Source organism: Schistocerca serialis, chromosome 4, assembly GCF_023864345.2.
Source record: "Schistocerca serialis cubense isolate TAMUIC-IGC-003099 chromosome 4, iqSchSeri2.2, whole genome shotgun sequence".
NCBI classification, from domain to species: Eukaryota; Metazoa; Arthropoda; class Insecta; order Orthoptera; family Acrididae; genus Schistocerca; species Schistocerca serialis.
This window is the reverse complement of record NC_064641.1, coordinates 504,525,180-504,597,268: the sequence shown is the minus strand read 5'-3', so window position 1 is coordinate 504,597,268 and position 72,089 is coordinate 504,525,180.

The following is a 72,089-nucleotide window of genomic DNA, read 5'->3' as shown; positions in this document are numbered from 1 at the left end:
TGGCCGTGGACGTGGTAGCATGGCCGGGATATCCCCATGATATTTTGTGTTTAGGGATAACGTAATGAACCTATTTTTTGACCCTGGTCACAATGCGATGCAGAAATCCCTTCCGTTTTTGCCTCTGAAGCAACTGTTCACAAACACACAAACGCCATTCAACGTCTCTTGGTTTCAGCTCACACGGGGCCCGAGTTCCTTCTTTCTGAATCATGCCCATTACCTCGAGATGTTTTGAAATGGCTTGCTGTGTCACGCCCACCAATCGCGCCAATGCTTCTTGAGTTTGACGCGAGTCTTCACTAAATAATGTCTCCAATTCTGCATCTTCTAAAACATTCTCTCTTCCACCACTATGCCGGTCTACGACGTTAAAATCACCGTTCTCGAAGCGTAGAAACCACTCAGGACACGTTCTTTTACTAATAGCGTCCTTACCATACGTTGTTGTTGTTGTGGTCTTCAGTCCTGAGACTGGTTTGATGCAGCTCTCCATGCTACTCTATCCTGTGCAAGCTTGTTCATCTCCAAATACGTACTGCAGCCTACATCCTTCTGAATCTGTTTAGTGTATTCATCTCTTGGTCTCCCTCTACGATTTTTACCCTCCACGCTGCCCTCCAATACTAAATTGGTGATCCCTTGATGCACGTACTTGAGAGTATTCGATTAGAATCACCCGCTGTTTTCTTCATATTGAATCAAAACAGTAACACCTGCCGCAAATGACGAGAATTAGGTTCGTAAACTGACATTTTCAATCAAGAACAACTTCGCGATGCATACACAAATCGACTAATGTTTGAATGAGGTCATGTTGATAAATCAGTTAGCAATACGTTTTGAGGGATACTCAAATCGTCTCCTAAACATTTATATGCATTTGGAACAGCAGAGAACCTGCAAAACGTCCTTGGGGAACCACGAATATCACTTGTGTTTCAGTAAATGACGCCCCTTCAAATACTACGAACTGTGGCGTTTCTAAAAGCAAACAATGCTATTTCCTGTGTTAAGCGAAGTTATCAAATACTTGCCAGATGGGGTGGTGAAGCGGTCTAAAGTAGTGTTAAGGAAGAGCTAGATTCCAGTTTTTGCTGCCATCCAAATCTTTGTCACTGTGCATTCCCTAAATTTCTTAAGGCCAACGCTGGGACATTTCCTTTTGAAAGGAGTCGGCCACTTTCATTTCCAGTACTGGTGCTATCCGAACTTTTCCTCAGTCTTAAGTTACCTGGTAATGGACTGTAATCTTAACCAAAATCTTCAGTCCTTCCTTCAAGGTATGTGACCATCGCAGACAAAGACTTTTCGTGGTTCGCGAACAGACTCACAGAGGCGAATGGCCAGTTTTTCCCCTCTCTGCTAATGAGATTTTTTGTTTCCGGAAACGAACAACGAATGTCACTCCGTTCCCACGCCCAGTACTGTTTATCGCAAATGTGGAAATTTTATAGTGTTTCGGAAAGTTCTCCCACATAAAAGGCAGAATTTGGAAATTTCGGAGACCCACAAGTGAGCATATACATAGCTTGTGGATGTGGTGTCTAGTGACCAAAACACAATCAGATAGCAGCAAGTGTAGAGCTGTTGACCCCACCGAAAGTTTGCCAACAAGCAGTGTTCTCACACCTTCCACCACAGATTTCTCGTTCTGCTACAAAAAACGCCCATTATTTGAGATACCTGCAGAATAATTCTTGAAAGACTTGCTCGGCTGCCCGTGCAGTCCTCTAACGTGAAACCTGCACTCTGAGTGACAGGCAACTCTTCAAGAGTGTGTGATAATTTCCACCTGTTTCTGTCCCCAGCGATGAGGAATTCCATGAGGAGTTCCATGGGCCAAGACTAGATACGTTAAAGTTAGAAACTACTATCGAGCGAGGTGGCGCAGTGGTTAGCAAACTGGACTCGCATTCGGGAGGACGACGGTTCAACCCCACGTCTGGGCATCCTGATTTAGGTTTTCCGTGATTTCCCTATATCGCTTCAGAAAAACGGCGGGATGATTCCTTTGACAGGGCGCAGCCGACTTCCTTCCCCATCCTTCCCTAATCCTATGAGACCGATGACCTCGCTGTTTGGTCTCTTCCCCCGAATCAACCCAACCCAGAAACTACTATAAGAATGAAATATTATATTTGGTACAGAGAGATGACTCTCTTGCACTGCTTCAAGTTTTGCCCTAACCACTTAGGTGATCGGCGCGTATATCAAATCAGAAGGTGACAAATAAAAACCCAGTCGGAAAGCAAATGAAGGAAGAGATTCTTTCATGTAAATTCAGTACTTAGGCAGGATAAAATGCGAGCAGAAGACCTGAAACAGATCTCCGCCTCACACGTTCATGCCGAATGAATGTCCAGTGACTTTCGTCATAACCGCTAAAGCCCCCCATCATTTTTTATTTCTCGAGGTAAGAAAATACAGTGGATACATCAATGCATTTTTTTTGTTATGCTTTTATATATACGAAAGGAATGTGCCATCGTGTTTTTGCAGAACAAAATTTTTGAAATAAATATCTTCAGTGAATTCATTTGAACGAGTAAATAGAATTTTATTGCCGATATAAAATTGGTCTTCGGTGGAGTAGTGCAAGTAAAAATCAATCCCAATCGACGGAGGTTTAGGGGAAGGCTGTATTCTAATGAGCTAGTACTTCACTCGAAGAGAATCAAATTGAAGAACGCTCTAAAACTGCAATCAAATATGAAAGCACTGATGAAGTGCGCAGTATGAAACTGGACGAATGGCGATTGCAGGTTAATGAAAAGCCTGCTGTCATAGACATAGCAGAAGAAGAAAAACATCTTGCATATTGCAAAAAGAGTTACCTATTATAAAGCTTTGTGCAAGGCAAGTTCCACAGTTTTCTGATTGCTAATCTACATCAGATTTAAAGCTACATTTCTCAACAACATTAGAACCATTTTAAGTAATAACCAACTGAAAATGTGCACAGGTTGGTAATATGGGTCCGATACTTAAGACGGTGGCCCTGCATCAGATTATGTAAAGCGACTTCATTCGCCGTGAAAGATATAATGTTCTCAGGCTTCCCAAAGGGATTCTGCTCATTCTTTGCACTGCAATACTGCCAGTTACCACATGAGATTTCTGGACAGTTTGGATGAAAAATTACACGAGTGGGCACTTGGAATTCAAAAAGACAGAGAGGCCATCTTTTTTTAAAAAATCACACTTACCCACAAATGTACTTTTCCAGTGGGAAAAGCGTGTCATTTGTGGATCAAGTCATGCAGCCATTCACCACATGAACCAGATTTAGCACTGTCCTGAGGCGTCGTGCCTGTTCAGATGGTAACAGCAGTGAACAGACGTGTAGTATGAGTCACGCCCAGGACAGGTGGCTTTAGATGTCCGAGCGTACGTAGTTTCTATGCTATCTGGTAGAGGTCACTAGTTGACAGACACTGAGTTGCAGTCGGAATACTGTTATTTTCATTTGCAGTTCTGTTCGTTTAATTTTCGTATTGTTTATTAATTACTATGATTATTGTGCTTAGTTATGAGCGTGAATGAAGGTGTGGATGAGAAATAACGTTTTATATAAAAAAAATTTATACTGTACATTGGAGTAACTGGTTTCGTGAGGTATGTTCAAGAATGACGTGTCTGTTAGTCGTTCGTAGCAAGGAATTTGTTGTAAACTATTTCGTCAGTTTATGGTAATGGGGAAGTGAGACAATGATTTCGGTAATGTAGTTTTGTTAAGGGCTAGCTAATTTTATATGAGTGGGCTTTCAGAATTTATTTATGTTAATTTACTCGTCTGATTCAGTGACAAATTTTGATTGGTTATGTTTATGGGCCCTGCATTAAGTGGGTTTTATGCTGCTTTCCGATTGGCTATTATGTTTCTCTTCCAATCAAAAAACAGCATATTCGTGCGTATTTTGGGAACTTGTAAGGAGTGTGTCAAAACTCTCAATTACATTGAAAACAATGTAGTCAACTTTACACTATTCTTTGCATTGCCTAAGCATTCAGATACCGATAGTAACAATCTGAAGGCGAAACGTGGGAGCGTGATTCTAAGCATTTTTGTGGGACGAGGTCTGTCTGCGACAGTGGAAGTAGTAGTGTCGGTCGAGAGCTCGGAGACAGAAGACGTGTCACGCAGCCCTCACGTCGGTGATGGCAGATCTTACCACACTCAAGGCTTGATTTGATTTAAATGGCCAGGAGAGATTTGGATTGAGTAACTACGCTTGAAGATGGAACTTTAGGGAAAATTCGGAAGAATAGCGCAAAATCAATTGCGGGCTTAGGCTCGTGATTGTTTGTCCGAATTTGCAATAAACCCTTGTTTTGCTTGTCAGTTAAAGAAGCCTCTTTATCCTCCAAATAATAATTATTATTCTCCACTTCTAAATTATATACTGTGGTTATTAAATGTTAATGTGACTTTGAAATTGAAATAATTTGTTTATCTGACACTCAGCCATTATTGGTGCCTATGTCATTATAAATGTCATTGGCTATTATTGGCTCTGGGCTATGATGATTCTGAAGTTGTAAATAGACTTAATTTATGAAATCCATTCTCATAAGTTATTTAGTAGTTAACGGGACCCAAAAAAACTCCTTTTTATAAAATTCAGTCTTAGTAACAATAAGCTTTAGCTGCTGCTGCTGCATGCTGCTGCGAATTGCTGTAAACCACATGTAAAAAGGCAGTCATCTGAAGAGGTGAGTGCAAAATGTAGGGGCAAAACAGAGACACTGACACACCACAACATGCCATGTACTTCAATCCAGTAAATTCCGTTGCACAAGTCAGATTCTGTATCACTTGTAAATTCTTGTTCAAAAACTCAGTCAGATAGCTTAGGTATTCATTGTTACAAGTTCATTTGTTCCTGTAGTTTTTCATATTCAAATACGCAGTCTGATAGCATATCCAAAGGTCAGTTTTAAGTTTTTCATGTAACGATCTTCTGAGGGCTTAAATGACTGTGAAACTCACACTGATAATGCTCGCACACAGTGTTATGCAGGTTAGATTCCGTTTACTGATAACTCAGGTTGCTTATCGAGTCAATATTCACAGACGAACATAGGAAATATTGGCTGTAGCTAAACGCATTGTAGCTGCACATACGCAACAAACAAGAGACTTCTTTTGTGTAGAGAGATCAGTAGAGTCGGGGCTTGGATCTCATAGTGATCAGAACTATTGATAGGCGCTCCGATGAAAATTATCGATATTGTCATATTTCGGTATCAAAATGTTTTACAAGTGCCGTAAAGTGTGGAAGAGACTTCGATTTAATGCCCAGTGTGAAATTCAGAACTTTTGATGGCATCTGAAAGAAGTAAATTCGGCGTTCGTTTTGTTTACTCGCGAAAGTGTGCATCTTATTTTGTAAGGCTGATCATAGTAATATTTGAGAGAACCGTTCTGAAAGAAACAATCCTTTTGTGAACGTTCTGTGAAGGATACCTAGTAATTACCATAAACCGGCTACAGTTACGAATGATGTGTGCGTGTTATAAATTTATACTTAGAAAATAAATACATGAAAGGTCACTACAATGCATAAATGCTCAAGAAAGCTAGTAATTCAAATGTTCTGGCCTTTTTGAAGTTTCTGCTCGGCTGCTGGGACGGCGTACTCGCTCTCTTCACAAGATACACCCACACGTTCAGTTAGCATGAGACACACAAAGGACCATAATATAGTTACTCTATAAAACTACACATATATACACACAATGAAACATTAATTACTAAATTACTAATATAGTTACATTGCAGGTTCACTATGAGTGTTGTATCAGGATCGTGTCCTGTCTAACGGTAGACTTATATAAAGACTCCTTCTTACTAGGCTACTTACTGTTTAGCTCTACAGGACCTTTATACTGAAATGTTTCCCCACACAACCTATTATTGTCCTATGTGTGTGAGCAACTGATAGCGATTACGCGCTTCCGCTGTTGTAGAAATCCGCTCCAGATGCTGCAGATACCGTGTTGAGCCGAAAGTGGTAACCAAAGTACGGAGAAATATTCTTCGGGGCTCTGTTGCATAGCAATCAGATTGCTTTCAGTTCTGAGAAATGTCCAGGTACTATTGTGGATTTGAATGATCCATGAAGTGACTTCTTTTCCGAAGAAAACATCGAACTATTTCACTAGAACTGAACGCTCCCGTCGGAACTGTTCTCAAGCTGGTGTTTATTAGTAAATCACAATAGAAGTATATCGCTGGGTGTATAATAACACGTACCTTCTTGAAATGAGCAATATTTTATTGTTCTATTAACTGATTTCCTTCCTTATACACTTATATTTTACAATGTGAATCAAAAACTCGCAATGGCGTCGATTTTTACATCACAAGAATGGCTCTCCTCTCCTAAAATTTTTACTCTTAAGAAGAAGAAAAGTTGTATCTCCTCAGAATAATTATGTGAGCGCTGACCGCCACAGAGTAATAAACAATATCTTTGTCTCTAGCAAGTTACGCTGCATGATACATCATACATGCCCCTCTTGTGGACAAACGTTTTTGGGCAAAAACAAACACGAGCGTTCACACAACACTATATCGGTGATCGTTTATGACGCTGTATTAATGTCCACTAGAGTATTAATGTCCACTGTATTCCTTATGATATTTTGGTATTAGTGAATGACTATCTAAATGGAAATTATATATTTGGGTGCATATGCTGCTGACAAAGTCGGTGCTGCTTGAAAATTCCTGATGCAGCTTATATGCATAGCTTACATGCTTGCTTTTATTCATTTGTCGAGAATGGCATGAGATGTGATCAGAAACCTTTTTCATCATAACTCAAAGCTTCTGTCACTCGCCTTGGGATGTCTCAAATGGATAATCTAGCAATTCGGCCAAGCCCCACAAAGGAAAACCAAGGAAAACCTCGGGGTAGATTTACCATCCTCGTATTTCTCATTTGCAAAGAAAATTAACTGAATTACAATGGGAAAAAATATTTACAATATGGATTGTTTTTTAATGAAGTTAAACACTGTTCACAAAAGAAACACAACACTGTTAATCTTCTGTGTCTTGAGGTGAACCGTCGACCCGTTGGTTTACGTCCATCTACGATTCCCTTCTATCTGTCATCTCTGGGTAACTGATTGAATTCTATTCCCATTTCACCGTCTCCTCGTGGGTATTATGGATTTCCGCATATGGTTAACATGAAAATAAGAGTCAGTGTAAGTTCTGAGCTGAAGTAGAATCTAATCCAAATTTCTTTCTAATTCTCTGTCCTGAATTCGAAATATTCGGAAGTCGTAAGGTGTTCTTCATTTCTATCAACAACCCTAGAATGCACTATACACAAATCCAACTGGTGCTGCCGTGTCAACTTATGCTCGTCATCTTTCAGATGGACTTTAACACTTGTTGATGTGCTTATAAGTGAAAAGGATTCGCTCAGTTGGTAACTTCGCGAGCAACAATTGACGTAACATAATTTACATACACAGGTATGTTACAACAATAGTACAATTATAAAGACAATGTCCATCACAAAAGATTGAAACAAAGTAATAGACGTCCTTTTAAAACTGAGAACGGGTTACCCCTTCCGAACAACATGACTTCAGCTCAGCGAGTAAAAAAAGCAAATACAAACATACACTGACATTGTTAAATTGACATAAGAAAAAATATCTTGCCATAGACCAGATTCATTTGAGTCATGGTCATTATACATTGTGAAACCTGATTGAAGTTACTATCAACTAAATAAAAAATTTTTTAAAAGAAATGATTCATACTATAGCTAAATTCTCTGTATACTGAAAAGAAAACTTATCTTTACAGTGGAAAAACAATACATAATGTCTGCATATCTCTCGTACATTATGCCTGAAAAGAAAAACTAACTACTAAATTGCAAAAAAAAAAAAGAAACTATCCTAAGTATGATTGATAGGCTTAATAAAAATTCTCTAATCAATTTTATTTGATAAGAATAGTATCTTCAATCTTCAGAATCTTCAGTCATCATGAAATTACTTTAACAAGTGATGAGGATACATTCCTTTCACCTTTCCATTCTTCACATCCTTCAAAACATAAGTTCCTGGATGGCTTATTTTGGTAATCACAAGTGGTCCTTGATATAATAATTGCCATTTTGTGTTCTTCCTCTGTATAAGTGAAGCCTTAGAATGAGTTTTTACTAAAACTTGGTCTTTCACTTTATATGTTATTATTTTTTCAAGTCGATTGTCAAAATACATTTTCCTTTTTCTTGCCTTGTCCATTATATTGAGTAAGGATTGTCGTACTTTATTTTGTAGGCCTATTTTGTTAATAGCTACTTTAGGAATTGGTCGAATCCAGTCATTCTGCTCCTGTTTTCCAAACATCGGTTCGTATGGGGTGTATTCTGTCGTAGTATGTAGCATATTGTTTACAATTTCCTGAAAATCGTGAAGATAATCGATCCATTTGGGTTGCTGGTTGTGGCAATATGTTCTCATGAACCGGTTCCATTCACGAAAAATTCGTTCCACGGGATTCGCCGAAGGGTGGTACACTGATGTTAGAATTTGTTTTATACCACAACTGGGTAATGTTTGCCTCCAACGAAATCCAGTGAACATTGACCCATTGTCAGAAAGAATAGCTTCTGGTTTGCCTACCTTGACTATATAATCCTTGACCAGCTTCTTGGCTATGGATGCAGCAGTAGCTGATTTTAATGGATAAAGTTTGACATCCTTAGTGAATATCTCAAGAAAAGCTGCAATATATTTGCATCCTCCCCTTGATGACGGTAGAAGACCACAGACGTCGACCGAAATGATTGACAACGGTTTAGTGGGTATAATAGGATGTAGGAAATCTTTCACACAAAAATTTCCTGGTTTGGCTAGCTGACAAATTTTACATTTCCTTAACTGTCTGTGTACTTTCCTGCGAATATTTGGTAAGTAGCAATATGCTTGAATCTTCCGAGCACACTTTAATACTCCAAAATGTCCCCAAGTGATGTGCGTGTGCAAAATGAAGTCATTCTCATTCTTCTCAGGAATACACACCTTCCAATTATCTGAATCAAGATGCCCTTTGAAAAATAAGACGTCGTCCTCAACTTTGTACAGTCTCTTCAGATCATCGTTTCCAGGCTTTGCTAAAGTTCCCTTTATTGAATGCCAACGAGGATCTTCATTCTGTAGTTTTTCCATGTTCTTACACATGTGAAGAAAATGTTTCCTTATATTCTATCAGTCATTATAAGAACATTAAATTCAGGCGGATTGTCCGTGATGTTGATACTTGACAAATCTCCATCTGGCATTCTAGACAGTGCATCAGCGATGAAATTATCCTGTCCGCTTATGTATTTAATTTCAAATTGAAACTCTTGGAGTGAGAGCGTCCATCTTGCTAATCTTGGATGTAATAATTTACATGTTTGCAAAAAACGTAACGCTTTGTAGTCACAGTATACCCTTGTCTTCGCTCCGTATAAGTAATAGTAAAATTTCTTAAATGACCAGACTATGGCCAATGCTTCCCTTTCGGTACTCGTATATGTTCTTTCACAAGCAGTTAAGAGTCTGCTAGCAAAAGCTATAGGACAGAAAGTTGATTTTCTATCTATCATCTTTACTTGGAAGAGGCATGAACCTATTCCAATTTCCGAAGCATCTGCCATTAAACCAAATTCTTGGCTCATATCTGGATGATATAATATTTGTGAATTGACTAAGGCATGTTTTATTGCTTCAAATGCATTCTGACATTGTTGCGCCACACCCACGGAGTATTTTTGCGCAACAAGCTGTACAACGGCTCCGCATTCATAGAGTGGTCGTGAGTGAAACGCCTGAAAAAAGAGACAACTCCAAGGAAGCCCTTTAACTGCATTTTTGTTGTTGGAACTGCAAAGTTTTTGATTGCCTTTAGTTTCTCGGAGTCCGGTAAGATGCCTTTTCCATTTATAAGATAACCCAAAATTTTGATTTTATCTCGAGCAAAATGGGAATTTTGCAGATTTGCGGTTATGCCTGCTTCCTTGAAACGTTCTAACACTCTTCTCAATAAATCAACGTGCTCCTTTCATGTGGTCGTAGCTATGAGCATGTCGTCCACAAACAAAGTTACATTTCTTTGAAGTGCAGGTCCCAATGCGTAATATAGAGCATTTATAAAAACTCCTGAGCTCACGTTTAGCCCGAAAGGTAAAACCTTAAATTGAAAGCTTCTACCTGCATGTACAAACGTGATGTACTTTTTTGATGGTTCGTCTAGAGCCATCTGCCAAAATGAACTTCTCGGATCAATATTTGCTAAGTATTTTATCCCCTCGAACTTTTGGATTAGCTCATCGATATTTTCCGGATGAGTTCGCGCGGGCACGATAATCTTATTTATCTGCCGTGCGTCTAGCACGAGACTAACTTTTCCTCCCTTTTTCGAGACAACATGAAGCGGACTACAGTATGGACTCGTCGAAGGTTCGATCAGGTCCCATGCAAGCATCTGGTGGATTTCCGCATCAACTGCCTTTCGTTGGTGCCACGGTACTGCATAAAAAATACGGCAGAAAACTTGGTGTGGTATCACATCTAAATGGCATGTGTATCCCTTGATTACACCAGGTCTTTCTTGAAAGACTTCATGATATTCCTGTAGAAGATCATGTAATTTCTTTCTTTGGTGGTGTTGCAAATATGCAGGTTCCTGCACCTTTTCATATTCCATATCTTCAGGGTTTAAAACTGGTTGCAAGTAATTAATTTGGTAATACCGTACAGGTTTGCTATGTATCCACTTTGTTTGCAGCTTTCGTCCCTGGCAATACTTTCCATGGGTACTATATTCCCTGAGAAGGTCCACTTGATGTCTCTGATCCATTATTGTAAAACTGGCACGGCCTAGAGAAAGATCGATATGCCAATATCTCTCTCTAAGTTCATCTATACCCAGGATACAGTCCTCAACCAATTTTTCTATTACAAGGAACGTGCAGTTTATAGCTAATTTCCTATATCTAACTGGAGTTGAGTCAGCACTTTTCCTGAGAAGACTTAGGACCAGTAGGACCAACAATTCTACAACATTGAACAGGAAAAATCGGTGGATTTGCTTTCTGAAGTATTCTTTGAAATAACTTCTCAGAAACGACATTTACTGCTGCTCCTGTATCTAAAGTAACTTGCACAGTAATGCCTTGAATTGTCGCTTGAATTTTCGCAACAGGTTCAGTGATATGTTCCTCTTGACAGGGCATCATATCCTGCTGAAGTTCTTCTATTAATAATCTGCCATCATTGTACCGAAAAAAATTGACGCTTGAATTTTCGCCCCTGAAAACTTCCTCGACTGCACCGTCGGGGCTTCTGACAGTCGAGTTTAGTTTGACGATAGTCCATTATTAGTAGATGTCTGCTCCGTTACGTCAGTTAGTATTGGTGGTTGATTTCTCCATTCATTTGGATTAGCATTTGGTACCCAACCTGAAGTTTGTGGTTGGTTGTGATATTCTTGGGTTGGTTGCTGATATCGGCGTTTTTGCTGATAATTCCCTTCTTGATAGTATCCTTTCCTCTTCTTATTATTCTTCCTCCATTTCCGTTTATATGTTTGTTCACATTGTTGGTCATGATTACAATGGTCGGGATTTTCGTTACCAAATTTCACGTTTTTCTGGAAATAATTCACCGGTGCGTTTGGCAAAAGGTTTGTTTCCATACTGTTTGTTGTTACTATTGTATTTGTTGGGTTGGTAACTTGGTTGGTTATAGCGCACACGTGATTCTTCGAACAGAATGTCTATTGAATCCAATGTGGCTAGAAAATCTTCCACATGTTGTTCAGGCACATGCAGAAGTTTTTCCTTAACTTCAAGTGGAAGTTTGCCGTTTAATATTCGAATGATATCCTGCGTCGGGATTGGTTCATTCCAGTATTTGCTTTTATTTATATACTTCTCGAAATACTTTCTTAAAGATCCATTTTTGAAAGAAAAAGGTTGTGGGTCAGAAACTTCCTTACGTAGTCTTTCTTGTACTCCCTTATTCCAGTATTTGTGCAAGAAAGCGCGTTAAAATTGGTCATAATCTCGACACCAATCGGATGCTTCTGACGCCCACATCGATCCATCTCCATGTATGAATCCTGCAACATACATAATTTTTTGTTGCTCAGTCCACATTCGCGGCAATATCCCTTTAAGTTGCTTGATAAATACCACGGGATTGATCGACTTCCTTTCGGGAATAAATATCTGGAATTGACGAAATTTAAGCATTTTTTCTTCATTCTTAGTCACAGGTGTATTCTGGTGGCTACTTCGCGGTAAATAATAATCTCGATAATCTGTTTCTGGTTGATTACGTAAATATGCACCAATACATGGATATTGTTGCATGGATTCGGTTTCACTGGTTTCATCAGGAATAATGTCTGCTTTTGATAAACCGCAAGTAGTATGTGCCCCTCTACATCTACATCTACATTGATACTCCGCAAGCCACCCAACGGTGTGTGGCGGAGGGCACATTACGTGCCACTGTCATTACCTCCCTTTCCTGTTCCAGTCGCGTATGGTTCGCGGGAAGAACGACTGTCTGAAAGCCTCCGTGCGCGCTCTAATCTCTCTAATTTTACATTCGTGATCTCCTCGGGAGGCATAAGTAGGGGGAAGCAATATATTCGATACCTCATCCAGAAACGCACCCTCTCGAAACCTGGCCAGCAAGCTACACCGCGATGCAGAGCGCCTCTCTTGCAGAGTCTGCCACTTGAGTTTATTAAACATCTCCGTAACGCTATCAGGGTTACCAAATAACCCGGTGACGAAACGCGCCGCTCTTCTTTGGATCTTTTCTATCTCCTCCGTCAACCCGACCTGGTACGGATCCCACACTGATGAGCAATACTCAAGTATAGGTCGAACGAGTGTTTTGTAAGCCACCTCCTTTGTTGATGGACTACATTTTCTAAGCACTCTCCCAATGAATCTCAACCTGGTACCCGCCTTACCAACAATTAATTTTATATGATCATTCCACTTCAAATCGTTCCGTACGCATACTCCCAGATATTTTACAGAAGTAACTGCTACCAGTGTTTGTTCCGCTATCATATAATCATACAATAAAGGATCCTTCTTTCTATGTATTCGCAATACATTACATTTGTCTATGTTAAGGGTCAGTTGCCACTCACTGCACCAAGTGCCTATCCGCTGCAGATCTTCCTGTATTTCGCTACAATTTTCTAATGCAGCAACTTCTCTGTATACTACAGCATCATCCGCGAAAAGCCGCATGGAACTTCCGACACTATCTACTAAGTCATTTATATATATTGTGAAAAGCAATGGTCCCATAACACTCCCCTGTGGCACGCCAGAGGTTACTTTAACGTCTGTAGACGTCTCTCCATTGATAACAACATGCTGTGTTCTGTTTGCTAAAAACTCTTCAATCCAGCCACACAGCTGGTCTGATATTCCGTAGGCTCTTACTTTGTTTATCAGGCGACAGTGCGGAACTGTATCGAACGCCTTCCGGAAGTCAAGAAAAATAGCATCTACCTGGGAGCCTGTATCTAATATTTTCTGGGTCTCATGAACAAATAAGGCGAGTTGGGTCTCACACGATCGCTGTTTCCGGAATCCATGTTGATTCCTACATAGTAGATTCTGGGTTTCCAGAAATGACATGATACGCGAGCAAAAAACATGTTCTAAAATTCTACAAGAGATCGACGTAAGGGATATAGGTCTATAGTTTTGCGCATCTGCTCGACGACCCTTCTTGAAGACTGGGACTATCTGTGCTCTTTTCCAATCATTTGGAACCCTCCGTTCCTCTAGAGACTTGCGGTACACGGCTGTTAGAAGGGGGGCAAGTTCTTTCGTGTACTCTGTGTAGAATCGAATTGGTATCCCGTCAGGTCCAGTGGACTTTCCTCTATTGAGTGATTCCAGTTGCTTTTCTATTCCTTGGACACTTATTCCGATGTCAGCCATTTTTTCGTTTGTGCGAGGATTTAGAGAAGGAACTGCAGTGCGGTCTTCCTCTGTGAAACAGTATTAACTAGACCCTGCTGGCATGCTTTTAATGTATTTTCTAACTTTGCTTTCCTAGCAGGAAATTCATCTCCTATATTCTCCTTAATCTCTTTAACTTCTGCTTTAAGTTGTTCTTGTGCAGCTTCGTTGTTAACTCGCACGTTAAAAACCGTTTCTTTCAAGGTTTTGTCAACATAATTTCGCACTGTCTCGGTTTGCTCTTTCGCCCAATCTTCAATGTCCTTAGAGAATGCGATCTTATGTTCATTGAAAAGTTTCTCTATGTGTTTCTCGCCTTCGAGACTGAGAGTGTCTATCCTCCGAGTAAGCTCAATGACGGCTTGCTCGTTATCGTGCTTAATTGTATTCACGTCTTGCGCAATAGTGTTCTGTACATGAATAACTTCTTGCACTTGATGATTTAGTGTATCTTGACGACGTAAGATGTCTTTGTATTTGTTTGTTAATTCCTGATACTGTTGTTCTTGTGTAACTATAAGTTGTGCCTGACTGGCAATCAAGTGGCTCTGCTTTGTTTCCAAACTCTGGAATTTTTCAGTAATCATTTCATTTATTTGTTTTAGTTTATTAGATTGCTCCTGAGCCAAATTAAATTGCGCACTCTCCAATACTTGGAATCTACGATTCATGTCATTTGCAAACGTGGATTGCGTGGTTTCCAATGCTTTAATCCCTTAAATCAGTATTCTCAGCAATTGGCGATTGCACTGGGCGTAATGAGGATTGTACCGACACAATTTTCGGTACAGTCATTTCGTTTTCGCACGCGTCTGTGTCAGAGATGAAATTCATGTTGTTTGTTGGTTGCTGCATATTTCTCTGGACTTCTTTCGACATATGAATGTCGGAACTAGCAACCATTTGTGTCGACCAAGGAACATAGAATAAAAAACATATGCCAGATTGGCTTAGTGCGCTCTCATTGGTCAGCGACTTGTTACGTCACCCGGCAGCCAGATGGCAGCAGTCTCCGTTTGTAGAATAAGAGAAATTGCAAAATAATTGTTTTCACGTCTCTTTTCTTCTCATATAACTTAACGTTTCGCGCTCACAGGGTTAAACACACTTCATGTTAATATTATATACAAGATTTCCGAAAGAAATACGTTAAATATTAGTAGCAATGATGATATATCGCCACGCAAAATTAGTGGCCGATGTTCGCATCCTCATTCATGCTCGTGTTTTAGGCATCTGACTACGGTAAATGTTTTACAGTTGGGTACTGCCTATTTTATACATGATTTTGTAAATAAAAAGATAGTAATCTTCGAACTTACATTACAAAGCTGATGCAGAAGCTACGTCAAAGATGCTGAAGAGGACGCTGACCAGAGCCGATTCTTCCTTGCCGAATTCCGTTTCGTTGCATCAATTTTGGCGCTTTTATTTAAATGACTAATCCGTATAAAAGTTCTAGTTCTGACATATAATTGAACTATTTTGCTATTAAGTTCGGGAAATTTCGCACTTATATGATCTGCTAAGGTTGCCATCACTCTATTACAATGAGAAATATTTGATCCATGAAAAGCAGCAAATATAATTTCTAACTCACGTATTTTAGCAAACCAGTCAGCAGAGGGAGAAATGAGGTACTTTTTTGAAATAATAGTAATCCAGTCTTGCTTCAGATTTAATTCTGCATCAAGAACACACTTCTCTGCTGTATTTCTCAAAGAACTGTCAACGTTTTTGCACTTGAATGCTATATATCCTGCTAGATATTTTAAAGCATCATCATTCACGTCTTCGCTAGTACACACTGAATCACTGAGTGTGGGATTGTTGTAGAAGACACCAAGGCCACGGATTCTGGAAAAGAAATTTTCTAGAAAATCTTGATTAAGTCTGGCTGTCAATATATAAGTAGCTCCTGGTCTGTAAGTGAAATTAGCGGATCAGTAAAAACGTCTGTGTTGCTGGATTTGTCCAGCTTACTTTTTTTGGGAGATAAAGTTATCACGTTGAGAGAGCTCTTTTTTTTTTTTACTGTTCTAGTGTCACAGCGACATTCTCTCACTGTTAGAAGATTCGCGGTGCTTGGACCTGGAACTTCGAGTATGTTTCCGTGCCAGTTTGGTATTTTTAGAGACGGAACAGCATTATCCTGTAGCAGTTTCCGTGTAGGTAGACCTAACAATTCATTCTGCAAGTCTCGTTTGTAATCTCTTTCACAAAAATGTTCAGAACAAACTCTTGCATTATTAACATTAATTTTGTCCTCTCGTTTACAACGAGCAATCAATTTACGCTGTAGTTCAACATTTTTTGGAAAACGATGATAAATGACGCCCTCAGTCTTACGTCCACTATTGCTACATTCAGCAACTGCACAATACGACGTATTTGTAGACATAATTCCAAGAACGAAGCTACAAGACTAACGGAACAAGTCCTTTCCAACTGAACACTCGGCAGGACAAGAATTACCCACAAACTAACGAGTAACACGAACTCACACGCAGGCCTTCGATAGAAACACTGAGCGACACCGTTGTAAACAAACTGCAGTAGCTGCCAGGTGACGTCACAGCTCGAGATTCATCACGGCGAAGAAAAGAGTGGGAGGTCGCATTTGCACTCCCGTGGTGTCGACGGCGTGAGCGCATTAATTACTGCTGGTTGCTCAGCCGTAATCGACATATCGCTAACTACGGCGGTATTAAATTCTGTGGCACTAGTTGACGATGCATTCAGACTATTTAATTCATTTTAGGGCATTGTGATGTAAATGAGCGATTGACAGTTTCTCCTCTAAATAAGTCCTACAAAAGTGAATATTAAATTTTACACACGCAAAAAACGTTAATGTCCTAATGCTGTTAATGTACACTTTACAATGTGACACAAACACAGTACATAGATAACACATAAAATATTGTCTTACTATATCTACTGAAATACTGGAATTCTAGTAAAAGTAATGTAGCAGCACTATTTATACTTAGAAAATAAATACATGAAAGGTCACTACAATGCATAAATGCTCAAGAAAGCTAGTAATTCAAATGTTCTGGCCTTTTTGAAGTTTCTGCTCGGCTGCTGGGACGGCGTACTCGCTCTCTTCACAAGATACACCCACACGTTCAGTTAGCATGAAACACACAAAGGACCATAATATAGTTACTCTATAAAACTACACATATATACACACAATGAAACATTAATTACTAAATTACTAATATAGTTACATTGCAGGTTCACTATGAGTGTTGTATCAGGATCGTGTCTTGTCTAACGGTAGACTTATATAAAGACTCCTTCTTACTAGGCTACTTACTGTTTAGCTCTACAGGACCTTTATACTGAAATGTTTCCCCACACAACCTATTATTGTCCTATGTGTGTGAGCAACTGATAGCGATTACGCGCTTCCGCTGTTGTAGAAATCCGCTCCAGATGCTGCAGATACCGTGTTGAGCCGAAAGTGGTAACCAAAGTACGGAGAAATATTCTTCGGGGCTCTGTTGCATAGCAATCAGATTGCTTTCAGTTCTGAGAAATGTCCAGGTACTATTGTGGATTTGAATGATCCATGAAGTGACTTCTTTTCCGAAGAAAACATCGAACTATTTCACTAGAACTGAACGCTCCCGTCGGAACTGTTCTCAAGCTGGTGTTTATTAGTAAATCACAATAGAAGTATATCGCTGGGTGTATAATAACACGTACCTTCTTGAAATGAGCAATATTTTATTGTTCTATTAACTGATTTCCTTCCTTATACACTTATATTTTACAATGTGAATCAAAAACTCGCAATGGCGTCGATTTTTACATCACAAGAATGGCTCTCCTCTCCTAAAATTTTTACTCTTAAGAAGAAGAAAAGTTGTATCTCCTCAGAATAATTATGTGAGCGCTGACCGCCACAGAGTAATAAACAATATCTTTGTCTCTAGCAAGTTACGCTGCATGATACATCATAGTGTGGACTTTTCAGACTTTGTACAACTGGGAGTAAGGCTTGGTAGTAACTGGTGTATGCAAGCTTACCGTAATAGAGTGAAATTTTACGCAAATAAATTCATTTAACTGTTACTAGCCTTGCACCAACAAAACAGTTTTTAGTGCGACTTGTGGTTATAAGCTGTAGAGCTGTTTTTTGTATCGCTCTTTCCGGTATAGAGCTGCATTTCAGAAACTTCAAGGAGGTGTGCGAGTGAGAAGAGATTCATCACCAGATGAATGGAGCTTTATGCGCAGCAGCAATGCACCGCGTCCGCAGTCCGACTTTCACTTCCCACATGTAAGAAACTTGGGGCTGGAATTCTTTCTGAGTCCGGTGAAGAAGCCCCCATAAGGTATTTAGTGGATGTTATATAATTACACTTCACGGATTCAATCTATTAACTAGCAAAATGTTCGAAAAGTACCTTGAGCTGAAAGAGGCCAAAGTTGGGAAACGTGTTCATTTGTTGACACGTCGAGAAATGTTCTCCTCAGAGAACTCAAGAACAGCAGTTGTCAGTATTTTTCTCCTTACTGTCTCCTTGATGTATTGAAATGGTAGTATGCGTACCGCTTCTAGCCACCTCTCCTTGTCTTAGGTCTTCGCAACTTAGTGAATGTTAATCTTGTATATAACAGCCTGTGCCATGTTCTAGGTAGTGCCATAACCGCAGCTGGAAAAACTGGAACATTTTTATACATGATAACTTCATATATGCTAAAATTATTCACGATTTTATTCATAGGTGTTATCTTTAGGAACTACGGTACATATTCCTTCAAAATAAAATTCGGCCATCAGTTGGACAAGTGAATTATTATACTACAATTAAATGGTTTCGACAGATTAGCCTGTCATCTTCGGAAGTCTACATAATTTGGAAAATACAGATCATTAGGAAGTGGTCGAATATGTATGGAAGATATAAGAAGTATATTACAGAAGCATACCCAATATTGGCCTGTAATACGAATAAGCACATGTCAATACCTTCGCTAATGAAGCATAATGCCATGACATATCGCAAAATGTACAAAGTTTATGCGATAACTTTAACCACAGATTGATAACTTGTTTGTACTTTCCAGTATCTTGGGAACGATGCTCTCCACTCAAAGGCCTGTGTATAGCCGACTTACCTGGCGTTTCTGCGAACTCGCTTCCAGCTGCCAGCATCGTATCTACGACAGTGGAAAGTACAACCAATTGTCGCTACACTGCTGACCCAAATCGCAACCGTAAGCTTTGAATAAACAATAGTCTCTACCGGCCTTTTTAATACCTTTCAATCTAACACATTTATTTACATTTGATTGACGGATCAGCCTTTTTATATAACGTATAACTCCATTTCTATGCGCCTAACTTGTACTTTTTATACTATTTTTATACTATTTTGTGTATTTTGTGCTAGTATCAACTTGCCTCGGTATGTAAGGATGATTAATTAAGTTATCACTCTCTGTCTGTAATATCATCGAGTGTGCTACGTACTTTTTGTGAGATGTCATGGCAATATTGTTTGTCGACCAAAGTACTGGTATCTGCTTATCTCTGTTATAAGCCAATATTAAGTGGTTTTATGTAATACGCGTCTTGTGTTTTAGGTATATGTGTAGCCACGTTCTGCTGATCCTCATTTCCCAAAATTTGGGAAGATGACAGAATAATCTGCAGAAGCTTGTTAAGTGTAATAAAATAATTCATTTGTGCAGCTGACAACTAAATTTTTTTTTGAAGAGCAAAAGCATTTTATTGTTTCCAATAAATATATTTGTAATGATTTCAAAGACTTTTTCAAATCTTACTTCCACGGAACTAAGTGATACAGTATAAAGCTTGGAAAAATGAAACTGGCTTTCCCACTTTCAGAATTCAATTTTCCAAGGCCATCGCTTAATCTGGAAGCCTTAGAACTTCATTTGAATATGTATTTTCTCAAAGAAATCACGAAAGTAGTTGTGTATTTATAAGCGAGAGGATGAATCAATTTTTCGAGTATGTTCTGGTCTCAATTTTTAACTATCTGACAACTGAAACACTATTTTAAAAACCGACATCGAATTGAGCAGTAATGCATCATCGTACCAACAGTTAGGGAATCAACTTCGTTTACGTTTCTATTAGTAACCAAGAGAACAATCGTCAAAGGAAAACTTTCGTGTTTCTGCTTATTTTCTTACTATCAGTCAGCAATCAGTCTTATTGAAAAGAGACACTGCCTCTACAAGTGGGTGAGGCCTATAACTAATATGCATTACGATTGCATCTTGTCGGTAACAGCGTGAAATGAGTGAATACGGTTGGTCAGTAACAACTAGCGCAACAGAATCTCTCTGCGATCTGTGTGTTCCACATCTCATTGACTCGTACAGCGACAAAATTACCTTATATGCCGAAAAAAAACATATTTACGGACCTGCGTGTGCAGTGTGCATAGCTCTATCTCTCTGAAGTTAGTAACAACGACATCGAAGAGATCTATAATGAGACGAAAATAGTAAAAACATGAGAGTGCGGGTGGATCTACGGTGAAAACCGCAAGCATACTAAAGGCCCAAAAATTGTGACCACTTGTTACCGAGGATGCAAACTTTGCAAAGTCTTACTCGTTCATTATTTATGACTAAAAAACGGACTAAAAAACGGACTAAAAAACACGTTGAGGAAGGCAATAACGGCTATAGGGAAAGAATGCTGGAAGCAAGAACCAGTTCGGGCCAAAGAACGTGTCAAATTCCGTATTGGCCAGTATACCCGTTAAGATTCAAGTGTGAGACAGACAAACACCAATTAACCAAAATTCCACGACAATAATACGCACAGAGTGTCACTCTAATTTTGACATTATTATCATAAATCATAAGAAGATCAAAAGACTTTCGAGACACGCATAACAAAAATTACAGTTTCGTTACCCACAGCTTGCAGCACAGCCCGTCCAAAAGAAGTCCCTCTCTGTTCCACCGCTACAAGTTACGTGTCCGCTCACATCCAAAAGTCGTACCTGCATTACGTGCCCGTCTGAGTTTTTAGGCACATACCTCGACCAGCTTCACAGAAGAAAACGAAGTAATATACTAGCATCCCGTAGCTAAATTCTTCGCTGATTCGTTTATATAGATGCTATCGGAGTATCTTTGCTTCAACAAATATTTCTCCTGCTGAAGGCTGGCGTACCGATAGAGGAGGAGTCCCTCCCTTACTATTTTTCTTATTCAAGGCTACTGTTTAATGTCGGTTTTACACTCAACAAATCATTTTGTGAGACGACAGGAAGTTATCAACATGAACAGACATTGATGGAATAACGTAAGTTGTTAATGCATGCAGGATATTTATGTTGTTTCTCCTTCGAATAGTATTATCTGGAGTTGAGAACAAGCATACAGTCTGGTCATTTAACAGTAAATCTTGCAGAGGATATGTGGGACTTGGAAGCCACGTAAAGCTATTAGGGAAAGTAAGATCAGGAATCAATTACTGGGTACAGAATGCTGGTCCCAAGAATTTCACGCGCTGGTGTGCAAACAACCCTTTCGGCCAAAGAAACGAAACAAACTGCCTACCTGGATCTACCTGTTACGCGCCTCTAGCCACAGCAGGGACTGGGATGCAAGAGAAATTTAGGTCACCCGGCCCAGGATTTCGACAGTGACGTAAAAGCCCTTTGTGAACAGGGATGGCAGCCATAAAAATTCGCGGGTTTCCTTGTTCACCATGGATCAGATGATGTCGAGGGAGCTGCCAGGTGTGTCATCTCTCTGCCTGCCGAGTTTTTCTTGGGAAGCCTCAGGCTTAAAACAGGAAATTAGAATGGAACACAACGTTCATGGCAGCTCTGTGATGGCCTATTTTAGGACACAAAGGCACATCTCTTAGTTTAGCTGAGACTCCTGGTCATACACACTGTAACTTTTGGCCCATCTAGATAATAATCTCTGTGATAAATATGTTGTTCACTTTAGGGCTAAATGGAAACTCAAAACACAGTGCCTAAAGTGGCTGTGGAAGAAAACAAGTTGGAAGTACAATGTCTTATGCTGTCTATGCGGGAATTTACGAGTCGGGAATCGGCTGCTTCTCCAGAAAAGAGAAGGATATAGTTAACTATGATTAGGATTAGCCAATGTATAGAGCTGACGAGTTAGAGAGGAGACACAGAGCTTGTGGAGTCTAGTGATTGGCATGAAACCATTGTGGGGGCAGTTGCATGAGAGTGTTTATGGAGTTTACCGAGGTTTGATGGAAAGAGAGGAGTAGAGAATCTTGGTCTTCTGATTCAGACTCCAGGAGTCTCGTCTTCACTCTTGTTAAGAGTGGGTTGCACTCGGGGCACTCATCTTGAGTGTGACTTTACACTGGCGTTGGTCCTAAGTGGGGAACCTCTGTAAGGACTTAGCTGTACCAACAGGTTTAGACCTCAGTCATCTCAGACAACTCGATGTGCCGTGGACAGTCTTTTCATGTCAGATCTGCCATCTTGACGTTTGATCTCCTTCTGTGCGCTGGTGGATAAGTGAGCCATATTCGTCCAGGATATGACCGCCGAACGGCAGTCTCACATGCTAGAATCTCCGAGATTTCAGGGCTCCATTAGAGAGTAATTGTGATCCATCTAACAGATCAGCAGCCGCGACTTTGCATATTTCGTGCCTGTGATAACGAATTGCAGGCACCGCACATCGCTACTCTGCAGACGCTTGCACCATAATCGTCACCTGAGACAGGGCTACACATCGAAGAAGAGTACAGTGTTGCCGCCTTGGCGTGTTAGGGCAAACAGACACACAGTCTCGCCACTTGCTCTCAGCTGCAGCAACTTAGTATAACTTCCGTGTTGAATAAATCCATAAAAGTCTTTTCAGCGTTAGGTAATGTCAAGTTGAGTTATCTATGTTTTGAGTCAGAGTAAATAGTTTAATCAAACAAACCTTAATCTTTGCCAATCAAACATCACCCAGTAGAGTGTTAACTATTTGTTACATCTATTTTTCTTACCAACAGTCCATGATTTATTTGTCATGCACTTAACTTGTTCTGTTTGTCCCATTTTAAGATCAATAAACTTTTGCTGTTTTTGTTTATAAAAGATCAGTCGAGTAGTGATATATTAATCACCCATCAATAATTGATTGCAATAATGACAGGACCATCATCTAATTAAATTATTTCAGCATTCAAATTAATTTAGATACTGATAAATTTGATAACCTCCAATGCAGTCAAACAAGAACAACCATTGTCAAAGGGCAAAATCAGTTCAACAGGTGCATGGGCGGGCCAGATAGCAAGTGAAAGGCAGTTGTTGAAGTGACTGCTGTCAAGGTGTAAACTCATAGTCGGTTGTAGTCCCTCAAATCATATTGCAAGACCAACGTAGTGTAGTGTAGCGAAAAGTTAGTTTGGTGAGTGTTTTTTTTATGTATATATACAGGCAACTCAGCCAACTTTCAAAAGCAAACACAATTTTTGACGTTGCTTGTTCTTCCGCCATCCATATTAAGTTACAACGTCATCCTCCCACCCTTTACCGTTGCGTCGCCCCATCGAGAGTGAATACGCTGCCCTTGCCCCCTGCCAGTGGACGACTATGCGCAAGTTCAGATTCACTGCTCTAGAGTAGGGGCTCCCAAATTTTTCTTATGACGCAACGTCTTGAGAATCCTGGCACGTCGTAGGAACACTTCGTTTACTTTGAAGGTTACTAAAATTTTTAAAAATTAGCAAAACTTATTTTTTCAGTGTCTAGGAGAGTACCTGGCATCGCCAAGGTGTGTACTTATTCCATTAGCCCATAACCTCCTTCCACCTCTCGTTCTCCATCTCCTCTGCCCTCTGTCTCTTTTCCTTCCTGTCAGTGTCTGCCTCCTCCATCCCGACTCTCAGTCTAACTCCTCCTGTCCTCTATCTATTTCCGGGTCCTCCTCCCCCTTTCTTTTATCATCTCTCCTCCCTTCTTTTCCATCCTCTCTTCCCTTTCTACGCTTATTTCCTCTCCACCACCTTTCCTTCCATCTTCTCTTCCACCATCTCTTTATCCTTCTCCTCCTATTTCCTCCCCTGGCTGCAAAATGAGTCGTCAATACAGTTAATAATAAAGAAACAATAAATTAAAACGTTATGCTCGATGCTGCAGCGAAAATGTAGCAATTGATAAACTTTTTTCCTTTCATCATTTTGTGTGGGTTGTCAAAGAGAAAAAGTTTCGCAAAGGTTTGAAATTATGTATAAACTTTGCGGCAAGTCAATCAAGTTTGTTACAGGTCAATTAGTGCAGTCATTCTCAAATATTGGATGAAAACAGTCTGCAAATTCACATGTCTTAGGCTACACTACTTACTCACCATAACCCCCTACCCTTTGATATATAGGGTGTTACAAAAAGGTACGGCCAAACTTTCAGGAAACATTCCTCACACACAAATAAAGAAAAGATGTTATGTGGACATGCGTCCGGAAACGCTTAATTTCCATGTTAGAGCTCATTTTACTTTCGTCAGTATGTACTGTACTTCCTCGATTCACCGCCAGTTGGCCCAATTGAAGGAAGGTAATGTTGACTTCGGTACTTGTGTTGACATGCGACTCATTGCTCTACAGTACTAGCATCAAGCACATCAGTACGTAGCATCAACAGGTTAGTGTTCATCACGTACGTGGTTTAGCACTCAGTGCAATGTTTACAAATGCGGAGTTGGCAGATGCCCATTTGATGTACGGACTAGCACGGAGCCATAGCCGTGGCGCGGTACGTTTGTATCGAGACAGATTTCCAGAACGAAGGTGGCCCGACAGGAAGACGTTCAAAGCAATTGATCGGCGTCTTCGGGAGCACGGAACATTCCAGCCTATGACTCGCGACTGGGGAAGACCTAGAACGACGAGGACACCTGCAATGGACTAGGCAATTCTTCGTGCAGTTCACGATAACCCTAATGTCAGCGTCAGAGAAGTTGCTGCTGTACAAGGTAACGTTGACCACGTCACTGTATGGAGAGTGCTACGGGAGAACCAGTTGTTTCTGTACCATGTACATCGTGTGCAGGCACTATCAGCAGCTGATTGGCCTCCACGGGTACACTTCTGCGAATGGTTCATCCAACAATGTGTCAATCCTCATTTCAGTGCAAATGTTCTCTTTACGGATGAGGCTTCATTCCAACGTGATCAAATTGTAAATTTTCACAATCAACATGTGTGGGCTGACGAGAACCCGCATGCAATTGTGGAATCACGTCATCAACACAGATTTTCTGTGAACGTTTGGGCAGGCATTGTTGGTGATGCCTTGATTGGGCCCCGTGTTCTTCCACCTACGCTCAATGGAGCACGTTATCATGATTTCATACGGGATACTCTACCTGTGCTGCTAGAACATGTCCCTTTACAAGTACGACACAACATGTGGTTCATGCACGATGGAGCTCCTGCACATTTCAGTCGAAGTGTTCGTACGCTTCTCAACAACAGATTCGGTGATCGATGGATTGGTAGAGGCGGACCAATTCCATGGCCTCCACGCTCGCCTGACCTCAACCCTCTTGACTTTCATTTATGGGGGCAGTTGAAAGCTGTTGTCTACGCAACCTCGGTACCAAATGGTAGAGACTCTTCGTGCTCGTATTGTGGACGGCTGTGATACAATACGCCGTTCTCCAGGACTGCATCAGCGCATCAGGAATTCCATGCGACGGAGGGTGGATGCATGTATCCTCGCTAACGGAGGACATTTTGAACATTTCCTGTAACAAAGTGTTTGAAGTTACGCTGGTACGTTCTGTTGCTGTGTGTTTCCATTCCATGTTTAATGTGATTTGAAGAGAAGTAATAAAATGAGCTCTAACATGGAAAGTAAGCGTTTCCGGACACTTGTCCACATAACATATTTTCTTTCTTTGTGTGTGAGGAATGTTTCCTGAAAGTTTGGCCGTAGCTTTTTGTAACACCCTGTATACGGGGTTCTTACTCCCACAGCGATTGTCTCGTGACAGTAAGCGACATGTGTGCGAAGTTTGCTTCAAATCGGCCCTTTGATTTAGGAGGTGATGTGTAACAAGTCATACATACATACGTTTATGCGCACATCCATTATTATGATATGCATGCGTTACTTCAAATTCAAATAATAACTAAAAACACAGGAGTTATAATAAATTACTTTACATAATTAGTATCATTAAAATCTTATTAATAGATTTTCGCAGAGAACATATTCACTCCCCGCAAACCCCAGTGCTCCGCGAAAGACAGTTTGGAAAACCGTGCTCTAGAGCAAGGAGTAACCAATGAAGTGAAGCAAGAAGGTATCGCTAAAAAAGCCGACTGTACGGTGCATGCGCTCACTGATCGGAGGGCGAGACGGTTAGCACGGCTAGTAGTGCGCGCATGCAAATGAGGCTGCGTAATCACTGGAGACCGCGCGTGGCCAGCCGGCCGGCCACACAGCGCCCTTTGTTCCCGGCGGCCCGCTGTTTGCCCAGGGCGAGGCACGCGTTTCACACCTACTGCGGCCAAAACAGCTGGCGGCCCCGCAGCCAGCCGTGCACTCAGCTCCGCCTGACACGAAGCTACTGTGCGTGTCTCGTGCTGGAACTCTGGCGTCGCACGGCTGGATAACGGGCCTCTCCCAGTGCTAACGTGGCACGTGAAGAACCTCTTGTTTGTCATCCTTGACTTTTCGTGCTAGCTCCGAGAATGTGGTTTGCAAGAGGCAGTCATCGGTCGGTCTGTTCTCCCACTTCAGTGATGCGATCTTATTTGCAATGAGTGTGTGTGTGTGTGTGTGTGTGTGTGTGTGTGTTTGTGTGCGTGTTTGTGTAGGCACCCTTTTGTGGTTTAATACTTTGTCACTCTGATGACGTTAGTGCAGAAAATTCTTGTTCGAGCCGGCCGAAGTGGCCGTGCGGTTAAAGGCGCTGCAGTCTGGAACCGCAAGACCGCTACGGTCGCAGGTTCGAATCCTGCCTCGGGCATGGATGTTTGTGATGTCCTTAGGTTAGTTAGGTTTAACTAGTTCTAAGTTCTAGGGGACTAATGACCTCAGCAGTTGAGTCCCATAGTGCTCAGAGCCATTTGAACCATTCTTGTTCGACATACGCAATCGCTGTAGGCAAATCAGCTGTACCCGTCAAGCCAGTTACTCGTTAAACGCTCGCTGTATCCTTCGAAGGAAGATAGCTTGGAAAGTCTTACCATCGGCATCGAGCTCAGTATAAATGGACCACTCGAACCGTTAGAATGCGATCGGGCATGGGACGCTGAGCCGAAATTTGGGGTTCGCCGACATGTTGTCAAGGTCGTTTCGAATATGCTGCAGAAGTTTCGCTAGGAATCCCTTAGACACCCTCCTTACACTCACGAACCATCTCCATGCAATTTGCATATTTTTTTAGCCTTGAAGTAAGATATTTTTGGCCTTAGATTTGCGCCATACTGTCTCACAGTGGGATAACGTGGCGATTACTTCTGGGTTGATGAACAGTTTACTTATTTTTTATCCGTCTGTCTCGTTTCATTTGATTACTCCTTTTACATCTGAATGCTCGAACCACGTTTGTAATATAGTATGTGCATACTTAATACGAGGACTATTCCTATATTAAGGTCCGATCGCTCGCGAAATGTAAACCACTGTGAAAATACAAATTATTTTATTTACAACAGTTAGCTACACCTTCCAGCTGCTTCTCTACATAGTCACCGCGTCGTAGCTTCATAGGAGGCAGCCGCCTGTACTTTTCGCCAATTCTCTACGCTGGCCTACAGCTCGTCGTCTATGCCAAAATTTTGTCTTCTTAGCCAGTGATTGATGTGAGCAGAGATGAAGTATGCTGGAACGAACTACGAGCTGTGTTGTGGGTGATAAAACACTTCCCATCGAATTATTTATTTCTCGCTCGATCTGCGAGATACATTTTACAAAGAACAGATAAGATTAATATAAATTACAATAAACGTTTGGAACTTGCAATGTGGAAACAAATTATATCAGTTATTACATTACAATTATGTCAGGGAAACTACATTATTACATTAAATGGAACAAAAATCACATAAATTGAAGAAAATTAATTACGCAGTAACATTAAGATTATGGAGCCATCTCCTGGCATTGTCCGTTAACTTGTGGAGCGACATCAGAGAGCCGTCTCTGAAACCATGGATGTTACAAACCAGAAGATGGTTCATTGTTTGTACCCCGCCACAGTCACAACATGAATCGTCTGTGTAGCCCCATTTGGTTGTTTGCTGTCTGCATCGCCCAACTCCCGTGCGAAACCTGTTTAGAGCCGACCAGTGTTTCTTGTTGAGATTGAAGCCTTCAACCCTTTTGGTTGGGTCGTGGATTAGGTGATGGTTTTCCACGACGCCTCTTCTCAGACCCTGCCATGCATTCTTCCATTCAGCATCGAGACCCTCTGAGCGCAATGTTCTGCTCCAGTCGATAGGTTTCCAGGACTTGAGTCTCGTGGGTCCTCCCATGTCGGCATGTATGCGTAGATTTGGGTTTGCTTAAATTTTTTCTACTACATCCTGGGTTGCTTTCTCTGTACGTATGGAGGCAGGAGCGATGTTTGCCAGCACCGGAAGCCACTCAACGGGGGTCGGCCTGACAGTGCCATGTTTTTCGTGCCCAGAATAGTCAACTGTCGTGGAGCCATGTGCTTTGATCTTGGAGATGTTGTCATCCGTTAGGTGGGTTTCTTGCAATGCAAGGACGTCAACTTTATTGTCGTTCGTGATTTTGGACAGTAGATCTCCTCTCGCTCCACTGTAACCTTCTATATTAACTTGCCACACAATCAGTGTGTGTTTCACCTTTTCTTGGTGATGGTCGCGCTTACGCTTCTTATTCTAGCGTATCTGGCTAGGCCGGGAGGCACAGAGGCGTCCGACCATCACTAGGTGCTGGCGTTCAGTTTACTCTTCAAACCTTGAATAGTAATCCAGGGGCAGGACGAGGACCAACCAGCTCACCCCCAGCTTCCCACCGAAAACACTGCAAGAGAATCGTCATTGCCCCTCGAGAGTGCTGCTGAGAATTATTGTTGTGATGGAGGAAACGCACGAAGGTGTGTTACGCGGGGTGCATGACATGAGCCGAAATCTCTCATCAGGCCCTCATACTTGTCGGGAGAGTCTATTTATCTAGGCATCTTTATGTGTTCATTGTGTGCTCAGACTTGGAAAGAGCGACGTGACACGATCGACGGGCATACTAAAGACGCTGCCCAACATATCATGCAAAGCTTCATCGGATTTTCAGTGTGGTTTCCATTTCGCGTCCTATCGGGCCTTACTTTCCGAATAGCCTTTGTATTCCTAGTGTAGCCCGCTGAAACATGATATGTTTATTACAGTCTGTACGTGATATGCAGTTTTCATCATAGAACTTACTGCTATTGCATACATTTCAGTTCTCATTAAGCTAGTAGTGAAAGTTTATATATTCTCCCCACACTATTCCGTACTTTCGTTCCAGATATGAATTCATCGAGTACTTGGTATAGATACTTATACCGTAGATATTGTAATAAAAACATCGATGACGATGTAGTTCACAGATGAAAGGCCGGATTTTAGTGTCCAAGGAACACAATATGTCAGCAAGCGATCACATTCCCATCATAAGAGCACCTCACTACGTTCGTAAAAGTTGAAAAATTAGAAGTATCGATGCTCATGTCAGTAATATCGGATTATCCCTAGTGGTGCCAAACCAGTCCACTTGCACCAAAGGAGGGAAGTTACCATCCTGCAGTCATTTTCCCAGTTGTTACATCTCAACGTCCTCTTTGAGAACCTGGTATTCATATAGCGTCGACATACCTGGTGCCTGAGTCGTACCCACGGCACTCGCTTTTCTGTAGGTGGTTCGTCGCGTCGACTCATACGGTGGTGAATGATCTTTCCTCCATTTACTCTGACTGCATTGTTTGCTGCACATCTACATTTTGCCTGCATTTTCATAGGTCTCCAAAAGACATCAACTTCGCTTATGACGAAAGGAATGGCTCTGATGTTCATATTTTTAGGACTAAGTGTTGATATTTATGTCATTATGTGGGACATTAAATCGCTTTTCCACACATTGTGACTAATCTTTTTCAGGCCTAAGAAAAATTTACAACTATATCAAATATACTTTTGTGTGGACGTTGCATACATGGCTCATGAATTAGCTTTCGTAATCATTTCAGATATTTTTAGTTGTGGGTGCGTTTCTCTTTGAATTCTCTTCACTCTGAAAAAGACTCTCCAGAGTCCATTGAGTTGGACACTGAACACAAATCTACTATTCGTCATGTATAGTTCTGAAAGTAACCAAATGAGTATCTCTCTGCTATGGACCAGGATAATAACGGGTAAAAATTAGAAAATTTTATTAAAACTCATTGACATTGCCACAGGCAAACCCAAGTCATGCCAGAGACAGAATTGGAAGCAAGCTGTGAGCCAATATGTCGAAAGTGCATCAGGTCATCGACACAGTATGACACTGTCTCTTGAGTGAGCATATGCATTCAGCAGAAAGTAGACTGTGACAGAAAACCAAAGGAAGCCAGACGAGCATATTTCACAAGAGCACATAGCGAGGAACAGACACAGCAGTTAAGAGCCTGTTAAGTGAATATAGCAGAATAAGGAGGGTTCATATGGTCAATACGAATCGAGCCTTTTGTCATATCCCTCTGATAACTCCCTTTAAATATTCCAGCTCTCATCAGGAGTTGATCATTGGGATCCAGGGCATTCACAGCAACAGCATTCGATCCCATGATTACGATACTGTAGTGAATCTATGTCCTAGATGCTCCAGCACCATGTAAAAACAAGCCGAAGATGTACTCGAAATTATAGTCACGCTTAATGAGCTTCATGCTGCACACTGTCTGCTATTACTGATTGAGACATTGATTGTCTTCCGACCACACCACATCACAGAGAATTGCCAAAACAGGACTTGAATGCATTGTAAGTAGGCTGTTAGTAACGCCACGTAGCGCTCTATATCAAAATCACTGACTGTGCTGTGTGAAGGCTGTGGTTGGTTTGCATTGTTGGAGTATATGCTATTGTAGTGTTGGGCAGTTGGCTGTTAACAGCGCGTAGCGTTGCGCAGTTGGAGGTGAGCCGCCGGCAGTGGTAGATGTGGGGAGAGAAATGGCGGAGTTTTGAGAGCGGATGATCTGGACTTCTGTCCATCAGAGAGTAAATTTGTAAGACTGGATGTAATGAACTGCTATATATATTATGACTTTTGAACACTATTAAGGTAAATACATTGTTTGTTATCTATCAAAATCTTTCATTTGCTAACTATGCCTATCAGTAGATAGTGCCTTCAGTAGTTTGAATCTTTTATTTAGCTGGCAGTATTGGCGCTCGCTGTATTGCAGTAGTTTGAGTAACGAAGATTTTTGTGAGGTAAGTGATTTGTGTAAGGCTGAATTAATGTTAGTCACGGCCATTCTTTTGTAGGGATTTTTGAAAGACAGATTGCGTTGCGCTAAAAATATTGTGTGTAAGTTTAGTGTTGATCAGAATAGGTATAGAGCGAAATGTTTGAGTACGTTCAGTTTTGCTCAGCTGTTTGAAAATCAAATAATGTAAGAGGTTTATCAGCACAGAAATTCAGTAATTTTTCTACGGGGAGGTTTCATAGCATGAGCCAGGAACAGTGCCTCTTCAGGTACACGTTCCTTTTCAACGCTCAGTTTTCCCTGGGTGCTGAAACCTACCATGGGTAGGGAGATCAACCAACCACACTACTACTGGTACCAATTACATCACAGATGGCCATTAAGTGTCATCATAGAGTGTGAAGTGGGAACGAGGACATTCCAGCAGGCAAAATGAAAATCACTCGGTGCTGGGCAACGGCAGAGTCTGCCAGAAGGCAACCCGCTGAATCTTCTCCTGGGCGTGCAGACATCGAACTGACTCGGTGGGCATCAGCTGGAATCTAACACGCAGATGAATGATCAACACCCAATACTGGCGCAGAAGAATGACGACTTGTACACATTTTGAATAAATTACTGAACTCTGACAATGTTTTACTAGCGTCGAAGATGCTTCCCAGGGTTCCAACAGCTATCTCGACTTAATGCAGAGGTGTCTCCGCTCGGCCCTCTGAATCTCTTTTAACTTCTTTCAACATTTCAAAACATGGTCCAGAACCTATGACAAAAATATCCAAAGAAAAGCATGTTCAGTCGTCACGTTATCAGAAAAATGTAACAGGCAAGGACAGCAAGGAATTTTAGGTATGACAAAGTCGTTGGAATCAGTCAGACACTCTGTAGTTCTCTGGAGAACTATTTTCTTTAATTTCATTTGGAACACTCATTTTTAGAATATTTGCTAGCGCTTGGAGGAATGTAGACATACACTATCAAATGGTTCAAATAGCTCTGAGCACTATTGGACTTAACATATGAGGTCATCAGTCCCCTAGAACTTTACTTAAACCTAACTAACCTAAGGACATCACACACATCCATGCCCGAGCCAGGATTCGAACCTGCGACCGTAGCGGTCGCGCGGTTCCAGACTGAAGCGCCTAGAACAGCTCGGCCACACCGGCCGGCCGTACACTATCAGATCAAAAGTATCTACACAGCAGTTAGTGTACATTAATGTGGAGTGACCCCCATCCTTTGCCTTTATGATGGTTTGAAACCTGTGGGGACACTTTCATTGAGGCATCTGAATGTCTGTGGAGGAATGGCAAGCCATTATTCATCAAGAGCCGAAACCAGAAACAGAACTGATGTAGGACGCTGCTGTCTAGAGCGGAACTAAAGTTCCAACTGATCCCAAAGGTGTTGCATTGGGTTCATATCAGGATTAAGGGCCGACTAGATCATTTCAAGAACGTTTTTGTCCACAAATGATTGTCTTAGAGATGATGGTTTATGACATCGTGCTTGGCCATGCTGATACTTTCAATCATCGTCTCCAAACAGTTCCTTCGCTGTGTGTAGCACGCAGTGTGATACAATGTTTAGCATTTCCTTAAGCATGAGGAGGGGACCCCACTGTAACAAGGAAAAATATCGCTATATTGTAACCCCACGTTCCCCGTGCTTCATTGTTGGTGCTGCCCTTGATGGCAGCTAACGTTCTCAAGGCGCTCCCCAAACTCAATCCCCTCCGTTGGATTGCCACAGGAACACAAATCAGACGTTAGCAGCCATCCACTGTTTATCGGCGTCGCTCTTTACACAACACTGAACAGAGAAATGCGTAACTTATGAGGTAGCTGCTCAACCATTGCACCCCTGTTCTTTTCAATTCCATACGCGCAGTGTACTAACTGGACTGCTGGTGATACCTTCCTCTGGCATCATGCGATATTTTACAACCACACTCCTGAGTGAGATTTTCACTCTGCAGCGGAGTGTGCGCTGATATGAAACTTACCGGCAGATTAAAACTGTGTGCCCGACCGAGACCCGAACTCGGGAGCTTTGCCTTTCGCCGGCAAGTGCTCTACCATCTGAGCTACCCAAGCACGACTCACGCCCGGTACTCACAGCTTTACTTCTGCCAGTATCTCGTCTTCTACCTTCCAGAACACTTGCCCGCGTAAGGCAAAGGTCCCGAGTTCGAGTCTCGGTCGGGCACACAGTTTTAATCAGCCAGGAAGTTTCATATCAGCGCACACTCCGCTGCAGAGTGAAAATGTCATTCTGGAAACATCCCCCAGGCTGTGGATAAGCCATGTCTCCGCAGTATCCCTTCTTTCAGAAGTGCTAGTTCTGCAAGGTTCGCAGGAGAGCTTCTGTAAAGTTTGGAAGGTAGGAGACGAGATACTGGCAGAAGTAAAGCTGTGAGTACCGGGCGTGAGTCGTGCTTCGTTAGCTCGGATGGTAGAGCACTTGCCCGCGAAAGGCAAAGGTCCCGAGTTCGAGTCTCGGTCGGGCACACAGTTTTAATCTGCCAGGAAGTTTCATATCAGCGCACACTCCGCTGCAGAGGAAAATCTCATTCTGGGAACATCCCCCAGGCTGTGGCTAAGCCATGTCTCCGCAGTATCCTTTCTTTTAGGAGTTCTAGTTCTGCAAGTTTCGCAGGAGAGCTTCTGTAAAGTTTGGAAGGTAGGAGACGAGATACTGGCAGAAGTAAAACTGTGAGTACCGGGCGTGAGTCGTGCTTCGGTAGCTCAGATGGTAGAGCACTTGTCCGCGAAAGGCAAAGGTCCCGAGTTCGAGTCTCGGTCGGGCACACAGTTGTAATCTGCCAGGAAGTTTCATATCAGCGCACACTCCGCTGCAGAGTGAAAATCTCATTCTGGAAACATCCCCCAGGCTGTGGCTAAGCCATGTCTCCGCAGTATCCTTTCTTTCGGGAGTGCTAGTTCTGCAAGGTTCGCAGGAATGCTTCTGTAAAGTTTGGAAGGTAGGAGATAAAGTTTGGAAGGTAGGAGACGAGATACTAGCAGAAGTAAAGCTGTGAGTACCGGGCGTGAGTCGTGCTTCAGTAGCTCAGATGATAGAGCACTTGCCCGCGAAAGGCAAAGGTCCCGAGTTCGAGTCTCGATCGGGCACACAGTTTTAATCTGCCAGGAAGTTACACACTCCAGAATGTTTGACGATCCCTGTGCTTCTGTATTTGCCTGATCTTATTTTAGCTGACTTTGTTCCTTAACGTTTCCACTTCACAATCTCATCACTGACAGTCGGGCAGCTTTGGAACGGTTGAAACGTCCCTGATGGATTACTCGGACGACAGTGGCTAGTACACGTTATAGGTCACAGAGCTCACCCGAGCAACCCATTTTCCTGTTACAGTTTCTTTAGTGACAACATCTTACTACCGCCTCCTTTGATACCGATGGGTTCATCTCTTGTGATGTCTAGTGGCTCAATCCGCATTACGTAGGTGTGTCTGAATGCGTGTTATCAGATAGTGTATTAAAGACTGAAATGTTGCACCATAGTATTCAGTTTATAAACTCTAAGAAAAGAAGGAAAGAACGATGCACCACTAATAAACCATCCTAATTGGATGAAAATTTTTAAATGTGATGTATATATGCACAAACAAACAAATCATTACAGTTTCTGAAAAATTGGAAGAGTTAGTCAAGCTTAGTCAATAACGCGTTGTTCCACCTGCGCCCCTTATCTAAGCTGTTGTTCGGGTTGGTATTGATTGATTGATTGGGTTGCTGGATGTTCTCCTGAAGGGTATCGTGTCAAATTCTGTCCGACTGGCCGTTAGATCGTCAAAATCCTGAGATGACGGGAGTGCCTTGCCCATAATGCTCCAAACATTCTCAATTATGCAGAGATCCGGAGACTTTGCGGGACAAGGTAGAGTGTGGCAAGCATTAAGAGAAGCAATAGAAATTCTTGCAGTGTGTGGGCGGGCATTATTTTGCTGAAAAGTAAGCCTAGGATGGCTTGCCATGAACGCCAACAAAACTGGGCCTACAGTGTCGTAGGTGTACCATTTTTCTGCAAGGATGAGAGGTTCCATGCCCTCTTTTGCATGTCGCCTATCATTTTCATCAATTGTATCAATGTTCTATGTCATTGCACGGCAGTAACAGACCAAATAAGGTTATTGTAATGAGAGCATTTGTGCTGAGAGCTTAAAAAATACTTTTCACTTTATTCCTATACATGTTGGGCTAGTTCCATGGGGGAGCATCGGAGGACACGGCAAATGGCGTTTGCGGTTGGGGGCTGCACTTCCCTGAATTCTGTGGGGGTCATACAATAGGCTTGAGCGCCTGGCAGAACGACTGACGTCGGTCGAGTTTCTCCTATTGTATGCAGTGCCAAACGACAAGCGAAACATCTGAGTGTCGCTGCAGTTTATGTGTTTATCGTTCCGGCGCGTCCGGAACGCAGATTCCTGGCACCGACTGACTGCATTGTCCGCATGATTCTGAGAATACTTGAGGACTGTGCTCTTCTGGGTGCTACTGACTGGCGCCGGATGGCCAGTGGTCTAGGCAGGTAGTTTTTGTAGCCGTTGAAACGGTAAGTTCAGTGCCCTCAGCTGAATAGTAGAGGTATGATTGGTGAACTTGAATTGAGGCTAGTTGACGTCACAAAACCGTGCTCAAAATTAGAGGGAATGGTCGCTATTGGCACGAATGATGTTCTGAGACAGTTTGGGGGAATTTTGGAATCAGCACTGAGAGTAGGGAGTTGAGCAATGCCGGCCTTGCTGCTTGCATCGCATCACAGAATGGGATTCAGGATCTGATCTTCCTCGGAGTCGGACAGTCCTGCGACTTGGTCGGTCGTTTTCGGAAGAACTTAGAATTCTCGGACAGCCCTCGCGGTCAGCGGTTGACACAAAGTCGCTGCACGGCAGAAGTCGGCGCCTACATCATCGGGACTCTGCCTACCGACGACGTGCTGCAGATTTCAGTACTGGTACAGTATTTTGCGGCTCCGGCATTATAGGACCTTATTAATTTTATACTGAATTTCTTAGCAGCATGCACGCTCGCTTTGCTACAAGTCCACCTTGCTTGTTTCTCCTTGTGATCCCATTTGAGCTCTCACTACTAATTGAGATACTGCTATATAAACGGGAGATTAATATTTGATTCATTAGGACCCCCAGTCATTACCGTCAATCTATTGCATCATAGAGAGTAGGAGCCCCTTGTTCTCAAGCCAGCTCTTATTCTCATAATATTTCAGTATATCTATCCTTTAACCTACTGTGTGTGTCAGCAATCATGTGCATTTATGTTCTGATATATAATAAATCTCACTGTAATATTTAATCCACATATCATTTCGTAGATATAGGCAGAATCCCATTTCCTGTTACTTATTATGATAGAGTTCTCTTTTTTTGAGTAGATTACGATTTGTATTAAATTATTGTGAACGAGCACTCCTTATTTTACCAACGAGCAGGGTCCACCACCATTTCCTTCCGTTACCGTTGCGCGCATAATTAATTAGCTGGTAGATAAGGAGGGGGTCGAGTGCATGTCTCGTTCTCATGGAAAATTCGTCTGAATTGACGAGATACAAACTCTTCTCCACCCCAGCACGTCGCAAGGATACCATAGATGACAATCAAATGGGTCCTGCTACGAAACAAACGGCGTTCTAGACCATCACTCCTCTTTGTCGGGTGGTATGGCGGGTGACATTCAAGTTAGTACCTTACCGCTGTCTAGGACATCTCTAGACACGTCTTCGGCTTAGAATCTCATTGGATGGAGTAGAATTGCCTTCTGTGGTTGAAAGGGTACAGTACCGCCCGACATTGAAAATAGGTACAACATACTTCATTATTTTTGTCAGAACAACGCTTTTTTTTCTAATAATAACTCAATTTCAATTAATAAAGTGAAGCCGGATACCAGTGTGGCAAAGAATGACAATTTATTTATTTAATTGATCACATATGCACTCCCACAAAGTAAATCCCTACATCCAGTTTGGTGAGATCTGTGAAATGAATGAATGTATGGTCGTCTGCTAACCGCAGATAGTGAATGTGAATATATGATCATCTTTGAGACGATCCTTTGGCCACCTTTGGTGGAACCAAAGAGATACCGGAGCTTTGAGCGCCTGAAATGTGGCTGACCAATACGGTAGCAAGGTGCTCCCCCACTTCAGCAGAGGTGCGAGAGGACCTCAAGAACGGCCATGTTTCAGCACTCTGCCGGTGGACCTTGTGGTGTTAAGACCTGTTTTAGTTGTGCTCCGTAAACACAAAAGAGTGGAGACATGGTATGCATGTGGAATATTTAAGAGTAGTTTGATATAATAATTTCTCTATTTCAGGAACTTTTGTGGGGAGAATTAAATGTCAGGCAGGTAATATTAATTGGATTGTAGTAATCTTCGGAAGTGACCAACGGTCACAATGAAACCACGTGTAGCAATAAGTTGAAATACTTCCGTGTGCTTAAGATAAGCTGAATTACCAGCCTGTGTACAATAAGTTGAAATATTTAAGAAATAGCGTGTGTACCATAAGTTGAAATATTTAAGAAATGGCGTGTGCAGGACTTGAAATTAGAGACGAGTACTTCCACGTGGTGAGTACCGTGTGAGTCTCAATCTGTGTATGAGACGAAGGATAAAGAGAAGTACTCGTCCATGGTATCAGTTGAGGACTCGCGTGTGTGATGAATACGTTCTTAATATTACTTTGCGTGATATGATTCCGTGTGACGCTAGATTCAAACTCTGAGAGAGAAGCAAGGTGAGTCGGCCGTCTATCCAGCAACGCCACTTGGCTTGCATTGCACAGGAAGACGTGCAAATATCTTCAGAGTTCATAGTAGGAAAGTAGAATTACAAAGTGGGGCAGTGTCGTGTGAAACTGGGATAAATGTTAATTGAAGTGGGAAAGCTGAAAGTGATAATGTTGTGACTATTCCTTGTGTAGTATTTCATATTGTAGTGTGGTGTATGTCATGTAATTTGGGTATGTGTGGTTTGCATGGGAGAGTAGCGAGGTAGTTTCAAAAGATTAGTGGGTTATGCGTGTTCCTTTTGTACTGCTCGGTCTGGAGGAAAGTTTCGTGATGATGATTGTGAGAGTCGAAGTGTAAGAAATAATAAAAGATCCACCATCCTATCCAGAAAGTGCACTGTAGCGTTAAGGGGATACGGAATCACCTATCCCCGCAATGTTAATATATGCCTACTATAGGGAACATTTTCTCACAAACTACTGGAGACAGAGAGGTACAAATTTTACTGTATGTGCATTCATATGTTACAACAATACTGAAACAACAGTTTATTGTCAAAGTATTTTCTTACAGAGATATTGTACATTTATTTTTAAGTAAATTTTTTCCATCGCTTTTTACTAGACTATCACCCCTAAGTCTTTTGTAAATCAAGTAATTAAAAAATCGTTGTTTCAGTATGTAATAGGGACCTATGTCACTACGTCATAAAAATTTCAGACTTCTAGGTTGACCAGTACCTGAGATAATGTTCCTAGATGAAGTAAAAAGTAAACTTAGGGGAAACGGAGAAAGAAGATTAAAACATTCCTGATCCGTAGCTAATACCCCCTTCACAGTCTTCATAATCATCTTCAAGTCTTCTTTTGGCACCCCTCTGCACCTGTCTTGCTTTTTTCACTAATGTCTTGATTATATTATCAGCATGCCTTAGTCTGTGCTGATCTAAAAAGAACATAGCACGTACCGTACGGGAACCAACACACATACCCAACTTTTGAAGGACCTGGCATTTAGTTATATTTCCAAGATTGAAGGTTGCCACAGCATCATACACACCAAAATGTAGTGTATTAATTCCGACAAACACTGTTTTTGGGAGACGATGCCATATCACACTATTCAAGCACTCGTTGGGGTTCTGCGTTTTTCCGTGAAGACATTTCATCAGAAGACTTCTGTCAGCCAGATCTCTGAAAATGGGCTTTATTTCTGCCATGATGGCTGATGGTAGACTGTGGTGGTGAATGTATTTCTCTCCTGTTGTTAGTCCCCTATTGTATTTACACCAGCTGTTTTCACCTTTGGGGCACAAACCATGTTGTGGATGCTCATCCGTGGATGCGGTGTGGAAATATAAAGCCCATATAGCTCTCCTCATTTCTTCAAGATTGCCTGTATTTTGCCTGATTGCAAGGCCATAGCAATTCTGAATGTGGTCTATTATGGAATCAGTCAATCTTCCTCTGCCATCCAAGGTTTTCCCATCATCCAGTTTTTTCCCTTTCATAACTGATTTTAACCTTCTCAGCCTGGCACCCATTCTCTTCTGCACATGTCCTATACATTCAAGTTTGCTTATATTTACACTGTTCCCATATGGTTTGCTTTCCAAAACTTCTTTGAATGCTTTAGAGTCACCATCTCCCAGATATTTGACATAGCGAACATTATACCACTGTGAAGAGCGATGAAAAATTTTCTTCACCCCAGCAACCTCCATGCCACCACTACTACCATAATAATTAGCAATACAGTCATCACTGTGTTCATTTTTCAGCCTGCCTGTGCACCTACAGTATTTAGACATTATTGCAACATCAATAACCTTGCCAGTATCAACACTAGTTGCTGTTACAACACCATTGTTGGAGGTGTGGCCCCTTTTCTGCCACGTGCCATCAAACGCCACTGTGAGGTCACGACTGCCGTCATTTTCTTCCACTGCTTCTTCCACAGCAACCTGCATTGACTTCTGTGCTACATCTTCAACTGCAGATCCTAGTACATAATTGTAAGCTTCAAACTTTGAAGGTGCACTTGGAAGATTTAGAACACCACATAGCATATCACCAGCTGCTTTGCCCTTACCAATTGCTCGCAATCCATAAACTAACCTAATATTTACACTATAAAGTTCAGTTTTCTTGTATCCATTATTTACAGTTACTGAAACCGAACTTGGAAACTTACAGCTGTATTTACAAACACTGCATATTAAATTAAACTGGGCAGCCAGGCCAACATGGGATTCTACTTTCAGAGAAACGTTTCCATGACATTTTTTGCAGCACAAACTGTTTTCAAGAGCTTCACACAATATATTCGTATCAATGAGTTCAAAAACTTCATTCCCTCTATCAAGTAAATTATATTTCTCTTCCAAATCTCTTACTTTTTTATGAGAAGCACTGTTTTCATTTGGTGTAAGTTCGTTCGGCAAATCAGTAATAAGTGGATTCACATTTTCCAACAGTGATGATGATGAACTGCTTTGCTTTGCTAATGAATCATTATTTCTTTTCTTTTGCCAGTTCACACGCTTTTTAAATACTTTTGCTTTAGCTCTAGGCATTTTCACTGCGAAAAATGAAGCACTAAATACGAAATAACTCAACAACAACTACTTTCTTATATCACACTGTTTACAAAACAGTCCCGCCACAAAGTCAAAGAGTAACTTGAGGAAACCAGAGAGAAACATTTTCGGGCAACTAGTGTATAAATAGTCGCTGGAAACCGGGATATTTGAATTCATGTCACTTTAAAGGTACTGCCAAAAAGTTCATGGTCAGCCACGAGAGACGTGTATAACTAAAGCGCAATACCCGATCTCACAAATATATAAAAATAAAATAGTTATAATTGTAGTAGAGCTATGTATGATACGTCATTTTAAAGAGGAAACATGGCAGAATATAATACGCCAATAAAAAAAAAATTCGATTTTTTAACCCAAAATCCGATTCCGTATCCCCTTAAATAATTACGAGACCATAGTATAGAGATTCACCAATGTAAAGCCATGCCCACTGGGCAGAATTTCTCATGTGTTATTGTTGTAGGTTATAGAATTTGTGTGTTGAGGTTATAGAATTTATCGGAATAAATAAGATAGTGAAAAGAAAAAGATTGGTGGACCTTTCCTTCGAATTGTATGTTGTCATGATGTCCCGAATTTATAATGTGTGCGCCATTCATATTCAGTGCGGTGGCCACGTGTTGATAAAAGCCGTTAAATAAAAGGCAAAAAGAAAATGCGGTATTGCCAGTGCGTAGTGAACAGTCAGAGTTCTGTAAATCACTGATAGTCAGATGTGCGTTTCCGTTGCGTATTATTCATACAGGAGGATAATTTGTAACTTAATTGTGAGTACGAGAGTTCATGTTACTCGATAAATAAGAATGAATCCACTCGCTTGGCAGACCACTCATCTTGCAGGCCTGACTGCTTGATGCCACAGTATGAGCAAGGCATGTGGGTGCCTCTCATGGTAAGTGCCCTTGTGAAATGAGCACCATGGCTAGGGAAAACGTGTCTGGAGATGCCCGAGACAGCGAAGAAATACCAACCTGACTTATCGCCCACCATACGGCCCGACGAGTAGGTGGACCAACACATTATTGACTTGTTCAGTTTGTGAAGCTTCTTCTATTGAATAAATCATCAAATTTTCCTGGAATTGTAACCATTTATTTATCTGTTCATGTACATCACATCTAATGACTTTTTTAAACCTTTTGGGTTTATAAGACCATCATCAAGCAACTTAAGACTGAACACAACTGTCGCTTCTGTTTTGTTGTGGTAACAAACCAAATAAATAATAGTTACGTTGATACCTAATAACAGCCCACCAAAAACCACAGGTCTCTAGGATGAAAATTTTGCCGAACATATTTCTGAACAACTTCCGAAATTCTGAAACTTCTTGGTAGATTAAAACTGTGTGCCGGACCGACACTCGATCTCGGGATCTTTGCCGTTCGCGTGCAAGTGCTCTACCATCTGAGCTACTCAAGCACGACTCACGACTCGTTCTCACAGCTTCAGTTCTGCCATCACCTCGTCTCCTACCTTCCAAACTTCACAGAAGCTCTTCTGCGAACCTTGCAGAACTAGCACTCTGGAAGAAAGGATATTGCGGAGACATGGCTTAGCCACAACCTGGGGGATATTTCCAGAATGAGTTTTTCACTGTGCAACGAAGTGTGCGCTGCTATGAAGCTGTGAAACTGTGAGGACGGGTCGTGAGTCGTCCTTGGGTAGCTCAGATGGTAGAGCACTTTCCCGCGAATGGCAAAGATCCCGAGTTCGAGTCTCGGTCCAGCACACAGTTTTAATCTTCCAGGAAGTTTCATATCAGCGCACACTCCGCTGCAGAGTGAAATTCTCATTCTGGAAACTTCCGAAATTTTGTTGGTGGAGTTCGGGCTCACCCTGAATTTTCAAACTGCGAGTTATTGAAAGTGCACAACTGTTGCAAGCAGCTGAACAGGCGTGTCGCTTTTGGTGTAGCGCCGCCCGAGGTAACGGCAGTGCATCGCCTCGTGCCTCTCATCTGTAGGGGAGGTGAGGGGGCAGGTGAGCCCTCGTACTGTCCGACCCGCCACCTCCGGACCCAGCTGCGCCGTGCTCGTCCTCCCCCGTAACTGCCGCCGCCGCCGCGTCACAAAGGCGCGTGCCGCCGTCCGGCATGGGGCGTGGGACCCCCGCGGCGCGTCGCCGCCGCCATTCGTCATGGCGCCGCCGTGGGAGGTGACGCGCGCTAATTTGCCCCGTGTTCTGTGGGCGGGGCCCGCGCCGCCGCTTCCGGCCACACGCCGGCGCCGCGCTCGCTCGCAGCTGCCCTCCCTCTCCATTAATATGTGTCTCTGCTCCTCTGAATCCTTCAGAATTGAGTCTCACGTGAAGACCTACCAGATATCTCCGATAGAACATGGGACAACAGCTGTTACTATGTGACGTGGCCGGTGGTTTTAACAACTACAGCTACTCACTGAGGTCCAATGTGGGATGTAATTATGGTATGGCAGCAAATCTCGGTAGACATGTTAATGCAATAGTGGGGAACCAATTTACGCTGGAAAAAAATTAGTTCCGTTTTTGGTCACCAGGTGCAAATCTGGCGCTGTACAGTACCTCATGGACATTTCCAGGGGTCTAATTGAACAAACTATATAAGTCGTCGTTAATAATAAAATCAACATTATGCTTTTCTTACTTGTTTGACCTTTTCTGCCCACCTCCCATTCCCAATCCACTAGACATGGAAACATTACATTTCAAATAAATGGTTCAAATGGCTCTGAGCACTATGGGACTCAACTGCTGAGGTCATTAGTCCCCTAGAACTTAGAACTAGTTAAACCTAACTAACCTAAGGACATCACAAACATCCATGCCCGAGGCAGGATTCGAACCTGCGACCGTAGCGGTCTTGCGGTTCCAGACTGCAGCGCCTTTAACCGCACGGCCACTTCGGCCGGCCATTACATTTCCATACGTTTCCCTTCCATTCGCAGCGCCAGATTTGTATCTGGTGGTCGAAATTGGAACTAATGTTCTTCCAACGTAAATCAGTCCCACATTAACACATTACAATATATACAAAGTTACGCAGCTGTATGATAATAAGAGCCCACACTGAACCCCTGTGAATAGCTGCACTTTAATTATAACTGGCCAGCAGTAGGCAAGACTCTGAAAGCCTCCCACTTCTTTTGAGGGTCCTGTACTCCAGAGCCGGACATGGTGGCCGAGTGGTTCTAGGCGCTTCAGTCCGGAACCGCGCTACTGCTACGGTCACAGGTTCGAATCCTGCCTCGGGCATGGATGTGTATGTGTTGTCGCTAGGTTAGTTAGGTTTAAGTAGTTCTAAGTTCTAGGGGACTGATGACCTCAGGTGTTAAGTCCCATAGTGCTCAGAGCCATTTGAACAATTTTGACCCTGCACCCCAGTCGGTAAAAACCGAACCGTTGTAAGATCATTTTGTTATTTGTTTGTCTGGCTGTCTACTTTTCCTGAGGAGTGGACAGACGTATCAAGTTGAAATTTTGTGTCACTGAGATCTGCAGTCGTACGGCAGTGTAAGATATTGAAGCTTCTTATTCAATACAGTCAGAAGGTACGGCCATTAATGTCACATATTTTGAAACTGTATACCTCACCCATTGAAACCTATAGTGTAATTCTCGTTGACCTAGGTCATGAAATCTGTTATGAAGCAAGTTTTAACATTGCAAGTAAAGGAAAAAATTTTGAAAAGTGTTAGTTTGTAATTATGTCGAAAGAATTTAGCTTTGTCGTTCTTTATCTGATATCAGACGTAAAACGGAATTCCCGTGAGCGATATCTTTTCAGCATGAATGTCGATAACAGCCAGAAATCGTCGATATTCTGGATTCCAGGGATGGATGAACTGTCTATACGTACCATTAAGGTTTTACGGAACCCTCAGAGCTAAGTCCTACTCGCACCTGGACAGTTTTTTTGAACTAGTTGAGTACATAACTGGTACGGCTTCAGAAGGTACGCCCTGAAAATTTTCGCCTGTAAGCAAAATTTTAGCCCATAAATGAAAAGTAACGCGGTTTGACCGCTATTTGATCGATATATTCAGACCAGGAGAGACCTTCACAGCGTGACGAGTAATTTAATCACCATTTGTTAATCTGACTTGTGGCAGCTTTACACTTCATAGCCCTTCACGCGTCTCTGCCCTTTGCTTTCCTTTTCATTCTTTGGTACCTTCCTTACGGTCTGCCGACGTCATCTAGCATTTGGTATCTTCTTATGTCGTTAATAATGTATTTTACGTTAATGCAACATTGTGATCAATACTACTGAAGAGAAATTTAGAGTAGTTTGTTATTTTTATTCAAATAACAAAAGAGAAAAGTAATAACAAGCTTACGTTTCTCCTCTAACAGACCACATGGAGAAAAAAATGTACTTATCACCTGAATTAATACAAAAAAGAACGCCCTGTAGTCTTTTAATGCCATAGTAATAGTGAGTAAATGGGATAGATATGTGTGCCACAGGCTACATTAAGAGATGAATAAATGAAGTGCCGATATTGATCCCTGCACATGGAAGGAAGGCTCTCACTTTGAACAATGGATTTAACCTTGTCCCAAAAGACGGTATACCTATAAAGCTCATAATTCTGCAAATGAAATATAACGCCAAGGTGCGCATGTAAGCCACAATCTCATCATAAACTCCTGTAGGTTGCTGTTGTTGTTGGTAGATGAGCCAACATCGTGTTACTAGTGGAGGCCGAAATGCACGTGTTTTAGCTCATGCAGGCTGGTTGGAGGAGGGAAGAACTATACTGACGTGAGGTCTGGAACATGACAAGGAATGAGAATTCAGAAAGCGGACGTAATTAGTTTGATACTTAACTTTAATCCATTAATGATGAACGTCGCTCTTGACGGTGCATGATTCACAGTATTATCTGTTCAGAACACATTCTATAAGTCTGATTTAAAGTAGTTGTCACTTAACGTTTGCGGTGGGAAGTTGCGGCGTTGTCACATCAAGCACTGGCTGGAGGCAGCCGCCTCAGCGCATCGCTACCCCCGGCGATAGAAAGTCGTTTGAAAGCCTGTATCTTCTACAAAATGTAAGTGAAAAATTTCAAACCCACATATGATGTATATCTGTACAATGTCTCTCAATCTGTCAAATATCTATTCTTAATTTTAATTAGGACAAAAGTTACGTTAATTTGTTTGAAACCATTTAAATTCTCGGTTTCGCAAACAGCTTCTAACTTATCACGTCATTACTGAAAAACTGTTGGTGTCACAGCAAAATATTTTTTTCCATTCATTACCAAAATAATGCACTCGGCAAAGAATCCTTAAACGTTTTCGTAGTGCATCACGTTTCCTGTATATAAATTTCAGAAAACAGCATTTTTAAGCAACCCTATCAGTATTGAACTCGAAACAAGTATGACGCTTAAAATCTCTATCTCCTATAAATATTATGTAAATATTTTGAAATTTACGTACAGTATCGGTCTCAGTGGCATCTATAAGCAAATCAAATATCTTTTCTTAATTTTAATTAGGGCCGTTGTTACATTAACTATTGTAGTGCGTGAAATTTTTGCCTCCGGAAAAGTTTTCTTCTTTAGATTGCAAATCTCGAAAACTATTACACACATTGAATAACATCTTGGTGTGTATATAAAATGAAATAGAATTACAACTCGTCTAACTTACCGTAAGGAGATGACGAGTATTTTTTAGTCTCACAACAAAAATAAGAATTAGTCGAAATAAATTCACAAACACAATATTTAATGGCAGTAAGTACACTACACACTAATCAGACAATGCGAAAACACCGCTTAATTCAGAGTCAGAGTCAGTGGAACTATCCGACACTTTGTTGTAAGATACCTTCATTGTTCCATGCGTCCTGTATCACTCCTTTCACGTGATGTTCTACCTTCCGCCAGTCTTCCGATATCACAATTTCAACTGCCTCTTTCAAAAGGCGTTCCTTTCTGCAGCAATATGCCGTTTAACCCGAGCCCAAATCAGCTCTATTGCGTTGAAATGGCAATGGTAAGGAGGCAATCTGAGCCCGTAATTTTTTGATACTTCATCCACAATGTAAATCGGGTTCTTTGGCTTGTGTTGCGATACAAGTTCTAATAATTCTGCCCTTGTAAAATTACTGTCGAACTGCACCATATGTTTCTGTAACCAGCTAACAATGTCGTTTTTCCTCGTTGCCTTTGTGGGTGCTTTGTCTTGTATTGCTGAATGATAAGGAGCGTTATCCATAACAATGATAGAGTTTTTTGTTAAGTTCTGGAGCACACAGTCTTCAATCATTTCACAAAAGTATTGTGGTTCATCTCTTCGTGGTAGTCGGAGGTGTTATTTGAACTAAATAGCAGCAGACAATTTGGAATGAAACCTTTTGAATTTCCGGCATGTGCTACAATTATCCTTTTACCTCTGTCGATCGGAGCTGCCATACATCCGCTGATGGCACCGTCTGTCCAGCCTTTTTTTAAACTGTGTCCTGCATTCACCCACGTTTCATCAAGCCAAACGATATCATCAAAATTTGACCCCACTAATTCTCTAAGAAAGCGGTATCGCCAGGCAGCAATATCTTGGCATTCCTTTAGTAACTTTCGGCCAGAGATGGATTTATAGCGGAATCCTAACACTTTCACGACTCGTAACAAAGACGATTTACTACCCTGAAACAGGTCAGCCGCTGTGAGGGTAGCATGTAGTTTTTTGAGTGTTGGATACTCCTTCCTCGAATAAAATGCGTATATTTGACGACGAATGCCATCTTCCTGAAAAGAGTCAAGTTTTGTAACCCACTTCTCTAGTCGCCTCTTTTTCCCAGGTGTATCCAATTTAGATGATTTACTTGAGCCTTCTTTCGTGAATTTCTCCTTGCAGATTCTTATCACTGGTCGTTCGCTAACTTGCAGAGCAGCTGCAGTTCGCTCCACCACCGTATCCAAAGGAACGAGAGGCCCTCCTGCATCCCTCTCTCTCTCAAAATACTCCCTTAAGGAACACACGTATTCACGCGCCTGACATAGCGACGCCATGTCAGCCACTTTTTGGAGGTTTCCGAGGAGTGTGCAGCCTCGGCCTGCCTCTCTTGCGACTGCTTTCATCAGACATCGTAAACACGCGAAGCTACAAGTCACTCAAATCTCTCACCCGCACATCTACAACGGCTCGCTGAGGACTGGCTGGCACAATGCCTTAGTCGGCTCAGCAGAGCGAAGTGGCAACGCAGTGGCAGCCGACAGCGCCGGCTACGATTGGTTTATTGGTGGCGGGAGCCCTGCAGCCCGTTGCCTGTCAAGTGACAACTACTTTAAATCAGACTATAGTAACTGAATATGGCGCCTTGCTAGGTCGTAGCAAATGACGCAGCTGAAGGCTATGCTAAACTGTCGTCTCTGCAAATGAGAGCGTATGTAGACAGTGAACCATCGGTAGCAAGGTCGGCTGTGCAACTGGGTCGAGTGCTATGGAGTCTCTGTAGACTAGACCTGCAGTGTGGCGGCGCTCGGTCTGCAATCACTGATAGCGGCGACACACGGGTCCGACGTATACTAACGGACAGCGGCCGATTTAAAGGCTACCACCTAGCAAGTGTGGTGTCTGGCGGTGACACCACAGTTGCAGCCTAGAAAATTGTCATCGAAATGAAACATGAGGCACAGTCATGCCAATAGTGCAGGCAGTATCCTCGTAGTTCACGGAGTCTCAACGTTCCGAAAAACACAAGCATGTTTTGTCTTGCCGCCTACTCCGGGAGTAATAGTGTATGGGTGTACCTTCTCTATGCAGCGGGAGACAGTGATATTCCTAAATATTCCTAGCAACGACACCCGTGCATATTGTGTCTTTGCATCTCTCTAGCGACTAATACGCTGCACAGGGTAAGTGCTTTGAAAGCCATTTTCTGATAAATGGCTTTGAAGACTTTCAGACATATTTACAGGTCATTTTGTATTTGAAATCGATTTCGGTATTTCATTACACCATGTTCAGGCTCCTCTGTGATACCACTCGATAGTGTGGATACCGAATAATCAACATTGTCCTTCTTTCTTCCTATGTTTGAACAACAGCAGCACTTCAGCTACACTATTCGATCATATGGTATCACAGAGGGACCTGAAGATGGTGTCGTACAACACTATAATCCGTTATATGCGTAATAACGTAATACCTATAAACGCAGTTGAAGGTGTATACTACATAAACAGTTTGCAAAGAGTTAATGTTTAACTGCTTTTCCAAGTTTGTAACATTGCTTGCTACCCCCGCGAAATCGAAACATCATAGTATAAATAGTTTAGGTGGTCCACATGATTTGTGAAGAAGGCAACCTAATTATACCCCAGAAACTTCCTGGCAGATTAAAACTGTGGGCCCGACCGAGACTCGAACTCGGGACCTTTGCCTTTCGCGGGCAAGTGCTCTACCAACTGAGCTACCGAAGCACGACTCAGACCCGGTACTCACAGCTTTACTTCTGCCAGTACCTCGTCTCCTACCTTCCAAACTTTACAGAAGCTCTCCTGCGAAACTTGCAGAACTAGCACTCCTGAAAGAAAGGATATTGCGGAGACATGGCTTAGCCACAGCCTGGGGGATGATTCCAGAATGAGAATTATTATACCCCAGATTATGAAGGAAACCTTAACTGATGGATCCAGGTGTACAAGTTCTTAGAAAACAAGTCCCGAGAAGATGGTTCTGGAAATGTACACCACATCACGAGATATTAACATTTTTTTCATTGGAGCAGTTGTTTGGTGGCGGTATGAGCACATTCGTTGTATCGGTGTTTCGTCAACCGGGCCAGCAGAGCGTTTCGATCTCTTTCTCTGTCACGGTACTTTAGGACTAGTGTGAGTATTAGATGAACTGCAGTCACTTGTGTGTTTCGATCTGTGTGGCACTGTAGTGTTTCGTAAACTATGTGTGGCTTACGAGAAGGCTGTTCCGTCTCAGGTGTGGCCGCTGAACAAGGACTTCGTCTATGTCCTTGGTCATATTTTCCATCTTATTGGCACAGTGCATCAACGGCATCATTAGTTTAAACAACCAAGTTGATTTCATATAATGTTCACGTAAATTCTTTAACGTCTTCTTTAACGTCTGACTATTCTTTATCAATAATCTAAAAATATTCCTTGGTCGATGACTGCCTAATATCTTGTTAGGACTCAACATTTTCGTAAAACTCCCGCTAGAATGCTACGGGCAGTAATCATCTCCGTACGATCACTTTGCGAGTAGCAGGTTTTATTACTAAAAGGCGGCAGGAACGAGAAAAGGCAAGTACTGAACCGCTCGCACATGCAGACAGCATAATAACAGTGAACACAAAAACTTATTTATATGTGTAAGTAGTAATACACCGCCATACACATCCAGAGTGCCAAGTAATTTAGCATACAATAACAGACGGGAAGACGACTGAAAATACCGTACTACACAATTTGAACCGCACCATTTCCTTAGATCAACTAATGCTCTATTTAAGGTGTACCTAGAGCACCTCGATAAAGAAATATATAAAACTGTTCTGTTGATCCTACTGATCAAGTGTCAATTCAGGGTCTTTGTATTCGCAATGGAACGTCTTTCTTCACAGACGAAATTAGAGTTTTGTTTGGTATTAGTCGGTAAAAACATGCACGTGAAATAAATATAAGGATAGATAAAGAAATTATCCATAAGTGTTACCTATCGACAGGGAGCACCAAAAATGTCATCACTGATTAAACACGAATAAGTCAAGTCACTCCTATGGGCCTTATTGCCTTCTATAAAATAACCCAAAAGAGGCGCTGTAAAGAAAAAGCGAGCATATAAAGTGAACACAGGAAAGAAGAGCTACGCAACCTTGCAACTAAACAGGGGACATGACATCATTTCTACGTCCTCTGAATAACCGTGTTGACTGAGTGTTACGAGGCTCTTCGGCAGAATAACTATCACATTGCAGATGAGACTCTGTCCCCAAGGATATTCCGCGATTTCCATGTAGTCAGGTTACAAAGGTAACAACAGCAATTCTCTCTCTCTCTGTGTATGTGTGTGTGTGTGTGTGTGTGTGTGTGTATGTGTGAGTGAGTGAGTGAGTGAGTATGTGTGTGTGTGTGTGTGTGTGTGTGTGTGTGTGTGTGTGTGTGAAAGAGAGAGAGAGAGAGAGAGAGAGAGAGAGAGAGAGAGAGAGAGAGAGAGAGAGATGGAGATGAAGAAAGGTTGAAAGTGTAGAGTGGATTTCTTAATTCAGAAGAGAAGCGTTTTACGATGTAGCAAAAATATATGAATCTCAATTGGTGTAATAGTTGCTCTTTCATGCCGAAAGCGAGCGTGACACTGGTGCTGTATTATAATGTGTTATACGAGTATGATGAATCACTTGTTAACTGGATTGGTATACAAAGTTTTTGTAATATCCGTTACATACATGCCACCTCTTTGATGTGAATAGAGATACCTTCCCACTTCATACATAGGATGTAAAAAAATGTTACTTACAAAAATTTTGACTCTTTAGAGCAGAAAAAAAGAAACACATTTTTTGTGTGACAGAAACGTTGCAGGAGCACGAAGCACGAAGGTTTTGACGCTTGTGATGTTCAATAAAGGTGTTCGGACAGCCATGTGATGAAAATTCTTTTTAGGAATGTTGCTTCAGTCTTATGCATTTCTTTTTGTGGATAGAGAAGAAGAATTTGGTGTACGAGACCCCAATAGACACTCTGAAAGAGCTAGTTGCCAATTTGGCTCAAGGTGCAGCCATTTTTCGTGAAACACCTGGCTGTTTTGAGCGTGTTAGACCATTATTAGCGGGCGAATGACAGTTGTGAAATTATGTAACATAGCTACAGTTTCAGTAATGTCTCTAAAACACGGCAGTTTGAACCCCGTCTCTGGACTTACTATGGACATCACCAGCGTCAAATCCTTCATGAATCCCTAGCAGGGAAACGGTGCGCCTGTAACGTGTTAGTCGCATAAACGAAGTGTTTCTTTTTATCTCATCTAAACATTGTAAAATTTTGTGAAACAGCTTTTTTATGTACATATATATAAAGGTATGAAGGTGGAACTTGACTTAGAGTCAAAGATAAATTATTTCGTGTCTTTCCTATAATTAATTTTACAATCCACATACCATTTAATGAGTTTGTTTATTCCAATCTTGCGTATCTTGAGAAATGGGACGGAGACAGCGTCACAGGGCTTCCGATGCTAGCTATCAGAGGTAATTTTTGCATATCGTCAACAGTGACGGACCTGTAACGTTCTATCGGGTACGACTAAGTTATTTTTCAGGGTTCTGTGCCTCAGTCGATACAAACGGAATCATCTGTCTGTCTGTCTGTCTGTCCGTCTTTTAAAAAGCCTTTTTCTCAGGAACGTGCAGATGAATCAAGTTGACATTTATGTCATATACTGAGGTCTACGGTCCCTTGCGGTGTAAAATACTGATGCTTCTAAGTAAATACGGTCATTTATATCACGTATGTTGATACTCGCAAACTCACTCCGCAAAGCCTATAAGGGTACTTCCTGCTGATCTAATATGATGAAATTTGGCAAGAAGTGATGTTTCACAGTACAAGCAAAGGATAAAATTCGAAAATTATTAATTTGTAAATACATTATACCACACGAAAAAATTCTTTTGTCATTTGTTATCCGATATCAAACTTCAAAGTAAAACAATCAGTAGTTCTGATTCAGGCTGACTGGTTTGGAGTGGTAAAAGTCAGACATCAGGCAAGGAATGAATGACTTTATTGCTCATATGATGTGCTTCAAAATTTATCCCTCATACCCAGGAGCGATTGATGCACTTAAATATGTCTTTTCATGTAGAACTTGAAACGCCATATGTACGTGCAGTAACCGTTCCAGGATATCTGATGATGAATAATTCCAAAACGCGTCGTGCAGGTAGAAAATTAATTCCTTGCCTAATGTTTGACTTTAATCATTGCGATCCAGTAAGCCTGAACGCAGAAGTACGGATCACTGTAATAATGGTTGCCTGCCTCCCACAGAACTTTTTGTCACATTTATATTATTGAAATTAAAACATAATTGACAAACTTGGATTCCGGGAAAGGATGGACGGTCTGTACATGTAATCAAGTTTGTACGGAATCCTCATTGCACGAGTGCTGCACGCACCTGGCCAGTTTTTTATCCGGCGATTCCATTCGTTACGAACGATGTGCTACATTCTATGAAATTCTATATTTACCAACAAATCTTTGCGTATGCAGATGAACACAGTGGAACGGTATATTCTGTCTCCTGATGTCAGTAGTATCGTGAATGCTGTTTCATTTTGCCTTCTGGACCTCACATCTGCATCTACATCTATGTCACACTCCGTAAGCCAGCTAATGATGTGTGGCGGAGGGTACTTTACGTACCACTATCTGATCCCTTCAACTCTGCTCCACACGCAAATAGTGCGTGGGAAGAATGGTTGTTGGTAAGTCTCCGTATTGGCTCTATTTTCTCGAATATCTTCGTGGTAAATACGCGAGATGTATGTAGGGGGAGGTAATATGTTGTCCGACTCCTCCTGACATTTCAATGGTAAATCTCTCCGTGATGCACAGACGAATGAAACGATCTTAGCATCACAGAAGAACAGCTTGTGCGATTCGTGTAAAATGTGATTGGTAGTTTCCCAATAATATGAAGTCGGCGATATGCCTACCTGTCTGGCGACCGTTCTCGGTAACGGTTCTGATCTGCCCCCAATTTCAGTCATTTGGAGCCCATCGTTGATGCTGTTATAAGGAGAGCGTGTTTATTCGTATAATCCATACATAACTCCGCAGGCATCTCATCAAGTGCAGCTGTATTTTTCTCTGTCGAGTGATTACAGTTAACTTTCTTTTCAGAGATAATGGAATACCCCTCTCACTTTTATATTCCTGTGACGACTGGAAAGGGGTGCTGCCTTACAAATCTCCACAAAGAATGTGAAACGTCCCCTTAGAACAATTTACACAAGACTGTGCTTAAACTGACACGCAATATTTTTTTTAGCGCAACGCAATCTGACTTTCAAAAATCCCTACAAAAAAATGTCCCTGACTAACATTAACCTATGCGTTTCACAAATCGCTTGCCTCACAAAAATCTTGGTTACTCGAACTACTGCAATACAGCAAGCGCCACTACTGCCAGCTAAATAAAAGATTCAAACTACGGAAGGCACTAACTACTGATAGGCATAGTTAGCAAATTAAAGATTTTAATAGAGAACAAACAATGTATTTACCTTAATAGTCATAATATATATAGCAGTTCATGACATCCAGTCTTATAAATTTCAAAACTCCGCCATTTCTCTCCCCACATCCACCACTGCTGGCGGCTCACCTCCAACTGCGCAACGCTACGCGCTGTTCACATCCAGCTGCCCAACACTACAATGACAGACAACAATGTAAACTAACCACAGACTGCACACAGCACAGCCAGTGATTTTCATGCAGAGCGCTACATGGCGTTACCGATAAGAAAACATAAACAGCCTACTTACAAATGTCACAAGACCGAATTAAAGATTTAGATTTTCTCTCTACCATTTTGATTTTGATGTGAGAATAACCAATGAAAGGATATAGGTGATTTTGATGTTTCTTCTGACATCAACTAAGACCAAAACATTGTATGATATTTTTAACAAATATGTCGCCAAAATTTTTCTTTCTAATTCATTAAATTCGCCTAACACTGCAGTTAGATATTTTTGGAATCGTCTAGCCTTTGTTCCTCAATAAGGCTTTGTTTAAGTCGTAGCATCTTTCAGACAGGACTGCTTAAAAACGGTGGGTCTTTCTCATCTCTCATAGCCTAGTTCTAAAGAGTATTGTACACAGCTCTTACATTTTATTTGTTGATACACCACGTTTACGTCTCCAGAGATGAAAGATATTAACTGATCAGATGTTCTGCAATTATTATCGCTTTCGTATTTAAATCACTGAGTACATTTAGCTATAACAACAAGTTGTCAATGGCCTTTCCAGTATGATCTCAGTCCTCTATGGGAGTTATACTAGCAAAATAATTCAAAGCTGTACATCAAGAGTGGTTATACATCCATGCTTAGTACTACCGTACTGAAAAAATGAGTATTTAAGTTCTAACGAGTACTGAGAGTTCGTTAGGTATGTACTAACATATGTAACTGTCAGACGGTACTTAAAATTCTTCATGCGTATGTCCTATAAATCGTCATTATTTCAAGTTCATTTGTTTCCTATTCATGGTTATGGCACAGCATTGAAAGTGGTATGCGACACAATCACAATATATTCAAACCTGTATGGTGTGGGATTTCACACTGTCTTTTATACATGTACGAAAGTTTCTTTTTTATAGAGTAGCTACACTTTCCTGGAATGAATCGAAGTCGACCATTCGTCTTCGCTACTAACGACCTTACATACCCGTTCCATTTCGTACCGATTTATAGAATTAAACCCGCCGGCCGAAGAGGCCGAGCGATTCTAGGCGCTTCAGTATGGAACCGCGCGACCGTTACGATCGCAGGTTCGAATCCTGCCTAGGGCATGGATGTGAGTGATGTCGTTAGGTTAGTTAGGTTTAAGTAGTTCTAAGTTCTAGGGGACTGAGGGCCTCAGATGTTAAGTCCCATGGTGCTCAGAGCCATTTGAACCATTTGAATTAAACCCAGATATTTAATCGACGTGATTATGTATGCATAGTATGTCACTCATGTTGTATTGAAAAGTATAGTTTTTGGGTTCTTGTAAAGCAAAATATTTTCATTTACTGTTCATCTGCGATCTTCTCTCTAGACACTAACATAAACCACTGTACTCCCTGTAGGGCCTAGCTAAATGGCAGCAACAGTTCTTAAACCTTGCCGGTGTACCTTTCTCTTCACTTAATTCCTACTTTGGTATGCACTTTGAGGGTACAGAAATTCTTATTCTTGTAGTTTTTCGTCAATTTCTTGCGAGATCCTCTCCATTGCAACGTTGTCATTAGAGAAGTTATTCATGGGTCATTACATGACTCGCAGTGTTAGGCAAACCAGGCCCCAACAGAAGAATTGTTGTTTTCTAATCTCTCTTTTTATATTCCATTCAGTAAAACAATGGAGTTTTGACGTAAAAAAGCTTCCACGCTACCTTCTACCAAAATACTAGTACTTACATTATGCTCGACTGTTTTTCGAAATTACATTTCCTTGTCATTTTCCCTTGGTCGTGTTCTAATAACTTTTCAAGCTGAAGCTGAACCACTCAGGTAACAGTCTGTATTTTCAAACTGCTAAACTGTTAAAATCTTAAATTGTTTTTCATCTTTCTATGAATAGAATATTGTAAAACACATTTTACAACTTCAAATCTTATCTTGATCACTGATTGCGTCCTGAATTTCTTATTTACATTTTTGATCATTCTAAGATTTTCAGTATAAGTTGTACATGTTGATCACAAAAAAATTTCATCGATCATAGATAAACTGCCATCATTCATCTTGCAGAGAAAAAGAGACAATGAAACACAAGATTTTATTTAACGTTAGGATATAAATGTAGAGTAAACCCGCTATCTGTTTAACTGAACGCAGGACGGCCTACTGCAGCTAATAAGAATTTGGCTGCTGATATGATGCTCTGCGGCATTTAAGGATGTGGCCCTTTTCTCCCCAAGTAGGCATGCGACATGACAGCTTTTTCTCTCCACATGAATATTGAGATAGTTAATATTTCTGTGACCAGTCTAATTCGCCATGGAAACATTTGCGTGCTTGAATATACAGAACAAAAGCTAAACGAATGAAGCGAAAGGCGTCTTCGATAAAAGTGGACTTCTATTTTTCCACGTGGACGTCGTGGACGTAAATGCTAAAGCCGTTTTGCCGAAAACGGACATGGTGAGACCGAGAATGTTTAAAATGATTAATTCTTACAATGTAAAAACATCAACCAGATACTGTTGATAATGGTATTTATTAAGAAAAAACAGTACCGTCAACGGACTATAACCAGCAGGTCCATCATCAGCCAGTTGTTCACATTTATGATTCCACGTCGCTTATGCTCGTTCGTTGTTCGTTGATTTTCGTTGTGGTGAAAGTTCCTGAGGGAGGTGCTTCCATCGATAATTCTGTGTCTTTCGGTAGCACTGTAGGCTGCTTGCGAAGAACGGAAGATATAACACTTCCTGAGCTTTGAAGGCACACACACACATACACACACACACACACAGACACACACACACAGAGAGAGAGAGAGAGAGAGAGAGGGACACAGACAAACGTACGTGCTCGCGCATTTCTGTCACACGGAAGATTATATCTAATTTTAAATATGACAGCCGTCCGATGGTTAACATACCGGTTCCAAACAGATAACGACTTTCTTTGTTCTTAATAATAACTATTGTGAGAGTGAATGGATTCTGTATTTACTTTATTGTAAGAATTAACCTCTACTTATGCTAGTATCCAATAAACGGAACGAGGTATTGGAGATATGAATTCTTGATGATATCCATAACTCGTCTGATAATTCAGCACGGAGGAAATGTGGTTTTCAAGCCCACAGAATGTAGCAACATATGAAAAGAAACCTCTTTCACTAAAATTCTTCTTGGGATTCCGTACCTGAACAGGCAAAACGAAACCCTTATTGGGTCACTTTGCTGCCCATCTGTCTGTCCGTTAAGACCCATTTTTCTCCGTGACGGTAAGAGGTATCAAGACGAAACTTGTGTCAAATACGAGGTACTAAGGTTTGCCATTCCTTACTCGTGTAAAAATTTCAAGCTTCTTAGTGAATGCAGATAAAAGATACGGCCATTTATGTCACATACTTTGATACTGACAAACTCACTCATCAAAACGTATAGATTAACTGTCTATAAACATTGTAAACTTTTGTACGAAAGTTTCAAAGCACGTGACCTACTTGCGCTTATCCAGTTGTTTTAAATAGCCTTCCGAAGAGGATTTCCATACTGTGAAGTTTTCAGAGAAAACATATTTGCTCTCATTTGATAAAACTAACTAAATCGTTTTTATCACTTTTTATTTCGTAAGTGTTGCTTTGGTAATAATGAATTAAGGGGTGAGGGGTGTAGTCACCTTGTGGAATATGTGGTTGTGTTTTTGGAACTGCCTTTTCTTTTTCATTTTATTTCTTAGTTTCGGTAGAAGCTAGGTTGCCAATTCCGCAACATGTACATGAAAACGAACAATGAATTCTGAATATTTACTTGAGGTTATTTGCGCCCCTCCCGGAAGTGACTGTTTGAAAACTGGCAACTTCACTGACGACACTGTAAAAAAATGGTTCAAATGGCTCTGAGCACTATGGGACTTTAACATCTGTGGTCATCAGTCCCCTAGAACATAGAACTACTTAAACCTAACTAACCTAAGGCCATCACACACATCCATGCCCGAGGCAGGATTCGAACCTGCGACCGGAGCGGTCACGCGGTTCCAGACTGAAGCGCCTAGAACCGCACGGCCACAACGGCCGGCGACGACACTGTAATTGCAGAACGCACGGGATAGCAGTGACGGAATGAAGTACTATGTCTTGGTTTACTTACCGAATCAATCGCAATTCCAGATGCGTTTCGGGAAACACGCACTTTTCTCTCCAATGCCACTCTTCATCAGAAAGGGAAGAAGAAAATGTGCTTCCCGGAACGTTGCGGGTGGACCGTGAACTGACGCGGTTAGTACCCGTGGAAGATTTTATTGCACGACTTCTCGCATCTTTTCTTCTTCTATTCTCAATCTTTCCTTTTATCAACCGCAGAAGTGAATGCAGAGTGGTCAGATAAAGCTTGAAAAGCTTGTAAGGGTGCTGCAGGGTAAACTGAGAAATATCTGCTAAGGAAAATATTCGATACGTTGCGCCGTTTCCGATGTAATTAGCATTTCAGTTAGCGAATCAGGCCGCTGCGTGCGAAAATTGAAGCGACACGCTAGAGAAGGTGTCGCGAAACGTGTTCTTCGTTTTTTTTTCTAAAAACGAAGAAGAGAGCGATACAAAAATTGGACATATGTCGGTAGTAAGGATCGAACCCGAGCCAAAAACTGAGCAGTCTCGCGCGCTGTCATCTACACAATGATAACAGACGACACTAACTGTATCTGATGAGCCGCTTGCATTCGAGCGCGCTACGGCCTGATTGACTAACTTCGGTCCCAGTTAATTGGGAAACGGGACACCGTATCGAATTTTTTTTTCCAAAATTATTTCTGAGGACAACCTACCCTGCAACACCCTTGCTAGCGTTTCAGATAGTTCCCGATCCGCCCTATATATCATGTTCCGTAAGATATGACGTAGACATCCAGTGTTTGTTCATTTAAGATCAAAAATAGTTCAAATGGCTCTGAGCACTATGGGACTTAACTGCTGTGGTCATCAGTCCCCTAGAACTTAGAACTACTTAAACCTAACTAACCTAAGGACATCACACACACCCATGCCCGAGGCAGGAGTCGAACCTGCGACCGTAGCGGTCGCGCGGTTCCAGACTGTAGCGCCTTTAACCGCTCGGCCACTCCGGCCGGCGTTCATTTAAGTGTTGTTAACATTCCTCGCTGTTTGTCTATTCGATCCCATACATCGGTGTCAGTTATTCTTACTGTACACAGTATTTTGAGCGTTCTGCAGGAAATTCGCATTTAAAAGGCCACAAGCTAATTTGTTGTCAGCATACGTAGTGTCCATTATTCAAACCAGATGTAGAATCTTACAGATCTGGTTCTAAGGTTTAGGTCTAGATTTGCACTTGCAAGAATTGTCTTGAATTTTATGACATGATTGTGAGCGTACTCTGTGTTTCAGCTCCAGCCTTCACAGGCCCTCGTTCCATGGTAACTAAAGGTAACTACTCTTTGCATTAAAGGGCAAATGAATCGTAGTTTCACATTTGTAAAGATGTCGGTTTGTCGTGTGACAATTAGAATAAGCCTCGTTTTAGCGTCGATATTCAGACCTAGTTCTGATGCGTGACGGCTAGTTAGAATCGATCCATCGCTGCTTGCGTATCTTTGGTTCATTGGCTTGCATTGGGCCTAGGTGGAGGGGACGGAAAGTAACCTACGCGATGGAGAGATGGAGTAGCGGCAGAGAGGCGAGTGCACCGAACTCGGCAAGACTGTTTACGAGTAAGGGTGTCAGTGGGAGTTCCGTGGGTTGTAGAGGCTGGTAAAATTCGCAATGGTAACTATCCTGCTGGTCGTGGCGTATTTTGGTTGCACGTTGACCCACGGGCAGAACTGAGTTTTAGCGCCTTCCGTTTGTACATTACAGACATATTTGCGGAGAACGAAGCCAATGTTCTTGAAGCGAACGTGTTGCTGTCCCCAACTCCGCATCCAAGCATTGTAATTACTTCCTTCAGCGTTTGTATTGCGAGCGTGACTGAAAGCAGGCTTGAGATTGTATTTCAGATGAGTGTTTTCATGTGCTTCGTCTGCGGCTACGTGTCTTGCGACGTCGTTTAAGTTTGCATGTTTGCGATCTGTTTTAAATTCATCCATATATTTGTATTGAAAAATGATGTTCTAGTATTGCCCACGTGAACAGTTAAGTTTAAATTACCGTCAAGTTACTGGACAGTTGTTCCGCTGGGTATATATGACCCATTATTTACTCGTTGGGTCACTGTTGGAACTGTAGTAAACTGTGAGCTATTGAAGCTTAATTTACCTTGTTTTAAGTTCTGGAATTTTACTTGTAGCGAGGTGCGCAGCATTAAAGGTCTTGGTGATGTATATCTGTGACCTAGGTAAATTTTAATCCCAAATTATATATTTAACGTTTCTGTAAATGTCTTGTGCTGTATAGTTATCAGATTAATTAATGCCATTTTATCGTGTTTGAAGCATTGTTTGTTATTGAAGTTTCACGTTTGTAAGGCCCAGGTATTTCTGGCGACTGCTTAAATATACGTCAGCCGCAAGCGTAGTGGCCTGGTGCAAGATTTTGCTTAAGATAATTTAATATTCATACTGTAGTTCAAAATTTGGCCTACACCTCTGGGCAGTTAACGTGAGTTTTTCACCTTGTAGCTCGACTAATGACTTTCTGTATCCTAGGTTGTGTCTGATCCTAGTACTTAATGTACTTGCTTGCGTGGGGTTACCTACCTTGCGTGAATCATCCACGCTGGGTCATTGACAGGGTTGCGCAGGGCAATCCTCGAACCTGTGGTGCGGAAGGGACTCCTAGACATAGGGCGATACACCTTGTTGTGTGCAACCATTCCAGAGGGGCTCCGCCTGTATATTGCCCCTGTTACAAGTAGTTCACGCAACTGAAAATCATTTTGTTTTTCATGTTCCAAGAAGTTGCTTAATGTACTGTCTGATGATCTTTCATCAGGTCTGTTACTGTGCGAAATTTGGCACGGACTTCAATGCGAGATGCCTTTAATAGGTTCCACAACGAAACATTGTCTCGAAATTTGGTAGAAAATTCGAAGAAATTCTGGTCGTATCTAAAGTACACAAGCGGCAAGACGCAGTCAATACCTTCGCTGCGCAGTGCCGATGATACTGTTACCGACGACTGTGCCGCTAAAGCGGAGTTATTGAACGCAGTTTTCCGAAATTCCTTCACCAGGGAAGACGAATGGAATATTCCAGAATTTGAAACACGAACAGCTGCTAGCATGAGTTTCTTAGAAGTAGATACCTTAGGGGTTGCGAAGCAATTCATATCGCTTGATACGGGCAAGTCTTCAGGTCCAGATTGTATACCGATTAGGTTCCTTTCAGATTACGCCGATACAATAGCTCCCTACTTAGCAATTATGTACAACCGCTCGCTCACCGATAGATCTGTACCTACAGATTGGAAAATTGCGCAGGTCGCACCAGTGTTTAAGAAGAGTAGTAGGAGTAATCCATCGAACTACAGACCTATATCGTTGACGTCTGTTTGCAGTAGCGTTTTGGAGCATATAATGTATTTAAACATTATGAATCACCTCGAAGGGAACGATCTATTGATACGTAATCAGCATGGTTTCAGAAAACATCGTTCTTGTGCAACGCAGCTATAGTAGCTCTTTATTCGCACGAAGTAATGGCCGCTATCGACAGGGGATCTCAGGTTGATTCCGTATTTCTGGATTTCCGGAAAGCTTTTGACACCGTTCCTCACAAGTGACTTCTAATCAAGCTGCGGGCCTATGGGGTATCGTCTCAGTTGTGCGACTGGATTCGCGATTTCCTGTCAGGAAGGTCGCAGTTCGTAGTAATAGACGGCAAATCATCGAGTAAAACTGAAGTGATATCAGGTGTTCCCCAGGGAAGCGTCCTGGGACCTCTGCTGTTCCTGATCCATATAAATGACCTGGGTGACAATCTGAGCACTTCTCTTAGGTTGTTCGCAAATGATGCTGTAATTTACCATCTAGTAAGGTCAACCGGAGACCAGTATCAGTTGCAAAGCGATTTAGGAAAGATTGCTGTATGGTGTAGCAGGTGGCAGTTGACGCTAAATAACGAAAAGTGTGGTGTGATCCACATGAGTTCCAAAAGAAATCCGTTGGAATTCGATTACTCGATAAATAGTACAATTCTCAAGGCTGTCGATTCAACTAAGTACCTGGATGTTAAAATTACGAACAACTTCAGTTGGAAAGACCACATAGATAATAATGTGGGGAAGGCGAGCCCAGGGTTGCGTTTCATTGGCAGGACACTTAGAAGATGCAACACGTCCACCAAAGAGACAGGTTACACTACACTCGTTCGTCCTCTGTTAGAATATTGCTGCGCGGTGTGGGATCCTTACCAGGTGGGATTGACGGAGGACATCGAAAGGGTGCAAAAAAGGGCAGCTCGTATTGTATTGTCACGTAATAGGGGAGAGAGTGTGGCAGATATGATACGCGAGTTGGGATGGAAGTCATTAAAGCAAAGACTTTTTCGTCGCGGCGAGATCTATTTACGAAATGTCATTCACCAGCTTTCTCTTCCGAATACGAAAATATTTTGTTGAGCCCAACCTACATAGGTAGGAATGACCATCAAAATTAAATAAGAGAAATCAGAGCTCGAACAGAAAGGTTTAGGCGTTCGTTTTTCCCGCGCGCTGTTCAGGAGTGGAATGGCAGAGAGATAGTATGATCGTGGTTCGATGAACCCTCTGCCGAGCACTTAAATGTGAATTGCAGAGTAGTCATGTAGATGTAGATGTAGAAATAATAGTTCTACGAGCCTAGTCTTCTCTTAATTGTATATTGTTGGCTGGTTCAAATGGCTCTGAGCACTATGGGACTCAACTGCTGTGGTCATAAGTCCCCTAGAACTTAGAACTACTTAAACCTAACTAACCTAAGGACAGCACACAACACCCAGCCATCACGAGGCAGAGAAAATCCCTGACCCCGCAGGGAATCGAACCCGGGAACCCGGGCGTGGGAAGCGAGAACGCTACCGCACGACCACGCACTGCGGGCCATTGTATATTGTTCTGACCCTTATTTCTCTAAGGCAACATTATTGATAAATTGTTAATTATTCCTGTAATTTTGATCCATTTAATTTCTTAAAAGATGTAATTTTTCATTCAACTATTTGTGCTTAAGGAGGTGTTCTCCATCGTAAATGAATTTCATTTGTTTTCTGTAAAAGAAAGAAAATTAATGTACAGTTTATTCTGAGCATCAGCCAAACTGTGAACATTGATTTCGATGTAATTAATTAGTCACATTACAAAGTATTGAGATCGGTAAAGGAAATTCGATATTAATTCATTGTTTTAGGTAACATTTTTAAATTGATTAAATGTTTAATTAATTTAATTGCTGTTTTCTGAATGGTTATGATAAATATACAGTATATTTGTGTTTGTAACTAAACAGTGAATGTTGTTGAAAATCTTGATCAAGCTCTTCCATGTCAGAGTTTTCCTAGAAATTTCTTGGGGCGTATTTTGTTCATTTCAAGATATTTCAAGATTACTGCTGTAACCTCTTATTATTATTAATGGAAGATCATCAAAATTACAAGTATTCAATACTGTGTCATCAAAATAGCCATTGTTGTTTCCTGAAAGATACTCTCTGAGTACAAAGTGCATAACCTGGTGGTACTGCTGTACAGGTATTAATAAGTCAGTGTCCTCAGCATCAAAGATAACCTAAGTGGACCTATGTGGAGACTGGCCGCCTGGCCTTGCTCATTCATCCTGTGAGTGGACAGGTGGCCGCTCCTTCAGCAGGGTGCGAACAGGCGGACGGGGAGAGGGGTTTACTGTTTGTTGGTAGCTCCAATGTTAGGTGCGTTATGGAGCCCCTTTAGGGAGATAGAGTTCAGGCCTGGAAATAAAGCCAATGTGTGCTCGATATGTCTGCCGGGAGGCTTTATCCGAGATGTGGAGGCGGGCTTGCCTGTGGCTATCCAGCGTGTACAGTGCAGTCGTCTGCATGTTGTGGCTCATGGCGGTACCAGCGACGGCTGTCTCATGGGCTCTGAGGCGATCCTCATTTAGTACAGGCAATTGAGAGGAGGTGGTGAAGACTGCTGGCCTCGTGCGCGGGGTTCAAGCAGAGCTCGTAATTTTCAGCATCGTTCCCAAAGTTGATCGGAGTCCTTTGGTTTGGAGCCGAGTAGCGGGTCTCAACTAAAGACTTCCACGATTCTGTGACGGTGTTGGTTGCAGATCTCTGAAATTACGTTATCATGTGGCGTTTGTAGGACTCCCCTTGATAGCTCAGGGGTGCACTACACAAAGAACGCAGCTACTCGGGTAGCAGAGTACTTGTGGAGCGTAAGTGAGGATTTTTTAGGTTAGGCGGCAGTTTGAGATGCTCTGTCTATTCTCAGCAAGGGAAGTCCAACAGCGTTCAGAATAAAGACACTTCGACTGTCACAATTTTATCAGTAAACTGTCGAAGTATTCGTAATAGGGTTCCCAAATTTACTTCCCTCTAAAAACGTTGTCTCTGTCAAATTATCCTTGGGACTGTGAGCTGGCTGAAACCCGAAGTGGAATGCTCTGAGATATTTAGCGAGTCGTGGAACGTACATGGGAAGGATAGATTAGATGCCATAGGAAGAGGACTTTTCACTGCAGTTGACAAAAATATTGTCTCTATTGAGGTCGAAGTTAAATGTGGCAGTGAAGTCGTCTGGTCGCATATAACAGGTTTAGGTGAAACTTACTTAATTGTTGATGTTTTTACCGGCCACCCGATTCCGCTGTGGCAGGTCTAGAGTCATTCAAAGAAAGTCTACGGTCAATAGCGCGCAAATACTCAGATCATGCAATACTAGTTACAACTGGTTTCAACCTCCCGAGTATATAGACTGGGATCTCTATGGATTCAGCGCGGGGAGGGGGGGGGGGGGGGTGGTACAGACAGTCATGCGTAATACTTTTGAACATGTTTTCTGAAAACTGTCTCGAGCAGCTAGCTCGGCAGCCCACAAGCAATGGAAATATCTTAGGCCTTGTAGCTATAAATTGCTCAGACCTTATCGACAACGTAGGCATAAAAACGGGGTTTAGCGATTATGATGTCACTATAGCAACTATGGTTACGGAAGTTAATAAAACAGTCAAGAAGGTTAGGAGAGTGGTTCTGGTAGATAGAGCAGATAGGTAGTAATTAACATCTTAACTTATACAGTGAACTGGCATCACTTAGTACCAGTAAGATGGATGTAGAGGAATTATGGACCAAGTTTAAGCTGATTGCAGATCGTAGTCTGCAGAGTTATGTGCCTAGTAAATGGTTAAAGGATGGAGAAGACCTACCACGGTTTAATAACGAAATACGTACGATGCTTAGGAAGCAGAGGCTGTTGCACACTAGGTTCAAAAGGGGACAAACAAACGGCGGGAAGCGAAGGCTAGTAGACATTCGTGCGTCTGTGAAAAGATTTAAGCGCGAAGCATACAATTAGCACCGTCACACCTTAACAGAGAACCCAAGAAAATTCTGGTCGTATGTAAAATCGCTAAGCTGATCTACGGCTTCCATTCAGTCCCTTGTTGATCAGTCTGGTGTGGCAGTTGTAGATAGCACAACGAAAGTCGAAGTTTTAAATTTCACTGTCAATAAATCGATCACGCAGGAGAACCGTACAAATAGACCGTCATTTGACCATCGGACAGACTCCCGTATGGACGACACAGAAATAAGTATACCAGGAGAAGAGAAGCAACTTTAAGATTTACAAAGAAATAAATCACCAGGTCCGGATGTAATCCAAATTCGATTTTACAAAGATAACTCTACGGCATTGGCCCCGTAACTAGCATTCGTTTATCGTGGATCTCTCGCTCAGCACAAAGTCCCAAGCAACTGGAAGAAAACGCAGATGACTCCAGTATATAAGAAAGGTATAATAGCGGACCCTCAAAATCACAGACCAATATCCCTAACTTTTGTTTGCTTCAGAATCCTTGAATACACTCGCAGTTTTAGAAATTATCGCTCGAGCGAAACTCAGCTTGCCCTTTTTCACACGATATACTGAGAACTATGGATGAAGGGCCACAGGCAGATCCCATATTTCTAGATTTTGGGAAAACATTTGACACGGTGCTTCATTGCAGGCTGTTAACGAAGGTACGAGCATATGGAGTAAGTTCACAGATATGTGAGTGGCTCGAAGACTTCTTGAATAATGGAGCCCAGTATGTTGTCCTCGACGGCGAATGTTCATCACAGACAAGAATACCGTCTGGAGTACCCCAGCGAAGTGTTGTGCGACCGCTGTTCTGTGTGTACACAAATGATTTGGTGGCCAGAGTGGGCAGCAGTTTGCGATTGTTTGCTGATGACGACGTGGTGTACGGTAAGGTAGCGATGTTGAGTGACTGTAGGAAGATGCAAGACGATTTAGACAAGATTTACAGTTGGTGTGATGAATGGGACTAAATGAGAGAAAATGTAAGTTAATGCGGATAAGTAAGGAGATCAAATCTATAATGTTAGGATACAGTATTACTAGTGTCCAGTTTGACCCAATCAAGTCGTTTAAATATCTCAGCGTACCGTTGCAAAGCGATATGAGGTGGAACGAGCATCTGAAAACTGTTGTAGAGAAGGCAAATGGTGAACTTCGGTTTATTGGGAGAATTTTGGGAAAAAGTGGTTCACCCGTAAAGGAGACCGCATATAGGACGCTGGTGAGATCTATTCTTGAGTACTGCTCGTGTGTTTGGGATCCATATCGGGTCGGATTGAAAGAAGATGGTTCAAATGGCACTAAGCACTATGGGACTTAACATCTGAGGTCATCGGTCCCCTAGACTTAGAACTATTTAAATCTAACTAACCTAAAGACATCACACATGCCGGCCGGTATGCAGAGCAGTTCTAGGCGCTTCAGTCTGGAACTGCGCGGCCGCTACGTCGCAGGTGCGAATCCTGCTTCGGGCATGGATGTGTGTGATGTCCTTAGGTCAGTTAGGTTTAAGTACATCTAAGTTCTAGGGGACTGATGACCTCAGATGTTAAGTTCCATAGTGCTTAGAGCCATTTGAACCATTTGACATCACACACATCCATGCCCGAGGCAGGATTCGAACCTGCGACCGTAGAGGCAACGCGGTTCCAGACTGAGGCGCCTAGAACCGCTCGTGCACTTGAAGGAAGACATCGATGGAATTCAGAGGCGGGCGGCTAAATTTGTTACCGGTAGGTTCGAACGACTTGTAAGTGTTATGGTGAGGCTTCGGGAAATGAGAATGCCTGGAGGGACGGAAACTTTCTTTTCGGTAAACACTAACGAGGAAATTTATATAACCGTCATTTGAAGCTCTATTTGCGAGTGGAACAGGAGGGGAAATGACAAGCAGTGGTACAGTGTATCCCCCGCCACGCACTTTACGGTGGCTTGCGGAGAGTCTGTGTAGATGTAGAAATCGATGGCCATGAATGTCGTTCCACAGGGAATAACAATATGGATATCGCATAGGAGAGGTCGGGTCTGTATAGAAGATGTGTAATGCACTTCCCAGCGAAACGTCTGCAGTGTAGTCGAAACAGCCTTGCAAACAATTTTAGTTTTCCTAACATCTTTCCTGCTTCGGCTGAAGCTATTTACCGTTTCCCAGAAAAATTATGAAGGTTGTAAGCAAAGCCAATGGGACTGCTGCTTTCGTCTCCTTCCTCTGGGTTACATTCCACTCCGTCAGCTCAGTGTTCCTGATACCCTGTGGCTCATTTCCGTAGTCATTATTCTTGTATATTACGTGATTACTTCAGATTTTCTGCAGTCAAGTCTATTAAGCAAGAGTCAAAGCAATTCTTTCACAACTAATTACTTCAAAAATGAAGTAAGATTAGAGTTTAACATGTCATCGACAGGGCGCCCATTAGGGACAGGGCATAGTTGCGAAACGATGGGGAAAGAAATCGACCACGCCCTTTTCAAAGGAACCTTCGCGGCATTTACGTTGAGCGATTTGAGGATATCATGACGTCATGGGAAAGCTAAATCTGGACAGCCGGCACGGATATGAACTGTCGTCGACCCGAATGCGAAACCAGTGTGCTAACCAATGAACCACCTCGATCGGTACTGCTTACTTAAAACTGTTGGTGATTATTACTTTGCTGCACACATGAAATTATTTCAAGACACCATAGGCAGCGCGCTGTATAAACGGGTTCTTTTATCAAAAGACTTTGAGAGGTGGCACATTCTCAGTCAGATTAATATTCATATTTCAGATCATGATTTCAGTGTTCCCCATTACTACATTTTGTATGTGTGGTTTATGACTTTTTCAATTAGGAAAGTGTGGGCAAAATATTCATATAACTGCATGTGTAGACTGTAGAGGACTTCTACCCAGGGGGTCATAGTGGAGGCGACGGAGATGAGGGAGAAAGACGGATTGCGGGCCATAAATGCTGTGTCCAGCGACCTGTCGGAGCGAGTGATTCTGGGAAGTAGCACTCTGTGGACTGTACGTGGAGGGGGACTTCGGGTCATGCAACTCCCCTTTTCCCACTTAGTGTCAGAGCAGGAGGGCGCCGGTTCGCAAACATTTTATCTGGGCCAGCAACAGACTGTCGTGAAGTGGTCAATTGGTGGAAAGTGGGTGGAGGTAGCCGCTTAAGAGAGACTGCTGTAATCTGAGCTGTTGAGCAAACGGTGGGACTGTCATAGAACTCCAAGGATTCTCATATTAGAAGCTGGGATGATACGGACAGGGCGACTGGTGCACGCGTTTACTGGAGGAAAGATTGCAACTCCACTGGTGCCAGGAAGGCGCCATGTTCTTCTAGCAAGCGGAAATAACATACTTCACGGTCATGACTGTCTGGGAAGCATAACAGCCTTCTTTCAGGAATGGAATGGATAGATCTCTACATAAATGATGGACTGTGATCCTGTCTAGGTGGACGTTTACTTCAGAAACATGGCCATGCTTACCGCTAGATTCAATAAATAGAGGATAGTGTGATTGGTTTGTAAAGTGTGAAGGCGTGTTTTTGTTGCTATTTCGGATCCTGTACCGAGGCTTGGTGGAAAGTGGTTGTAATTCTTTACTTTCTTGGTCTTCTGCTCCTCTCCTGGTGGAGAACTTTAGGTTTTTCCCTAGTGGGTGAGACTTGTGGTCTGCAACTTGTGGTGGACTAAGAGCAAGCGGCAGTTTCCAACTGTACCGACAGCTGAATTGCTTATCATCTTGGGCCGTCTGACGTTTGACAGTTCCAGCACGCATTGTCGTGCCTGTGATTCGAAATGGTTTGGCCAGACAAGTGAATGGATGCACTTCACACTGAAATCTGCGGGGATTTCAGGGCTCTGATAGGGAAGTTTCACGAATTCTAACTATCAGAACACCAGTCCTTCTAGTTTACAAATTTGTGTTCATTGTATAGATGAGAGGAAAATATCAAATGGCTCTGAGCACTATGGGACTTAACTTCTGAGGTCATCAGTTCCCTAGACTTAGAACTAATTAAACCTAACTAACCTAAGGACATCACACACATCCATGCCCGAGGCAGGATGGGAACCTGCGACCGTAACAGCAGCGCGGTTCTGAACTGAAGCGCCTAGAACCGCTCGGCCACAAAGGCTAGCCCGCGTGCTGTTTTCTGCTGCCGCATGAATCAAGATGAAAGGGTAAAGTATTGCTGTACCTGCGTAGGGTTGTTAAATGATATTCACAGTTCCCTGTCCTCCAGTGGACCATAGTTTGTGGTGTACTTGATCGTAGCTGATTGCATTTGAACAGAATTCGACTTCACAGTGAATTCACGTAAACAAAGTCAGATTGCTTTGTAAGAGGAATTAATTCGGGGGAGAATTTGTATAGCTTCCACCGTAAAGAATGCTTTGCTAATCAAGCATTATCCATTTTCTGATCTATGTTTGTCATTTTTTGTAAGATTTATCAGCTCACTGTAAGTATAAAAGGATTAACAAAAACTTGTCGCTATTTTTGTAGACGGAGATACGCCACTGTTCTCACTGATGCACCCTCAACTGTTCACTGTTCTTCTTGTATTGTGGCGGTATATGAATACACCAGCAATTCAGAATTCAATTGTATTAAATTACTTAATTTTATTATTAATTTGAGTTCTGAAAGTGACCGCAGACATAGGCAACAAAAGTGCCACCAGTAAATTCACTAATTTTACGTATGAAAATTAAGGGTGTAGCTCACGATTTGAAGGTTACTGAGAAGATAATACTTTTCTTTATGTTAAGATTATAACATTTAGCGCCACTTGGACATATATTTGATTAAAGCAAGCAATGGCTTGCAACATCTGAGGCTAAATTTTCAGTATCAAATGCTCTAATAGTGATTCTTTTACTTGTTACACAGCTAACGAGAGTTTTGTTTTGAAATGGTTTCAAGCCAAACGTTAGCGAATGAGCTTGCAGGAGGCTACATTTAGTTGATTTGGAATGTAAGATATGACCGACATTCAGATGGCAGTAGCTGCCTGGTGCAGTTCAACCTGGTTGCTGCCAGTCACAGCTAAGCTGCTTTTCTTAAAAAAGCAGCAAGAACATGACAAAGGCCGATTCTGCGAACAGAACAATCGCCACTCGTAATGAGATGCGCTGCTTCGTTCAAACCTGTTTTCTGGTTAATGATAGCTTCACTTCTTATTTCAGAGTGATGGAAATTAGGTATAAGTTTTTTTTAAAACATCAGTTACAGTCCAGTACTTACACATATTACCGGGTGGTTGTAATTAAACTTTACCTGTTTAACACGTAATAATACGGAAACTAATTACCGTACGAGTACCAAACTTGGTAGTATTAATGTCAAGGATATGGGGAAGAGAAATAATGCAGACTCATTTCAATTGAAACACTTTTAATGTGCTACTACGGTGCATCATACCATTACATTCCGGTACCGTTACTGCTACAAAAGGGCTCAATATGGCGTCCATCAATGCCCAGAAGACTCCGAAAGCGCTGGATTCCGTCCGTCAGGTAGCCCCACAACCAGAAATCACAGGGAGAAAGATCAAGTGATCGTAATGGTCAAGTATTTGGAACGAGATCGGCTGATAATCTGATGGTTTCCAAACGTGTTTCGGAAGAGGAGGTGAACTTCATGAGCAATGTGCCGTGCGACCCCATCTTGAATGAAAACTTTTGAGTTCAATGGGTCTCTCTCGTGTAGGGCTGGTATGTCATGCTGGCAAAGCATACCACAGTAACGCTGGCCAGTCACACTGCACTTCTTTGGTTCTTGAGCGCCAGTCTGTTCAGAAGAGAATGGGCCAATGACGAACGTAGCCGTGAAGCCACACCATACGGTGACAAGTTCACCATAGAGAGGAACTTCACGTACAGTGACTGGAGGTGAAGATCCCCACACTCGGAAATTCTGTGTGTTCTCCTCGCCGTCAGAGAAAAATGAGCTTCGTCTGTCCATAGGATGGCGCAAGGCCCTCATCAACTTCAATCCTTGCGAAGTCAAAATATCGTTGTGCGTCCTGTGGAGCAATCTGCTGTACAATATGGATATTGTACGGATATCATTTGAGAATGGTTCGAAGCACCTTCCTTACAGTGGACCACGGGATGTTCAACTGTTGTGATGCAGCACGCGCACTGCCTAACGATCGGGAATTGCGCTCAGCGTTGTCTGCCTAGATACAGCGATTTCATCAACCACCTGTGGCGCAACCAGTCGTCGACCTCTTCCCGGAGCGACGCCCAATTCTTCAGTTGATTCGAACTTCATCATGCTCCGCATAGCAGGTGAAGGAAGATTCTTTCAGCCGGCGATATTCTGGAAGTACAGCTGCAATATTAATGTTG